Genomic DNA, 72,089 nt, shown 5'->3' with positions numbered 1-72,089 from the left:
AGGAAGCTTCTGTGTCCTGGATGTGAAGAATTGGTTCCTAGACACCCCCCACCAGGATACTAAAATCTATGGATGCTCAAGTGCCTTATATAAAAATATCATAGGGCTAGGGATGTAGCTCAGTGGTAGAGAACTTGCTTAGCATGTGCAAGGTCCTGGGTTCCATTTCTAGTACTGGAAAGAAAAAAGCATAGTATTTGCATATAACCTAATGCACATTCTTCTGTATACTTAAATTATTTGTAGATTATAATAGCTAATACAATGTGAGTGGTATGTAAATAGTTGTTGTGCTGTGTTGTTTACAGAATAATTATAAGAAAAAAGTCTTTACAAATTCAATACAGAGCAATATTTTTTTCAGTACTGGAAATTGAATCCAGGGCCTTGTACATGCTAAGCAAGCACTCTACCACTATCTATATCCTCATCCCCAAATGCAATTTTAAAAATATCTATCTTTGGTCCATAGGTGAGTGGATATGGAACCTGCAGCGGCAGAGGGCCTGCTTGCACCTTGAATTCCAGGATGACCCAATGGGACCTGGACATCAGCCCACAATATTGCAGCTATCAGCAGAAAAATGCTCATCCCTAGACCTGTGCCCCCTCCACCAGGGGCAGTAAACTAGAAGGAGTTCTTGACATTTCTTAATCCCAGGACCTGGTCTAAGGTTTTCATTTCCATGCAGATTGCATAAGCTTAACTTTGCCTGTGAGCTGGGCTCTTTGCTGCATGCCCAAATGCTATGCTCTAAGTAACTCTTAGCTTTACAGGCCCTTGGAAGAAGCTTTGGCCTAAATAGTCCCAAGTAAGAGATAACAGAAAAGCCTTTTATATTTAGCTTTAGGGGATGATAAGTGATTTGTTGGCAACATCTTTCCCTTCCTAAATCAGGATGAATTAGGCTAATACTAAAATTAACTTCGTGGGAGGCAGTGTAGTAAAGTGGGTAAAAAACAGTGGTTATGGGTTCATGCCCACGCAGTCTACTTTCCATTCCAGTCATCTCCACTTACTAGCTGCTTGTCTCTTGGAGGCTCAGTTTCTTCATCTGGCTGAGTATTCTCCCATTGGGCATTTGTAAGGCCTGCATAAAATCTAATGCATAGCCATGTGCAGTGGTGCACGCCTGTAATCCCTGCAACTCAGGAGGCTGAGGCAGGAGGATCACAAGTTTGAGGCCAGCTTCCCCAACTTAGCGAGACCTGTCTCAAAATTAAAAAATTAAAAGGGGGGCTGGGGATGTGGCTCAAGTGGTAGCACACTCGCCTGGCATGCGTGCGGCCCGGGTTCGATCCTCAGCGCCACATACAAACAAAGATGTTGTGTCCGCTGATAACTAAAAAATAAAAAAAATTAAAAAATTAAAAGGGCTGAGGGTGTAGCTCAGTGGTAGCATGACCCTGAGTTCAATCTCCAGTATGCAAAACAAAATTTTAAAAATATAATGCATGTAGCCCTGTTAACCCAATGCCCAGTCCCTGGAAGCATTCAATGAAGGGCGGTGTTCATAGTTATCATTATGTTATTATTTCCAAAGCAGACCATTGAAGAAAGGAAGCTGAAAGGTACTTTGGGGCAAGGGATATGTGATGAAGTCAGGCCAGGATTAAAAACCCCATCAGCATGTAATCTAGAAAATATAATCCACACTAGAACAAGTTATGCACTTGTTATCCTGAAGCCACCAGAATCTGATTTCTTTTTTTTTTTCTTTTTTCTTTTTCTTTTTGGTTCTGGGGATTAACCCAGGGGCACTTATTCACTGAGCCACATCCCCAACACTTTTATATTTTATTTAGAGACAGAGTCTCACTAAATTGAATAGGACCTCACTAAGTTACTGAGGCTGGGTTTGAACTCTCATCCTCCTGCCTCAGCCTCCCAAGCTGCTCCAATACAGGTTTGCGCCAGCAGCCTGGCTCAGAATCCAATTTCTTGACTTTGTTCTCAGGGTTGTGCTAGTTCCTGGGCAGGTTTAGGCTAGAGTGAGCTGTACTGTTGGTTTGAGATGAGCTAATGCAGAGCCTGTCAGGAAACACTTCTCTATGCCAGGGGGCAGGCCCAGCTAGCAACGGGTGTGTTTGCAAGGGGAATGGCTGTCACTTACACAGTCACCTTTGTCCATGGAGAGAGGAGGAAGAGGAGGCCAAAACCTATGAAAGGCCAATATCCTCTACCTTAGGCAGGTCTCACATGCCTCTGCATTTTTATCAGGTTATAAATTCAAAAAAGACTAGAAGACATACCCCCCACCCCACCCCCACCAGCTAGGACATGGTTAAAAACAAAAACCAAAACCTCTTGGTAATAAATGTCACAGCTAAAGCCCAAACTCTGTCTCAAGCCAGAAAGAGGAATTGGTAAATTCAGTCTTTATGTCCTGGTTCCTCTATAGATGTCAACAAACCCCTGCACTTTAATCATGTCATTGTGACCCTTATGCAAGTATTCACTTCTGCATTTATACATTTACCTAATTTGTCTCTCCTTCTTACCTTATCTTTTATGTGTGGGGGGCAGAGCTGATAATCTGTTATCCTTTGAATAGATGACATATGGATAAAATGTGCCTTGGACACCAAATTCCCAAGGCATAACTGGTTTACAGGGCAAGGTAGTTTCCTCTCCCTCCTCTGTGTCCTAATCACCCACAGATAATCTTTCTTTCCACATTCTGGTGTCCCCACCCAAAGATCACCCATGCCATTTTAGCACAAATGCTAGCATTCCTACACATATCTGTATTCCCAGTGCTTTTCAGATTGTCAAACTAAAGTGTGCCTTCAAACACCAGTTTGTTGCCTTCATCCCAGCTACAGTCTCCAGTAGAAATTTCCACAAGTTCATCACATTTTACCTGAGTTTGCAGCTCTGGCTGGATTTTCTCAGGAGTCAGATTTATGGAGGCCACTGGGGCCTTGCTTGATATAAACAAGTCATTATTTTCCACTATAGAGCTCTAAAGAATACCCTGAATATTCCTGCTTTCAGTTCATTGTCAAGCAAAAGCTTAGCTTTGGCTCTTCTTTGTGGGATTGTTCCCTGAGGTGACTTAAAGAGGCTTAGATGCTTTTGTCATCTACAGGGAGTATTTAAGCACACTCATCTCAGAATTCTGGCTCAGGAAATAAAATAGGAAACTTTTGTTTGTTTGTTTTTGGCACTGGGGATTGAACCCAGGGGCCCTTAGCTACTGAACCACATCCCCAAATTTTATTTTTTCATTTAGAGATAGGGTCTCACTGAGTTGCTTAGGGCCATGCAAAATTGCTGAGGCTGACATTGAACTCAAAATCCTCCTGTCTCAGCCTCCTGAGCCACTGGGATTACAGGTGTGCACCTCTGTGCCCAGCAAAACAGGAGTTTTTGGACTACTGAAATATTCCAGTATTCCTCAGCCCCTACCAGAGTTGGCTTTTCTAGAAGCATCCAGACAGTGCCACTGCCTCTGTCTGTCCTTCCTCCCTCCCCTTCCCTAATGTGATTGGGAGATGGGTTGGACTTCTGCACTTGATCCATATAAAGAGCCTAAGGAAGAAAGGAAAAGGAAAGAGTAAGAGAGCCCTCCTTGCACTGCTCCGTTACAACAGCTTGCAAAGTCAGGGAAGCAGCAGGGAACAGAGCCTGCCTGGGCTAGAATCCTGCCACTTATCAACTGGTTGACCTTAGGAGAGTTAATTAACTGTGCCTTCATTTCTTCCGCCATAAAGTGGGGCTGATAGCTGCACATACTTTAGGGAATTATTATGAAACTTCATTGAGTTAACAGGTTGTGAAACATTTAGAACAGTGACCAGCATATATTAAGGGCTATGTGAGTACCTTTTAAATTTTTATTTTTATTTTTAAATTTTATTTATTTATTTATTTTTAATATTTATTTTTTAGTTTTTGGTGGACACAACATCTTTGTTGGTATGTGGTGCTGAGGATCGAACCCGGGCCGCATGCATGCCAGGCGAGCGCGCTACCGCTTGAGCCACATCCCCAGCCCCATATTTTTATTTTTTTTTGATACTGGGATTGAACTCAGGGGTGCTTTATACTGAGCTATATCCCCAGTCCTTTTTATTTTTTTTTTAAATATTTTTATTAGGGCTGGGATTGTGGCAGCGGTAGAACGCTCGCCTAGCACAGGCGGGACCCAGGTTCGATCCTCAGCACCACATAAAAATAAAGGCATTGTGTTTAAAAAGAAAAGAAAAATAAAATAAAATACTAAAAATTTTTATTAGTTATAGATAAACATAATGCCTTTATTTTATTTATTTTTTATGTGGTGCTGAGAATCGAACCCAGTGCCTCACACATGCTAGGCAAGTGCTCTACCACTGAGCCAAAACCACAGTCCCCCTTTTCTATTTTTTTGAGACAAGGTCTCACTAAATTGCTGAGGCTGGCCTCAAACTTATAATCCTCCTACCTTAGCCTCCCCAAGTCACTGGGATTACAGGCCTGTACCACCACATCCTGCTTGGTGCTTTCTAAATAAAAATATAATTTTCCATGTTAGTGGCTCCTGTTTTGTATCCATTTTCATCTATTTCCTGGCTGTAAGTTTCAAGGATTTTTCTTTCTAAGCTTGGGCCCCTTGATGCTGTTTTTTATTCCTAGTGTGGAAAAAGCTGGATTCTGTATTGTATTTGTGTGTGTGTGTGTGTGTGTGTGTGTGTGTAGCACCAGGGGATTGAACCCAGGGTTGCTCTGTCAGTGAGCTACATCTCCAGCCCCTTTTAAACTTTATTTTGAGACAAGGTCTCACTAAGATGCTGAGACTGACTTCAGATCTGCAATCATCCTGCCTCAGCCTCCCCAAGTCACTGGGATTACAGGTACACATCACCATGCCCAACTGTATGGTACATTTCTTATACTGAGAAAAAAGCTAAAGAATAGCTCATAGCTACACTAAAATTCCTGAATAAAAGGAGGATTCTGTCAGTGAAATTTCCTACTATACTGACTTTTTCCTGGGGCTGCTCTTGGGGCCATACTCTGCCTCTAGAGGGCTCAGAAGGATCCACAGAGATTTTCCCTGGCAGTGCCTTCTGGCTGCAGGGCTGGGTAAAATCTCTGTCTCCCCAAAGATATGTGTGCTGCTATGACAATGGGCCTGGGCCCTGTAACACTGCCCAGCAACCTGGACTCCATCATTAGAGCTCCTTTGGCCAGACTGGCATGCTGTGCCCCGGACCACAGAGGTGCTGCTGTGTTCTCCAAAGGGCAGGATTATCAGTTTGACCTTTCCTAGGCTTCCTCTGTAGATCTCTCCTTTTTGCATTATAGCAACACAAATAGCATGCCTTCCAAGTGACAGAGCACCAAAAAGACTTGTAAAATCAGCTCACCTAGCTCAGTTGGCTTAGTTTTGCCAGGAGATGCTGGGGGAGGTTTATGGGCAAGCCAGAGGCTGTCATCCAGGAAGAATTCAGAACAGGATGGGTCCTGGACAGCTCTCAATCATCCTCAGAGATTCACTCAGGTTTTCAAAACCCTCAATTAAGGGAACCCTAATGACCCTGTTCACATATAGTTGCATTCCTTTCTCTTCATGCTCACACTTGGGCCCAGGTGTGCCAGAACAGCAGGGGTTCAGAGGGCACATTTCCCAGGTGCTCAGGTCTTGCCCACACGTGGTTTAGTGCAGTTCTGTAGAAAGGAAATAAAGTGTATCCTTAACAACCAATAAACATATGGACTCACTCAGCAAACATTTGCTGAGTGCCTATAATGAACAAGGCCCTGTGCCAAGTAATGAGGGGAGGGGAAGAAGATACAAAGATGAATTAAGTATACTCCTTGCCCTTAAGGACTCTGTCCTCTACCAGAGAAGTCAGATAGACGTATACATCTATACCAGCCGGGCCCAATGGCACACACCTGCAATCCCTGCGGCTCTGGAGGCTGACGCAGGAACGCAGGAGGATCACGAGTTCAAAGCCAGCCTCAGCAACATGAGGTGCTAAGCAACTCAGTGAGACCCTGTCTCTGAATAAAATACAAAATAGGACTGGGGACGTGGCTCAGTGGCTGAGTGCCCCTGAGTTCAATCCCTGGTACCACGCAATGCCCCCCACCTCGCTCCGCAATAAATATATCTATACCAGCTAAAAGAACAAACTCACTAATTGATTTGACATTTGCTGAACACACACTCTGGGATGGGCACTGTGCTAGGTGCTGGGGATAAAGGGCAGAAAATAAAAATTTTTAAAAAAACTTGATTCTTGTGGATCTTATATCCCAAATGAAGGCAGAGAAGTAGGCGGACAGTTACATTTAGTGCAACAAGAGTGACAATAGGGGTCAGCAGACAAAGCTTTGGGGAAAAGGAGGAGGAATGCCTGACTGATATTGGGGGGACTCTGGGAAAACTTCCCAGGAGAAATTCTTCTAAATCTAATCCATAGCTGGGCATGGTGGTGCACACTTGTAATCCCAGCAACTTTGGGAAGCTGACGAGGAAGATTACAAGTTCAAAGACAGCCTCAGCAACTTTGCAAGGCCCTAAGCAACTTAGTGAGACCCTGTCTCAAAAAATATAAAAGGGCTGAGCATGTGGCTCAGTGGTTAAACGTCCTTGGGTTCAATTTCTGGTACCAAAACCAAACAAACAAATAAATAAATAAGCCTAATCCATGACTGCCACAGGGTATAGCTACAATGGGAATGGTGCTACCTGTAGTTGTGTACCACCATTTATGGCAGCCCAGGATGGAAGATGAACAAGAGTTAGCCAAGAGGACTTAACAGGTGTGGAGAAACAAAAGTAGTCCAACTGGTAAATCTGAATGGAGGCAGCCTGGGAGTTGAAAACATCATTTTGCAAATGTAACTTGTGAAGATTGGATCAGACAAAAACTGTATCAATGAGTGCTAAATATGGGAAAATATAATGAGGAACAGGATGTTTTCAATGATTCTAAAATAGCTCCCACAAACTATGTGCCAACCAAGGGTAAAAAGTAACTAAACAGTAGAGGAGTTGGGCACTACCTTTAACTGGTGATTAAAGCTGACATCACCGACAAGAGACAGATGTACATTGGTAGCCTGCAGATAAGGTACCATATTACCCATGCTGTGTGCCAGCAGAGATACATATCCCCAATCTAATCAGGAGGAAGCATCAGGCAAACATAAGAGGAAGAATTTTCTGCCAAAAAAAAATGTTAGCAGGAGGGGGAACTGTGTTCTTCAAAAATATCAAGGTCATAAAAGACACAAAAATGCATGCTACTAAAATGTTCCAATTAAAGAAAGCTACCTTGAAAGAGCAACTAAATTCAAAATCTGACCCTAGAGTAGCTCTGGTACTGGAGGGGAAAATGTTCTAAAGGACATGATTGTGTCAACTGATGAAACTGCAATAGGGACAGTAGATTATTTTAAGTTTTAGATTATGAAATTGATAACTTACATAACTCTAGCTACAGATGATGATATCGCTAGTCTTAGGAAATACACACTGAAGTGTAGGGGGAAAGGTCCATGATTCATATGACTTACTCTTAATTGGTTCAGAAAAAAGTGTGTGTCTAATATATGTAATAAATATATACATATAGAACGTGTGTATATATATATTGTATATAATGTATACATATGTGTATGTATATATATGTAGTACAAACATATAAATGTATGTACATATATACTTGTATATACAAGTGCGTATATGTGTATATCTTTTTATATTTCTATCCCTATCTCCCTATAAAATGTGCCCAGAGTGTGCACACCTAAATGATAAAGGAAAATGCAATAAAATGTTAATAATACATGAATCTGGGTTCAATTCTCAGCACCACATACAAATAAATAAAATAAAAAATTTCATCAACAATTAATAAAAAACATTTTTAAAAAGTTCAGGAAGAGGGCTGGGGATGTGGCTCAAGCGGTAGCGCGCTCGCCTGGCATACGTGCGGCCCGGGTTCGATCCTCAGCACCACATACAAACAAAGATGTTGTGTCCGCCGAACACTAAGAAATAAAATGTTAAAAATTCTCTCTCTCTCTCTCTCTCTCTCTCTCTCTCTCTCTCTCTCCTCTCTCACTCTCTCTTAAAAAAAAAAAAAGTTCAGGAAGAGGGGGTTGGGGTTGTGGCTCAGTGGTAGAGCACTTGACTAGCATGTGTGAGACACTGGGTTCCATCCTCAGCACCACACATAAATAAATGAATAAAATAAAGGTCCATCAATATCTAAAATAAAAATTTAAAAAAAAATGAATTCAGGGAAAGGGGTTGGCCCCTGAGGAAGCACAAGGATGGAGAAACAATGGGCACATTGTAGGATGGGCATACGGGTTGTTTTCTGAGTGCCTATGTTGGAAGGACACTTCTCACTATAGATACAAAGTTGACTGGGGCACAAGAAGTCCAGAAGTGTCAGCATCCTGACGGCTATTTGGGGTAGTGTCCTGGACGTGCCATGGGCAGCTGTGAAAAGGCTTGGGCTTCAATCTCACCTTGCAGGGTCACGGAGGGGCTGGTGAATAACGAATCTCCAGTGAACTCTCCAGATGGCCTAGAGGATGGAAGTCAGGAAATGAGCTTTAAAAGGCCTTACCAAGTAAGGGGAATGCCTCCTTCAGACTCTGGGAAGAATTAGAACTTATCCAGCCAGAGGAAAAAAGTGGACTCTATTAACTCTTCAGGACACAGGTCTTGGGTGGGAGCTTTTACCATTCCTTCTGAGCTAGTCCTTGACTTCACTCACAGACAACTCCTGAGAAGGAGGCATAGTCACTGTAGGAGCAGCTTTCCTGGTCACAGTGCTTTCTCCTGGATGGTCCATTCAGGAGCCACTCAGCCTACCCCTTTTCTTGAAGCCATTTCCCTGAAATTCCTCTTTGGCCTTAGACATGCATATCACCCTATTCTGGGCCTTTCCCTGACTTCCTCATTGGTGTCAACACTTCTTTTATATTCCTTCCTTTCAACCAAGGAAAATCTGGTGCCAGTTGGGTGAATCAGCTAAGCTAGACTCTTAGTTGATATGGCAGCATATATTTAACCAGAATTGACTGAAATACGGGAACTGTTTGGCAGGCAGGCATTCTTCCTGTGTCTTGGGCATATCATTTAGGACTAGTTTGTCTAAAGGGTTGAAAGTGGATTGGGGGGTGAGCTAGGGAGGATGGGGAAACTGGAGGCAAGAAGCCTCATTAAGTGGGTATTGTTGCACTTTTAAGATGATGGCCTGACCTAAAGTGTATGATCAAGAACGCAGGGCTAGGCTCATGCAGTGACTATGTGAAGGACAGAACAGGCCTAATCTGGTGAGTAGACATCTGCAGATGTGAGATAAGGGTGTGCCCAGGTTTCCTGCTTGGCCAACTAGGTGAGTGACAGTGCCATCTGTTGAGAAAGGGATCATTGGGCAAGACAAAGTATGGGCTCCAGGGGAAAGGAAAGGAGGATATGTTTTGTTGGGTGTATTAAATTTGCATTTCCTGGGGGACATCCAGGTGGGGCTGTCTAGGAGACACTTGGATTGGGATGTGGGTCTGGAGCTCAGGAACAATGTCTAGTATAGAAAGAGAGTATTAAGATTCTAGGTCTGGGGCTGGGGCTCAGTGGTAGAGTGCTTGCCTATCATGTATGAGGCACTGGGTTCAATTCTCAGCACTGCATATAAATATATAAAATAAAGGTCCATTGACAACTAAACAATATCTTAAAAAATATTCTAACATGTGGGGCTGGGGTTATGGCTCAGTGGTAGAGCGCTTGCCTAGCACATGTGAAGCACTGGGTTTGATCCTCAGCACCACATAAAAATAAACAAATAAAATAAAGGTATGCTGTCCATCTACAACTACAAAAAGAAAAAAAATTTAATTAAAAAGAAAGATTCTAATGTGTGTATGTATATGCATGCTTGCACACATTCATGTGAATTCCAGAACTTCCAAGCTAGGTACCCTCACAGGTCCTTCATCCCAGGACCTGTTGACAGAGGACAAGAGAAACCATGGGCCTGGAGACTTTCCACTACTGAAACTCCAGAGTCATGCCTCTCTATAGTCACCATAGCAGGTCTCCACTCTTCCAAATCCCAGTGAAAGTGCCCTCAGAAAGCTTGTGCAAGACATTTGTGAATGCTGGGGTATAGGGCTTGGCAGCAAGGTTCTGTTGAGGTTTGAGCCCTCCCCTTTCAGAGCATATTAAATCCTTAATGTTTATGTCCTCACCCTGGTCACTTCCCATTCTGTGTGTTACAGAGAGGGCAGCACTGCCCTCTCAGTTGCACAGTATGTTCTTAGACTGATGCCAAGAGCAAATTAGTCCCAGTCAGCACTTCTGCCAGCTTCACCAGACATGGGGCATAACAGTGTGCACGGGGGTAGGGAAAAGAGGTTGGAAGGAAAACTACTGGCATCTGAACTTCTTGGTTATAGATCTGGCTTGTAAAAATTGATGCACATGTGTGTGTAGGGGTGAGGTTCCCCTTTCCCAAGTGTTAGCAATAATAAAGGACACTCCTTGCATAAGATGATAAGAGGAGGGCTCCCCCACAGGATTCCTCACTGTGCTTCTGCTTCACCATGAGAAATCTTGACTGTCAGCCAGGCCTATACTTACTGATTCATTCAATCATTGAGGGCTGGTTTTTATAGAGTGCTGGGTGGGGTGGGGCTGAGGACTGTGCCCTTGGAGAGCTGCCAGCCGAGGTGCCAACACGGAACACTCATTCATGTCATAACATCAGAGCAATACATGGCAACACGGCCATGACTGCATCAGAGAAGTCGTGCCTGATAAGTCGCCTAGGTTTACCTGAGGAGAAGAGACAACTGCACGTGGCCTGGAAGGAGACAAGAGTTCCTACGTGGCCTGTACACATAGGATGGCCAGAATGCTGGGCTGGCTTTCCACCAGGAAAGGTTGGTCCTTTCCCAGATCAGTCAGAGGGCCAACCAAAGAATCAAAGTCTCAGTGCCACCCCATTCCTGCTGCAAAAGAAACAGAATCCCAGTGTAGACTCCATGGGCAAACCCTGGATCACTCTCGTGAGTAGCTTCAACCCTACAACCTCTAGTCTCCAGTGTCACCAGCCTTCTAGAAAAGCCCTGAATAATTAATTTTGGCCCAGCCAGGAGCAGGGCCAAGTGGAGAGAGTACTGAGCCAGAGCTCCCTTTGACTTCCTCCTTGATATTTCCCCTCTTTCCTTTAGGCCTGAGTGCTTGCCAGATGTGCCTTCCAGAATCTCTGCAAGCATCCCTGGCTCTCTTCTATCCCTGCTCAGGCCACCTATGCATGGAAAAGTCACTGTTGCCAGTAGATTCCCAGGGTTGTCATTCAAGGTAGCAGTGAGGCTTTGGTGCCAGTTAGGGTTAGCTCTAGAATTCAGGTGCTCCCATCCAAAGCTGTGGGAATGAATGACAAAGGGGAGTGGGAGCTGGACATGGTGGCACACACCTGTAATCCCAGTGGCTAGGGAGGCTGAGGCAGGAGGATCACGAGTTCTAAGCCAGCCTTAGCAAAAGTGAGGCGCTAAGCAACTCAGTAAGACCCTGTCTCTATATAAAATACAAAATAGGGCTGGGGATGCGGCTCAGTGTTGGAGTGCCCCTGAGTTCAATCCCCCATACTCCCTCACCCCACAAAAGGAGAAGAGGTAGAGTAGGGATGAGAGCCATTCAGGACCTGGAAATACAGCTGGGTGTGCTGGAGTTTTCTCCTGGTCCTCAAGTTCAGATGCTACTTTTTTTTTCTTTGTATCAGGGATTGAACCCAAGGGCACATCTGAGCCACATCTCCAGCCCTTTTTACTTTATTTTGAGACCCTAATGCTAAGTTTCTTAGGACTCGATAAGTTGCTAAGGCTGGGTTTGAACTTGTGATCCTCCTGCCTAAGCCTCCTGATCTGCTGGGATTACAGGCATGTACCACCACGCCCAGTCAGATGCTACATTTTCAGAAAGTTTGTGAGCCAATTGTTAAACACAGCTATTATTAATTTATTTATTGTGGTGCTGGGAATTGAACCCAGGAGTGTTCTACCACTGAGCTACATCCTTACCCGCTTTTTAAATTTTGAAGCAGGATCTGGCTAAGTTGCCCAGGCTGGCCTTGAACTTGCCATCCTCCTGCCTCAGCCTCCCAAGTTGATGGGATTATTGACATGTGCCATTGTACCTAGCTGATACAGCAATTATTTTAAAATACACAATTATATTCAGGTCATTGCCTAGATTGGATTTTTGGTGGGTAGTTCAATGCACAAAATAAAATTTATATATATATATACACACACACACACATACATACATACTGGGGATTGAACCCAGGGTGCTTAACCACTAAGCAACATCCCCAGCCATTTTTTATATTTTATTTTGAGACAGGGTCTCACTGAGTTGCTTAGGGCCTCACTAAATTGCTGAGGCTGGCTTTGAACTCGTGATGCTCCTGCCTCAGCCTCCCAAGTTCCTGGGATTACAGGTGTGTGCCAACATGCCTGGCTTAGAATTTAAAATCTTGCTAAGGAAATACACAATTACTGGGGATATTATTCAGTGGTAAGAGCACTTGCCTAGCATACACAAGGTCCTGGGTTCCATCACTAGCACCACAAAAAAATGCCTAAAATTATAATTAAGTAAATTCTATTAAAATCTAAGATAATGGATGCTTCCAAACTCATCACTTTCTAGTCATTTTACTATATCTTATTATTATCTGTGCTCTTGAGATTATTTTCATTTATGATATCTGTATAGTTGAAATGCTATATGAAATAGTGTGCGATTGTATCTCTTTACAACATCATGCTGAAGTTGGCAGTTTGAAATCAGCTAGGGTGGGAGTATTTACAATTCAGAAACCAATAAATGTTACTAATTGGAGCCTAGTCTATTGTTTTGCTGACTATCTAGACCTGAAAAATGGATAGGGGAAAATGTTAATAATACAGATTAAACTCAAAGGTGTGGCATATCTGCAGATGTTACACTGTGAATAATGCCAAAAATATGAGGAAATGGTCTTCCAGTGTTTAAAAATCATTAACCTATTTAGCAAAGAAATAATTTATGTTGTTGACAAACAAATGAGGTTCTTCATTGTTTCACATATAATTGAAAATATCAACCAACATTCATGTCAGAATTACATTTGTTCATCAAATGCAACAACAGATAAAAGAGCTGGGCAAAAATCAATGAAAGAGCTGGGCATGGTGGTGCATGCCTGTTAATGCCAGCAGTTTGGGAGGCTGAGGTAGGAGGATCACAAATTTAAGACCAGCCTAGACAACTTAGCAAGACCCTATCTCAAAATAAAATGAAATATATTATGTGCACGTAAGTACACGTAACAATAAATCCCATCAATATGTATAACTATAATGCACCAATAAAATATGTGAGAAAATAATTTTGAAAAAAATGAAAAGGGCTGGGGTTGTAGCTCAATGATAGAGCACCCCTGGATTTAACCCCCAGTACCACACATGCACACACACAAATAAAAAGTACAAAATGTACATTCAGAATCAATGAAAGCACCAAGCATGGTAGCACACGTCTGTAATCCCAGCAGCTCTAGAGGTTGAGGCAGGAGGATCGTGAGTTCAGAGCCAGCCTCAGCAACTTAGCGAAGTCCTAAGAAACTCAGTGAGCCCCTGTCTCTAAATAAAATATGAAATAGGGCTGGGGATGTGGCTTAGTGGTTGAGTGCCCCTGAGTCCAATCCTCGGTATCCAAAAATAAAAAATAAATCAGTGAAAGCATTCTGTGAGAATCAGTTGGCTATATGAAATTTAAAATAAATAATTTTATATGTTACTATGTGTAATTTGTGTACTATACATCCTTTCTATCAGGAAAATTTATAATTAACTTATGTATACACATACACACATTTCCTTTGAGAAAGCCAGTTGTTAAACATTTACCAACAAACTACTGGTTAAGCCCAAGGTTCAGAACTACTTTGGCACCAGAAACACGAGGTTCAAAGGTCCCAGAGGAACTCCAACCTGACTAAACCTGATAGAGGACAGATGCGTGAGTAGAAAACATTTGTTCTTTTCAAAAAGCAAACCAATAAAACTTTGTTTTGATCTTACTAGGCTGTAAATTCTAGGAAGGTAGAGGCTGCCTCTCTCCTAGTGGCATCCTTGGGCACCTGGTGGGCACCTGACACAGAGGAGGTGCTCATTCCGTTTTTTTAAATGAAATATAGTGGCTTTTCTAGTTAATTAACTTTGGTCTCACTTCTTCTTCACCATATCACCCAGAAATGATCCTGACTGGAGAGCCAGGCCTGCGCATGCACAGGTTTCCTGCTTCCCCTTCAGTCCAACTCTGAAAGGGCTCTGGCTCCAGAAGGTCTCACTAGTCCTGACAGGAAGTCTACTGCTGGATTTCCCTGGTGTTGGTATCAAACAAACCTGGGAGAGTCATCCAAAGGAGAGGCACCAGGCTAGCTTGATGCCTCTACCTCCTACTCCTGTATCTGACAAACCATTTTTGTCTAGCAGCCATCTGTACTTGTTTGGACACAATTAAATGAAATCTGGAGGTGGGGGAAGGGAGAGTAAGGCAATGAGGAAGTCTAGAAAAGTACAACCAAAACAGGAAGCTATTTCCCTTGAGGGGAAAAAAAAAAAGCACAAACTGGTCTCCCTGAGCAGAAACTTATGGGAATGTCTAGTTCTATTTACCACTTAGTAGCTGGAGACTTTGGCCAAGTCACTTTACCTCTCTGACCTTCAGTCTGTTTGTGTCAAAAATGATGTGAGGGGGGCTACACTAGAAGATCTCCTTGGCTTTGCTGGTATTGGAGATTACTGCTAACCTGAAATCTGAGAGGAGTGAGAAAGAAATGTGATATACCAAAGGAAGCTTGGAGGCAGTGTTCTTAATAACAGAATTTCTCTTTAAGAGGAAGCAAAAACGTGTGTAAGATATTCCAAATGGTGAGACAGGCTGAAAAGGAATACTGCAGCTTCTGAAAGCCATGGATCAATACATTGCTTGCTGATAGCTTATTAAAGGATGCAATAATGCTTGGGTCTTTGCACCCCACCCACGGTTCAGCCGCTGTGTGGCATTTTTACATTCTTGTGTCCTCATGTCCTTCAAATGTTCTGGTTTAGGCTCTCCCTGGGACATATGCATGCCCACACCTTCTTCCGGTGTCCTAAAGCACTGCCCAAAGACAGGCAAAGCAATTGACCAAAACACAGCCCCCTCAGCTTCCAGAGAGCCGGCAGAGGCTTCTTCTCAGCTCCCTCACTCCTTGCTACTTCCCAGGAGAGGGGCAGACCCTGAGGCTTGTGATTTTGCCAACTGCAATGTAGGCTGAGCACCTGACAAGTTAACCTTGGCCTCTTGTTCTGCCTCCTTTTCCTTCCTTTCATGCTGGGGATTGAACCCAGGGCCTTGGGCATGCAAAGTATTTTGCTCTGCCACTAGGCTATCTGTATTTTATGACATTCTGAAGAGCTCTATGAAAATGATAAGGCTGGTATTTTTCAATCCGGGTTCAGCAGCAAGGGGCAGAATGTCCCCTAATTTTGTTTTCTTCCTCCTACTCCTCTGTTCGGAATGCTTCCAACTGCCTGCTATCGAATCCAAATTCAAGGCCTGACCTTCAAAGAGAAGTTATTAATTCAGCACGTACTAGGTGACAAGTTTTAAATCTAATCAGTGCGTCCCTTGAACCTAGTAGTGTGTGTATCTAGGATAGGCACACGACTATTTATAAAAGGAATGAATAAATAAATCTTTGGAACAATCTAAAAAGCAGGTATTATTATTCCTTGTTCTAACAATCAGGAGACTGTTTTAGTCAGCTTTTTTATCACTGTGACCAAAACACCTAACAAGAACAATTTAGAAAAGTTTATTTGCGGCTCACAGTTTCAGAGGTCTCAGTCCATAAATGGCTAATTCCATTGCTCTGGGTCCAGAAGGGAGACAGCACATCATGGTGAAAGGTCCTGTGGAAAAAGCTGCTCAACTCATGGCAGGGTCAGGAAATGGGGTAAGGGGCCACAGGGAAGATGTACCCTTCTAGGGCACGTCCCTAGTGACTACCTCCTCCAGCCATACCCTACCTGTATGCAGTTACCACCCAATCCACTCAAATTAGGACAGACTGGTTAGGTTTCTGGCTCTTATAATCTAATCATTTCATCTCTGAATATTCATGGATTAATAGGAGCTTTTGGGGGATACCTCATAACCAAACCACAACAGAGACTAAGGAAGGCATAGGGTAGTTAAGTAATTTGCTTGAGATCACAGTTAATAAGAGAAAGAATTAGGTTGGGAACATTGGCACATGCCTGTAATCCCAGAAGCTCCAGAGGCTGAGGAAGGAGATTACAAATTTGAGGACAGCCTCAGCAATTTAGCGAGGCCCTAAGCAACTGAGTAAGACTGTCTCAAAAGGGCTGGGGATGTGGCTAAGTGTTAAGTGACTCTGGGTCCAATCCTTGTTACCAGAGAGAGAGAAAGAGAGGGTGGGGGGAGGGAATGAATATCAGGATCCAAACCCAAGTCCGTCTGATTCTAAAACCTAGGGATGCTTTATATAAGGCTCTTCAAGTCTCCCTCATCCTCAACCTCCCTCATCCAGGACAGTTCTGGCCTAGCATATACAGCTTTGTGATATTTCTGGTTTCAGTTATTACTGTGGAGATAGCTACAGTCCTCCACAAAGCTCATTATATCCTGAGGATTGCAATACGATAAGGTAGCTGCCCCTAGGCACTTCGTAGCCTTCCTGGGCTGAGCACATCTTTAGCCATCTACAACATGTCACTGTTAGAAGCACTTCTCAGAGGTCCTGGTGGTAGAAGGATGTCCTTTTAGGGAGCTACTGTGCAACCAGGACCTAGACGGCTATGGCGGAGGACCAGCTCTACCTTGTACTCCTCTGTTCCTGTGGAGCTGACTGACCTCTTGTGGGCAATGTGTAAATGCACTGCTGCTGGCCAGCCTTAGAGGGCACAGGCCTCTAGCCCTCCCTGCTCAGCCTGATTTGTCTGACAGTCCTGAGTAGATCAGTCTCTTGACCTCACTGCACCTTGATTACCCTACCTGTAAAACAATGATAAAGACAGACCCCGGGGCTGGTGGTGTAGCTCAGTGGTAGAGAGCTTGTCTAGCATGTGCCCAGCCCTAGGTTGGATCCCCAAAACCAGGAATAAAAAGAAGTGTCTTCTTGTGACTAGAACTGCCCCAGACAGCCCAGCTAGCCCAAAGGCTGAGGACATTAATCCTACAGGATTCCTGCAGCCAGGGTGGTAAATGCTGCTGTTTATTACAGAAGCAGTAGTGAGGCACTGTCAAGATCATCTTTCCCTGCTTTATAAGTCAGTCAGCAGAGGGTTTAGGTGGAGGACCCTGTCTTTTAGAGACCCATAGTGTCCATAGACACAGATGAGAATCATTATGGAGCAGTTGAGCAAGGGTCTTATATGCCTGGCCCTGGAAACAAGACAGAGCTTCCAGACTCTGGTCCATTGGCATTCTTATCCTAATGCAGAGAAGTTAAGAGATCACAGTCATGGGCTGGGGGTGTAGGTCAGTGGTAGGGCGCTTGCATAGCATGTGTGAGGCCTTTAGGTTCTATCCCCAGCACCACATACATTCACAAAAGAGAAGACAGCAAAGACACCCCCAGATCTCCAGGCAAAAGCTGATTGTACTGAGATAATATGAGCCTGTCAGAACCAAGAGACAGGGTGTATAGCCAGAACAAAACTGTGAGACAAGAGAATGTGCCTTCTGTCTCCATTCACGCCTCTCATTCCCTGTTCTCCTGCTGCTACCTACTCACACCTCATTGACTCATTCATCCAACACGCACTTACTGAGTGACAGCCACATGCTGAACCCTGTGCCAAGTACTGGAATGACAGGATGGAATTGTTAGCTTCAAGGAACTCAGCCTGGTAGAAAGACATGGAAAGGGAGGGTGCAATAGATCCAAAGGATGTTTGTAAAGAGGAGGCAAACCATGAAGGCCTATGTCAGCCTCAGAGAGTCAGGAGAGTTGGTAAAGACACTTGAAGCTCCACTGATGGGTGGGGGAGGGAAAAGTACCAGAGAGTAACAGGTAGCTTTCCAAAGAGAGGGACATGTACGAAGGAGGCCTTTAGACATGGAAGAATGAAGCAAGTTCAATGCATTTCACATAGATCAGTTGTGCTGGAATATCAAGTGCTAGATGAAGGGTAGGTGATGAAGCCAGGCAGACTGGAGTCAGGTGAGAGAGGTGCCAACAAAAGAAGGTTTTATTTAAATCTGAAGGCAATAGGAAGTCACTGGGACATTTTGAAGCGGAGCATGATGATCCAAATTATCTCTAAGAAACATTGCTCTCTAACCGTGCACATGCCTGTAATCCTAGCTACTCAGGAGGCTGAGGCAGGAGGATTGCAGGTTCAAAGCCAGCCTTGGCAACTTACCAAGACCCTATCTCAAAATAAGAAATCAAAAGGACTGGGAGTATAGTTCAGTGGTAGAGCACTCCTAGGTTCAATCCCCAGTGCCATAAGGGCAGGAAGAATAGAAACACTGCTTTGGCAGCAGAGGTTCCAGAGTATTGAGGTAGGGAGATTGAGGAAGAGGCTGTTGCAGAAATTTGAGTTATATGGATTCAAAGCCTAACTAGGGCATTGGGGGTGCAGTGGAGGAGAGGGGGAATCTGAGAAGCCTTAAATAAGCAGGATCAACAGGACCTGGAAAGTGTTGGGAAGCAGGAGATAAGTAGCAGGGATCATGCTAGGAACAATCTTCTTTTCTGGATGGAGTGACTGGATACATGGTGGTGGTAAAACTGGAGTTTTGAGATGAGGCCAGATTCTGCGCTTCTATTGGGGATGGGGTTTGTGCTAGTGGCCCATCTCTGCAGCAGCAACCACCCGCTTTAGTGTTAGCAGCTACACAGGACAGGAGACAGCTACCAGGTCAGCCCTGAGGGTTGTACCTGGTAAAGCTGGAGTTTTCCGTCACTGTTGAGTGGTGTGGTGCAGCAAACCCCAGTAACTCGGTGCCAATTCCCTTCTGGGTTCTTCTTCAATTTGTCTTGCAAATTTGAAGAATAAAATCCACAGACAATCACAGAAGAGAAGAACAAATTGAGGAGAAGTTATTTGAGAAAAGACAGAACCCTCACGATGAAGGAGGGGACCTGGAAGCAGGATATCATTTTGCTGTGCTAGCTCAGGGGTTTATATAGGTTTGGGATATGAGCATCCATCAAAATCTACATAAAACAGGCATTGAAAACACACCAAGGTTATATTGCCTTTGAGTTTTAATCGGGTTCACCTCCACTTTCTGAGTTGTTCCCACAGGTGAGCGTCATAGATTTTACATGTGAAGAAGGCCTCTATAGTGTCTACTATTGTCTTTATTGATTAGCTTCCTGGTGTGGTTGAATGAGGCCCATTACCCTGACTGCCTGCTATCTTCATTCAGTGGCATTCACCGAAACTGGGAGCATAGGGAGGACCCAGGTTGGGTCAGGAGATGAAGATGAGAGCCACTGTGGATATGCTGGGTTTGAGATACCTGTGGAACATCTATGTAGAGATGTCTAGTAGTCACTTGGATATATAAGCATTCCATTCAGTAAAAAAGGTCTGACTTGGAGATACAGATGTGAGTGTCTTTAATACATAGGGGGCCACTGAAGCCAAGATCAAGAATGAGATAATGAATGAGAAGAGAACTAAGAATGCAGCCCTTGGGCTGGGGATGTGGCCCAAGTGGTAGCGCACTCGCCTGGCATGTGTGCGGGCCGGGTTCGATCCTTAGCACCACATACAAACAAAGATGTTGTGTCCGCCGAAAACTTAAAGATAAATATTAAAATTCTCTCTCTCGCTCTAAAAAAAAAAAAAAAGAATGGAGCCCTGGAGATCACAAGCATTTAAGAAATTTAAATAAAGTGGCAGAGAGCCAAGCATCCTAGAGATGATGGAGCTGCCCCCTGAGCCAGGTGCAGCAGTGGTAAGATAAGACAGGGTTGACACTGGGGATTGAAATGGAGCAAATTTTGTTATATGCATTTATGAATATGTCAAAATGAATGCCACAATTATGTAAAACTGTAATGTACCAAGAAAATGATATAAGTTTTTTTAAAAAAGACAGGGCTAGGGGTGAAGGTCAGTGGTAGAGCACTTGCCTAGTACATGTGAGGCCCTGGGTTCTATCCCAGCACTGCAAAAACAAACAAGATGGGGCTGAAACAAAAAGAGACATTTCAGCAGTGGTGGAAACAAAAGCCAGACTACAGAGAGCTGGTACAAGAAACTTAATTGGAGAAGGGCAGGAAACAGCAGAAGGCGGGGGTTGGGGTGGAAGCTCTGTGTCAAAGGAAGTGTTTATTTATTTATTTTTTTGTGGTGCTGGGGATTAGAACTGAGGGTCTTGAGCATGCAAGGCAAGTGCTCTACCAACCGAGTCATATCCCCAGTCCAGGAGGTAGTTATTTAAAGTACATGTTCAAGTTCACATGCTGAAGAAAACAGTTGGGGAAGTTGAAGCTTTAGGAAAGACAGGAGATAAGTGATTAATTCCAAGGAGAGGTGAGGGAACCCAGACCTGAGCAGGTGAGGGAGATGGATATCAGCCTGGGGCAGGAGAAGGGAGTTGGGGGAGGGGAGGAGATTCACTGAGAGGCAGACTCAGGGAGGAGATTGGTAAGCAGGAGACTTATTCAGGGGTGCTCTGGGGACCAGAGGGGAAGGGAACATATGGAGCAAGAAGGAAGCAGGGAGATATTGGGCTGCAGTGTAGGCTCCAGCCTATGGCAAGCTCTTAAACTATGATTTGGAACATGGGGGTTGGGCCTATATTACCCTGTATCAGTCACTCACTGGATGCAGGCTGCCCTGGGGAGGGAGCATGCCCCTGGACAAAGAGCTCGCACCAAATGAGGCAGTCAGCAAAGGAGTTCTGTCTGACCACAAAGGCAGAGTGAGTCCTTGTCCAGAAGCCAGCTCTGGAAAGCACTTCGCAGTGTCCATGACTCAGAGGCAGAGGGCGCTGTTGCATTTGAGGTGAATCCACCGCCAGAGGGCCTGAAGCAGAGAGTTCACACTATTGGCCTGAATTCTGCTCTGTGAAAATGAAAGTGGAGCTTTCTGCTGAAAAAAAGGGCTAGCTAACTCAGATTGGCAAGACTGGGATGGCTGCTTTGGGATACTGGAGAGGAGCTTTACCAGGGGCATACAATAGGATTGCCAAGTGGTGTTAAGGTCTCAGTTGAAACTAGAGAACAAATCATTTTAGCAAGCCCAAATTGTTCCCATTTCAAGGTCCCCTTGTCCTTAGTCACTTAGATCTGTCCTCCCTCCCTCAGATTTAATTAGTTCATACCAGGATATGTCTATATTATTCAGAGAGGAACATCTTATGCAACTATATTCCTAAATTCCCCAATTTTTTTAAACCTAAATTATTTCCGGAACAAGACTTAAATTCAAGGACATCGGTCTATAATGACTATTTTGTGTTATGACAATAGTTACCAATGCTAATGACAACAATCTTGCTGATGGCAAACAAAACTGTGTGGATATTAAAATATTATAAACCGATTAGAAAACTATTTCAGGCTTGACAATGAAAGAAATAAACACTTGTCTACAAGTAGATAAATAAAAATTATAGGAGTAAGTCATTCTAATTATACAGAATGTAGAAAATTACAAAGGAAAACTAATTATGAAGCTACAAAGGGAAAAAAAACTGCTGCTATAATGATGAAATATGAGACAGGTGGCTCATCAGGTACTAGAGTGATAATAGCCAAGTACACTGCCCAATTAAATAGGCTTTTAAAATCCATACAAGAATTATATGGATAATCATTCAAAATGCCTCACTGTTCTGAGAAGAAAGGATCCCAAATGAGGGAAAACATATAATGAGAACTCACTGGGCTTGAAGCATGGGCTAAGTATCCAACTGTGCCTTGCTCAGGAAAACAGCTTGTCATCCATGAGTTTTATGGTTTGGGGTGAAGTGTCCCCCTGAAGCTCATGTGTGAGACAATGCAAGAAGGTTCAGAGAGAAATGATTGTGTTGTGACAGTCTTAACCCAATCAGCGAGTTAATCCCCAGGGGATTAACCCAGTGGTAACTGAAGTGGTAAGGTGTGGCTGAGGAGGTGGGAAATGGGGGCATGGCTTTGGGTGTATGTATATATTTGTATCTGGCAAGTGGAATCTCTCTCCATTTCCTGATGGTCACGTGAGCTGTTTCTCTCTGCCACACTCTTCCACCATGGTGTTCTGCCTCACCTCATGCCCCAAGGAATGGAGCTGACCTTCTATGGACTAAGACTTCTAAAACCATGAGCCCCTAAATAAACATTTCCTCCTCTATAATTGTGCTGGTTAGATCCTTTTAGTCACAGCTATGAAAAAGCTGACTAAAACAACGAATAACAAGAAGCAAGTTCCAACAACTTTCCTAGCCAGCAGTAGCAATATGGCTCTTAGAGAGAAGAAAGGAAATATCTAATTCAGGAACAAAGTCAATATTGGTGAAGGGCCTCACCCCACTTCCCTGTCCAGATTTGCCACTGAGCATACATGTCAACAAATGCTGTTGCTTAAGCTATTAGAGACTCTAATTAGAGAAATTTTAGGACACAGAAGATTGTAGACTTGTAGGGGAACTATTCAGAAGTTATTACCTCATTGCATCCTAAAATCACTCTAGATATAGGGGGAGTCAGTCCTGCTTCCAGACCAGTTTTGGAGGAGAGATGGGGATATGCACAGCTTCCATAAGTGTATTACTTGAAGGAAGTATAATTTTACAGCTCTTTCCCACCAACCCTACCAGACCTCTAGGCCTAATTCCAGAAGCTCCAACTATTATTCCCCACCCCAATCTCAGAATCCCAAACACACACACACACACATACCAGTGATCTTCTGAATCTTTGAAGATAATACCTACTTTATCATGTTCCATGCAATATACTCAGGGCTATGTGCTTATTACCTCATTTTTACCTCTCAAGAATCCTATAAAGGTCAGCGTGGTGGTGCACGCCTGTAATCCCAGCAGCTCTGGAGGCTGAGGCAGGATGATCATGAGTTCAAAGCCAGCCTCAGCAAATGTGAGGTGCTAAGCAACTCAGTGAAATCCTGTCTCTAAATAAAACACAAAATAGGGCTGGGGATGTGGCTTAGTGGTTGAGTGCCCCTGAGTATTGTCAATCCCCAGTACAAAAAAAAAATCCTATAAAGGAGGTACTTCTATGATCCCCATTTTATAGATGAGGACACTGATGTACAAAGAGGTAAAAGGATGTGCCTAAAATCACAGTCAGCGGGTGACATAAACTAAGGCAATCCGCTGGTATGGGTGTAAATTCCCATAATACTATGATGCCTCTCACATTCTGAGGACTCAACCAATGATTCTTAAACATTCTTTCTTTATGCCCCAACCAAATCAAGTGATCAATGTATCCTCTCCCCAGAAAAAATGTTCCATCTGTTCATATACACACTAGACATGTTTAATTTCAAGGGGTTTGGGAATTCCCTGATGTTTATCCCTGAACCCTGTGGAACCAAGCTTAAGAGCCTCTGTTGAAATAGGCAGTGGAGAGAATTCTGAATGCTCCCAATACAAAGAAATGGTAAATCTTGGATGTGACGGATATACAAATTACCCTGATCTGATCATTACACATTGCATACATGTGACCAAAGGCCAAATATTCTCACTGATATTTGGATGCTAATCCACAACAAGTGGGGGGGATAGTTCATTAGATTAGACAAAGGGGAATGAAGGGAAGAGAGGAGGATGGGAATAGGAAAGACAGTAGAATGAATAGGACATAACTTTCCTATGTTCATATATGCTCACACGACCAGTGTAACTGCACATCATGTTCAACCACAAGAATGGGATCCTAATTAGAATAAGTTATATTCCATGTATGTATGTCAAAATATATTCTACTGCCTTGTATATATAAAAAGAACAAATAAAAAAGTCACTACACCCTATAAATATATGCTAATACTATTGTCAATTAAAAATAAAAATTTAGGATTGGGGATGTATCACAGGGGTAGAGCACTTACCTAGCAAACATGAGGCCCTGGGTTCAATCCCTATCACTAAAAACAAAACAAAAAATATTTTTTAAAAAAGTCATGGGCCTATCCTTAAAAACCAAAGAAAGCACCCCTGTGTTAGGCTAGTCCTACTTCACTCACCTTCCCCTCTGCTTAGAGGCTACTCTCAACAGCTGAAGCTCAGAATGCCCTGGCTTTGAATTCTATTATTTGTGCTCTTGAGTTTTCCCCAACATATCATGCCCATGCCAATTCCTATTGTACCCAGATGAAGTTTCTACTGGGCTACCCCAACCCTGGCCTGGAGAAGATAAGCTATAAGTTTAAGAGAGCAGGGCAGGGGCTAGGGTGTAGCTCAGTGGTAGAGAGTGTGCTTAGCATGTGCAAGGCCTTGGGTTTGATCCCCAGCACCAGAGAGAGAGAGAGAGAGAGAGAGAGAGAGAGAGAGAGGGATGGATAGATAGAACATGTGCACGAGTACACAGGGCATGATGCATGCTTAAAGGACAAAAATGGAGAAAGGGAAATCAAACTCCCGGAGAGCAACTGGAACCTGGTGAAGCCAAGGGGCTCCTTAAGCACTGCCCCAGGTGAGAACTAGAAGTTCAGTCAGATAGGATATAAGAGGACAGAGATGGAAACACTCAGGGAAATTTAGTGAGAGGCACTGAAGTCTGTACTACCCCACCAGAAATTCAGTAGATTTGAGCTGTTCCAAGAGTGCTCAGCAGCAAAAAGATATGAGTCACACCTGAGATCAGGATAGGTGGGGCAATGCCTTTGTAGTTCTTTCATTCAATCAACAGATAGTATTCATTTTATTTTTGGTACCAGGGATTGAACCCAGGGGTGCTTAATCACTGAGCAACATCCCCAGCCCCATTTTAATTTTTTTGTGGGGGGACAGGGTCTTCTCAAGTTGCTCAGATACTCACTAAGTTGCTGAGGCTGGTTTCTAACTTGTGCTCCTCGTGCCTCAGCCTCCAGAGTCTCTGGGATTAGAGGCATGCACCACTGCACCTGGCAACGAATAGTATTTGGCATGTGTCTTCTTACCAAATACGTATATGCCAGGTGCTGTTCCAAGCATGTTATGAATATCAACTCTTAATTCTCACAATACCACAATCAGATGGGCACTACTATTATTTCTATTTCTCACACAAAGATCCTGAAGCAGAAGAGAGATTTAACAACTTGTCTTGAGTTATACAGATATAAGTGGCAGAGGGCTGGGCTAGGTCTCAGTGGTAGAGCCTTGCCTAGCATGTGTGAGGCCCTGGGTTCGATCCTTAGCATCACATAAAAATAAATTTAAAAAAATAAAGGCATTGTGTCCAACTACAACTAAAATATTTAAAAGAAAAAAAAGATATAAGTGGCAGAGCTGGGATTCAGAGATTCAAACTCAGGCAGTCTGGTCTGCAGCACCCCACACTCTGAACCACGATGCTCTGTAGTTAGTGTGATCCAGGGACTTAGTTATCAGCAACAGAGCAGTGAACAGGACAGATGTGGTCTCTGCCTTCAAGATGCTTATGTTCCAGAGTGGTCAATGGGCAAGTTCATCATGTTATGATGAGTTCCATGATGTAAGTGCAGGAGCCTGGGACTGAGCTCCAGAGTGCGCCAGATTTCTGGGTTCAAGAGCAAAAGTCAAAGGTTTCAGGGACTCCTTTCTTTCTTTCTTTCTTTTTTTTTTGAGAGAGAATTTTTAATATTTATTTTTTAGTTCTCGGCAGACACAACATCTTTGTTGGTATGTGGTGCTGAGGATCGAACCCGGGCCGCACGCATGCCAGGCGAGCGGGCTACCGCTTGAGCCACATCCCCAGCCCCATCAGGGACTCCTTTCTTAGGCCCAGGATCAAAGAAGCCAAACAGGAGCAGAGGAATCATCTCTGTTATGGGTATGCCATTCAACTCCCACTGTGAAGCCTGGAAACCAAAGAGTTGTGAGCGAGTCTCACATCAGAAACTGCAGGAGCACTGGAATCAGGCAAGTGGGGTCTCTCTGTCCAGGGAATCAGAACAGCAGGACCATAAAGACCTGTTTCTTCATCAGTCTCTTCTTGCAGAGACTATATGCTTCCCAAGGGCAAGACCTAGGCCTGCATCTTTCTTTTGCCCAGGGGTGCCTTTCCACTGAGTTACATCCTCAGCCCCCTCCCCACCTCACCCACCCCCCCTTTTTTTGAGACAGGATATCTCTAAGTTGCTGGGGCTGACCTCGAACTTGTTATCCTCCTGACTCAACCTCTAGAGTCACTGGCATTACAGGTGCACACCACCATGCCTGACTCCTCTTTTTCTTTTAAAATGTCTTAATTGACATAAAATAGTTGTACTTATTTACATGATTTGATACATGTATTCAATATGCACTGATCAAACCATGGTAACTAGCATTTCTATCTCAATTATTATCATGTCTGTGTGCTAGGAATGGCCGGGTTTCTGTTCTCACGACTAAAAGGCTCAGGGGTCACTCCAATTAAACTGGGCTAACTGGCTGCACGAAATAACCACACAAGAGACACTTGAGGTCACTGTAACGGTTCCTCTGACCTTAAGGGTCCGCAGAAAGAGAGAGAGCGAGAGCACACACTGACCCCTTTTATTGAGGAGAAGCTATTCAAAAGAGGCAAGGGGTCAGGTTTCAGGGGGCTGAGTATCTACATCATGATGGCCACTGTCAGCAGGTTGACTGACACCTGGGTAGGCCACACCCAAGGGCACAGTAAGAGGAGGGGACACACACAAGGCACTTCCATGGAAGATTCTATCCTAAACAGGGCAAAGGGTTATATTACAAAGGAACAGGTGAGCATAGCTTCACCCATGGGGCTGTAGCAAGACACACCCATTTCTGTGACTGAGCACCTCAGCACCTAGCTGGGAAGTGTAACTCAGTCACCTGTAAGGTTGGCCTCCCACAAAGAACCTTCAAACTCTTCTCCTCCAGGCCTGCATCTTACTCTATCACACATTCTTTCAGTGTCCAGCACTGGTTGCCACCTACTCAGCACTCAGTAAATGTTTACTTAATTAATTCATTCAACTGATATTTATTGAGGACTGGGACTGTACCTTGGTAGTACAGCACTTGCCTAGAATGCACGATGCAGTGGGTTCCATCCCTAACACTACAAAAAAGCATCAACTAATATTTATTGAGCACCTACTACATTGCCAGGAACTCTACTAGGCTCTGGGATGCATGGGTGACCCCCAAATCCCTGTCCTTACTGAACTTTGAGCTTTCATTACACTGGGAATACAAGCTATTAAATAAAATGATGAAAAAAAAATATATAAGGGTTTGTGGGGAATCTAAACTAAGGAAGGGGAGAGGAAGTATGGAGTGGTGATGAAATTTAGATACAATGGTCAGCAAAGTCCCCGAGAAAATGATATTTTCTCTTTTTTTCCCCATAGCTTTATCGAGGTAAAATTGAAGTACAATAAAATGCACATATTTGAAATATAAAATTTGATCAGTTTTGACATGTATGTAACCAATACAATCAATATAAAAAGGGCATTTTCTTAAAGAACATCAAGACCTGAAGGAATTGAGGGAGGAGCTCACGCAAATACCCAAGGGAAGCCAGGTATGGTGATTCATGCCTCTAATCCCAGCTACTGAGGAAGCTGAGGCAGGAGGATCACTAGTTTGAGGCCAGCCTCAGCAATTTAGTGAGGCCTCAAGCACTTAGCAAGATGCTATTTCAAAATTAAAATGGGATGGGGATATAGCTGAGTGGTAAAGTGCCCCAAGGTGGGAATATTCCTGGCATGGAGGAGACCAGTGTGGAGTAAACTCAGGGAAATCACAGTATGCATTAAGGTCACAATGAATGAACAAGTGGAGACCGGGAAGGTTCTCTAGCCTGGAAGCCTCCTTGGAGGAAAGGCAAGGGTATTCCTTGAGTGCATTCCTCCTGCTCAGGTGAGAATTAGGGCTGAGCTGGCAGGAACAAGCTGAGACTGAGAACGGACTTGTAGACTTTACAGAGTGCATCCTTCCTCCAAAGAGATGCTACAATGGAGGGTGTAATGTGCTTTGGCCATCTTCTCCCTCTTGTCCTTCTGAGAGAAAAACCTTCAATTTGAGTCTTTATACCATAAATTTCTTTCAAAGTCCCACTTTTCCAAATCCCCTCCTCACTCTGGCCCTACTACTAGAGACAAAAAGGATAGTCTTCCCTTGAAATCCATAGGGTATAGGTTCCAGGACTCTCCTTGGATACCAAAATACACAAATGCTCCAGTTTCTTATATAAAATGGTGTAGTATTTGGATATAACCTATGTACATCTTCCCATATGCTTTAAATCATCTCTAATTATTTAAAATACCAAATATTGTTTAGGGAATAATGACAAGAAAAGTCTGTACTTGTTTAGGACTGACATGTTTTCTTTTCAATAATGGGGACTGAACCCAGGGGTGTTCTACCACTGAGCTACTTGCCCAGCCCTTTTTATATTTTTGAGACAGGGTCTTGCCAAGATTCCCAGGCTGGCCTTGAACTTACCATCCTTTCGTCTCAGCCTTGTGAGTAGCTGACATTACAAGGTGTGCCATTATATTCCATTTTCCCCCTGAATATATGTTTGATTGAAGCCACAAATGTGGGACCTGTAGATACAGAGGGCCAACTGTAACTGGCACTGCTATCCTTTCAGTATCCCTATGTCCAAGGACCTGGGCCTGAACTGTCCCCAAAGAGTCCAAAGTCAAACTATCCATTTTCTAATAAAAGATGACTTAGGAGGGGCTGGGGTTGTGGCTCAGTGGTAGAGCACTTGCCTAGCATGCCTAAGGCACTGGGTTTGATTCTCAGCAACACATACAAATAAATAAAATAAAAGTATTGTGTCCATCTACCATTAAAAAATATTTTTAAAAAAGGTGACTTGGGGGCTGGGGATGTGGCTCAAGCGGTAGCATGCTCGCCTGGCACGCGTGCGGCCCGGGTTCTATCCTCAGCACCACATACAGACAAAGATGTTGTGTCCGCTGAAAACTAAAAAATAAATATTTAAAAAAAAAAAAAACACTTGGGGAAGCATTTCCAAAGCCACTTCTTAAAAAAAAAAAAAAGGTGACTTGGGGGGCTGGGGTTGTGGCTCAGTGGTAGAGAGCTTGCCTAGCATGTGTGAGGCACTGGGTTTGATTCTCAGCACCACATATAAATAAAAATAAAATAAAGGTCCATCAACAACTAAAACAATATTAAAAAAAGATGACTTAGGAATTTTTTGAATATTTTAGATACAAGTTCTTTGCCATTTCTCGGTATTATATTACATATATTTTTACCTATGCTGTAAAGGGTCCTTTGATGAATGGAAGATCTTAATTTTAATACAGTTAGATGTATCCATCTTTTCTTTTATGGTTACTGCTTTTTTAAAAAAATATTTATTTATTTGTTTTTAGTTATAGGTGGATACAATACCTTTATTTTTTTTTTAATGTGGTGCTGAGGATCGAACCCAGTGCCTCATGAATGCTAGGTGAGAGCTCTACCTCTGAGCCACAATCCCAGCCCTGCTTTTGTGCTTTGATTAAAAGGTCTTCAGTTTCCCAAAGATAATGAAAATATTTTGTTATTTTCTAGAAGCTTTACCATTTTACCTTCCACTTTTAAGTCTATGATATACCTGCAATTTACTTTTGTGGATGATGGGAAGTAGGAGGTCAAGTTTTCCTTTTGCCATATGAACAGACACTTTCTCTAGCAAAATTTATTAGAAAAAACCTTTTCCCTACTGAACAGCACTGGTGCCTCTGTTGTATATTTGGTGACTGTATATGTGTAGGCCTGTTTCTGGATTCTATTCTGTTTCACTGGTCTATTTGTCTATCACTGGGCTAATACCACACTGTTATAATTACTTTCAATATATGATAAGAAAATATCTACTAGAAGAAGTCCTCTCATCTTGTTCTTTTAGTATCTTGGCTATTCTTAGCCTTTTCCGTTTCTGTATAAATTTAAATTAGTTTGGGAAGTCCCTTATGCCTCTGCCACCCAGCAAACCCTCTGCACACACAACTGTTGGAATTTTGACTGAGATCTCATTGGATCTATACAGCAGTTTGTAGAGAACTAACACTTTATTTATTTATTTTTCTTTTTGGCACAAGGGATCGAACTCAGGGGCACTCGACCACTGAACCATATCCCCAGCCCGGTTTTGTATTTTATTTAGAGACAGGGTCTCACTGAGTTGCTTAGCACCTCACCATTGCTGAGGCTGGCCTTGAACTTGTGATCCTCCTGCCTCAGCCACTGGGATTATAGGCAAGTGCCACTGTACTGGGCAAGAACTAACACTTTAAAGCTATTGTGTCTTCTAATCCATGAACACAGTATATAACTTAATTTACTTTGGTTTTAAGTTTTCTCTTGGGGGTGGGGATATAGCTCAGTTGATAGAGTGCTTGTCTTGCATGCACAAGGCCATGGGTTCAATCCCCAGCACCACATGCACACAAAAAAAGTCTGGGGGCTGGGGATGTGGCTCAAGCGGTAGCGCGCTCGCCTGGCATGCTGCGGCCCGGGTTCGATCTTCAGCACCACATACAAACAAAGATGTTGTGTCCACCAAAAACTAAAAGATAAATATTAAAAAATTCTCTAAAAAAAAGTTTTCTCTATAATGCTTTATAATTTACTATGTAAAGGTACCATGCGTTTTCCCCATATTTATCTCTAGGTATGTTTTATGCTATTATAATGATTTATAATATTATTATTATTGGTTTTTATTTATTTTTACAGTTCTGGGGATGAAACCCAGGGCCTCATACATGCTAGGCAAGCCTTCAACCACTGAGCTACACCCCAGCCCAATATATTTCTAAATTTTAAGTTTCCAACTGATGGGTGCTTATTTTCTATACCAACCACATGTCTAGCAACCTTTCCATGTTCATTTGTCAATTTATATATTTATTCTTCAATTATTTTAGATATTCTATATACACAATCATGGGTTTTGTTTGTTTGTTTGTTTTGCTTTGGTACTGGGTTTCAACACAGGGCCTTGCACATGCTAAGCAAGCATTCTATCTCTGAGCTACATTCTAGGTGCCCCCCGACCCCACTTCCAGCCCTTTTTGAGACAGGGTCTCATTAAGTTACTGAAATTGGCCTCAAACTGTGATCCTTCTGCCTTAGCCTCCCAGTAACTGGGATCACAGGCAAGCACTACCACACCCACACACCACACTCATATTTTCTACAAATAATGATAGCATTGTTTCTTCCTTTCCAAGCTTTAAACTTTTTGTTTCTTTTTCTTCTCTTATTGTACTGGCTAGGATTCCCAATATGATGGTAATAAAGGGAATCTTTATCTCATTTCCAATATAAGGAGGCAAGCTTTTTTTTTTTTTTTTTTTTTTTGGTACTAGGGATTGCATCAAGGGGTGCTCTACCACTGAGCTACATCCATGGTCCTTTTTGTTTGAGACTGGATCTTGCTAACTTGCTTAGGGTCTGCCTAAATTGCTGAGGCTGGCCTCAAACTTGCAATTCTCCTGCCTCAGCCTCAGTCTGACGCTTTACAGCTTTTGATTACAGGCAACACCACCTCACCTAGCTATTCTATTTTCATATATAGGAGAAAGTTATCTTTTTCTATTCTCTGAAACAGTTTAATAACTATTTGTTCATTGACATTCTTCTGGAACTCAATGCCACACACTCACTGCCCAGAGACCACTGATTTTATCATCTTAATGCCTGTCTGTTTGGATCTCTACCACTTTCCTCCAACCTCTCTCCCTGCCTTCCCTCTCCCTCTTTCTCTCTGTATGTATATACAAAAATAAGTGTGTATATATACATATATGTTAATATTACTGTAATACTGTCTTACAAGAAGCTTTTTTCAGTCAACAATCCCTACCATTTTAATAAATTTTCTTTTCATCTAATATCCCATATTTACATTTTCCCAATTGACCCTAAAATGACCTTGACAGTTGGTTTGCCCAAACCATACTCCAATCCAGAACAAGGCATCTGGTTGTTTTGAACAGGAAAAAAAATCTAATAATTGTATCTGTCTTAAAATGGAAATGGCTGCTTTGGGAAAGTCTAAGTTTACCATCACTGGAAATTTTCAAGCAAAGACTGGAATGATATGTATCTGGGAAGCTGAACAGGAAATTCCTGCATGCAGGCAAAGGTTAGAGTGCATGACTCTTATAGTCTTTTCCAAATTTGTTACTGAATTTCTTTCTCTCTTTCTCTTTCTTCCTCTTTCCCTCCCTTCCTTTTTTGCAGTGCTGGGGATAGAACGTGGGGCTTCACAAATGCTATGCAAGTGCTCTACACTGGGGACACTCCCAGCCCCTACTGAGTTTCTATAAATCCTATTATTGTACCACTCTGTACCAGATCCCATCCCCTCCTCCATACTCATCACTCTAGTAATCCTCTCTCCTGCATTATTTTTACTTGTCTTGGCTTTTTCCTTATCAGTATTCAAAAATGCTGGTTTTTTTCTCCATCTTGAAATATCTACTGTAAATCTCACTTCTCCCTCCACATATCACCCCATCTCTCTCCTTCCCTCTCACAGTGAAACTCCAAAAAAAGGGGTGGGGGAATTGTCTTTATTCACTGCTTCAAATTCTTCTTTGCCTACTCTTTCTTGAACTCACTCCTGTCAATCTTTTGCTCTTGCCTCTCTATTCAAACTGCTCTTGTTGAGGTCACCAACCATGTCATTGCTAAATGCAAAGAACATTTCTATATTCTCATCTTTCTTATCTGTAGCATTTGGCAGATGATCATTTCCTCTTCCTTTAAACAAGGCTGGTCATTTGCCTATTTGCTCTCAGACCCATTCCCTTCTTCCTCTGCTCTGCTAAGTATAGTAGATGATAACATTTCCCAGGCTCCTTTCTTTCTCAACTCTGGCCTTTTTTTTTTTTTTGAGTGTGTGTGTGTGTATGTGTGTGTGTGTGTGTGTGTGTGTGTGTGTGTGTAGAGTACTGGGATCAAACCCAGGAGAGTTCCTCCCCTGAACTACCTCCCTTGTCCTTCTTTTCTTCTTTTTTTCCCCTTTTGTTTATTTCTTTTTATGTGATGCTGAGGATGAAACCAGTGCCTCACATGTGCTAGGCAAGTGCTTTACCACTGAGCCACAACCCCAGCCCTCCCTAATCCTTCTTTTAAATTTTGAGTAAGGAATAAATTATGGAAGCTGGTCCTCAATTTGTGATCCTCTGCCTCATACTGCTGAATTGTTGGGATTACAGGCATGCAACATTGTGCCTGGCTTGACTTTGATTTGATAGGTTTGGCCAATGGACATCATTGACAGATTAGAGAACAGGAGGGAAATCAAGAGTATTTCCTTTCCTTTCCCTGTTTGAAGCATCATGCTTTGAGTATTGTCTCCAGAAGAGATTGTATCTCCTCTGTGACTCCTATTGGATAGATGCTCCCTCCATGGACCAAGCTCCTGTTGGGCCTGCCTTTCTGATTCTTCTGGGTAGTCCCAGATTCTGAACTTGAGTAATGCTACCTTCTACTTTTGTCCCTCCTGCCCTAGAAGTGAACCTTTTTGCTGTTGCCATATCTCTGGGTTAATTCACCACCTGCCTCCTTAGCTTCTCAACTCTTCCATCACCTGAATACCTAGTTCCTCATGTTAAAATTTGGAATGTAGGGTTGGGGAGGTAACTCAGTGGTAGAGACCCTGTGGTTAATCCCTAGCACTGCAAAAAAAATAAAATTCAGTGTTGTTTCTGATTTATTAATTACACCTTACTGATATAAAACACTTGCTTCTCCCCCCACCTCCTGTTTTGGTACCAGGCCCCTCTTCAATGCCCATCCCTGAATTACCCATCATTCTCCATCACATCACAGTGTGTGTGTATAATTTTTTTTTGTACTTGGTGATTGAACCTGGGGTGCTTTACCACTGAGTTACATACCCAGCCCTTGTTTCTTAAATTTTTGACAGAGTCTTGCTAAGTTGCCCAGGCTGCCCTTGAACTTGAGATACTCCTGCCTCAGGTTTCTGAGTTTTTGAGATTAAGGTGTGCACTACTACCACATCTGGCCAGGACATCACACTATTTTTTTTAATATTTACTTTTTTAGTTGTAGTTGGGCACAATACCTTTATTTTATTTATTTTTATGTGGTGCTGAGGATAGAACCCACAGCCTCGTACATGCTAGGCAAGCACTCTACCACTGAGCCATAACCCCAGCTTGATATCACACTATTTTAACTAATATTTTTTCTAGTTCATTTGTTTGTTGATCACCCCTGCCCTCAAAATGTGAGCTGCTTTGTTCTCTACCATCTCCCCAGTTCCTAGTGTAATATCTGACCCACAACAGATACTTAATATCTTAGCTGAATGACTAAAGTGTAGTGGATTGGCCTTGAGCAAGAAAGAGGGTATCTTTTCCCCTAAGACTGCAAAGACAAAAGGATAGATACAACCAAGTATGCCCCTATGTTCTTGGTGTTTGGGGGAGGGACGACATCTGCTGAGAGAGAAGGTTTGCAGGAAAGGTTTGAGGAAATAGGTAAACAGGAGAGTTGATGACCCAAAATATAATGGGCTGACTAACAGTGATGAGAACCCACCCGGGAACTAGAAACATCAATTCATGGAGTCAAACATCTACTCATTTACAAGACCTGGCCACTTAACTATCTGGGTTAAAACAACAACAAAAAAATCAATGAAAACACACTACAGGACTGATTCTAAATCGAGAGGCTACAGGATGAATGTTATAGCCATAGTATTAAAAAGAGGTAAGATTTATGATAGCACCAGAAAAAAATGAAATACCCAGTATAAATTTGAACAGTAGGTGCAAGATCTGAACATGAAAAACTACAAATCACTTATGAAAGAAATCAAAGACCTAAATAAAATGTAGAGATACATCATGTTCATAGATCAGGAAATTCAATATTATTAAAATGTCAATTCTCCCCAATGTACTCTTTAGACTTCACAAAATCAATCAGAAAGAACACAATATACCAACATGCCGATTCTAAAATTTATATGGAAAGGCAAAAAATTAGAGTAGCCAAAAATAATTCCAAAAAAAGAACAAAGTGGGAAGAATCATGCTACCTGATGTCAAAATTTTAACTACAGGGCTGGGGTCATGGCTCAGTGGTAGAGCACTTGGCTACCATGTGTGAGGCAAAGGGTTTGATTCTCAGTACCACATATAAATAAAATAAAATAAATGTCCATCAACAACTAAAAAATATTTTTTAAAAATTTTAACTATAAATCTACCATAATCAAATCAAGACATTGTGTATAATAACCAAGTGCAGTGGCCCATGCCTGTTACCCCAGCTACTCAGGAAGCTAATGTAGGAGGATCTCTTGAGCCTAGGAGTCCTAGAGCAGCTTGGGCAACATAGCAATTCACTATCTCAAAAAAAATGTAAAGGGGATTCAGGGTATATATCAGCAGGAGGGTGCATGTTTAGGATGTGTGAGGCCCTGTGTTTGATCACAGAACAAAAAAAAAGTGTATCAGTAAAAGGATAAAAAGTCTAAAACAAATTTATTTTTTATAAAAGTCTAAAAGCAAGTGAGTAGAGAAAGTCAAGTCTTTTCAACCAATGGTTTGGGAACAACTGAACATCTATATACAAAAAAGAAATGGACACACAAGTCACTCATTTTATAAAAACTAACTCAAAATACATTATAGACCTAAATGTAAAATGTAAAACTTCCAGAAGAAAATCTGTATTGGGTCATGAAACGCACTACACTATTAAGAGAATGAAAAGTCAAGCTACAGGCTGGGTGATATTGCAAATCACATATCTGATAAAGGACTGATAGCCAGACTACATAAAGAGTTCTTAAAACTCAACAATAGAAATGGATAGAAAATCTGAACAAAGAAGATATACAGATGGCAAGTTAGCATGTAGAATATGCTCATAATAAAAATATTAAATAACCCATTTAAAATGGGTAAAGGACTTGAATAGACATTTCCCTGAAAATGATATATACAAACAGGTAATAAGCATATGAAAACATGTTCAAGCTGAGTGTGGTGGCACACACTTCCAATCCCAGTGAGTTGGCAGGCTGAGGAAGGAGGACTGCAAATTTGAAGTCAGCCTGCGCAACTTGTCGAAATTCTGTCACAACATAAAAAATACAATCAATCAACAAATATATGAAAAAATGTTCATCATCTCTAGCAATTAGAAAAATGCAAATCAAAACTACTCTAAGATATCATCTAACTCAAGTCAGAATGGCAGCTGTTATGAAGATAAACAACAATAAGTGTTGGCGAGGATGTGGGGGAAAAGGTACACTCATACATTGCTAGTGGGACTGCAAATTGGTGCAGCCAATATGGAAAGCAGTATGGAGATTCCTTGGAAATCTGGGAATGGAACCACCATTTGACCCAGCTATCCCTCTACTCAGTCTATACCCTAAGGACTTAAAAACAGCATACATACTACAGGGACACAGCCACAGCAATGTTTATAGCAGCACAATTCACAATAGTTAAACTGTGGAACTAACCTAGATGCCCTTCAGTAGATGAATGGATAAAAAAATAATGTGGCATATATACACAATGGAATATTACTCAGCAGTAAAAGAGAATAAAAGCATGGCATTTGCAGATAAATGGATGGCATTGGAGAAGATAATGCTAAATGAAGTTAGCCAATCCCAAAAAAACAAATGCCAAATGTTTTCTCTGATATAAGGAGGCTGACTCATAGTGGGGTAGGGAGGGGGAGCATGGGAGAAATAGACGAACTCTAGATAGGACAGAGGGGTAGGAGGGGAAGGGAGGGGGCAAGGGTTAGTAAGGATGGTGGAATGTGATGGTCATCATTATCCAAAGTACATGTATGAAGACACGAATTGATGTGAACATACTTTATATACAACCAGAGATATGAAAAATTGTGCTCTATATGTGTAATAAGAATTGTAATGCATTCTGCTTTCATTTATTTTTTAAAAATCAATTTAAAAAATCAAGAAATGGTAAGGGATATAACTCTGTGGTAAAGTGTCTCTGGATTCAATCCCCAGTACCGAAACAACAACAACAACAACAAAAACCCACACAGAACTAGAAAAAAAAGTCTTTAAATTCCTTTGGAAGAATAAGAATCCCAGAATAGCCAAGGCAATCCTGAACAAGAAGAGTGATGCTGGTGGCATCACAATACTGGACCTCAAATTATACTACAGAATTATAGTATCAAAGCAGCATGGTATTAGATCAAAACAAGCATGAAGACAATAGAATAGAATAGAAGACACAGAGACAAACACACACACTTACAGCTATCTAATACTCAACAAATGTAACAAAAACATGTTGGAGGAAAGATAGCATTTTTAACAAATGGTGCTGGGACTCTGGATATCTATATGTAGAAGAATGATCCCATATGGTCCCATCTCTCACCCTGAACAAAAGTCAAATCCAAGCGCATCAAAGTCCTAGAAATTACATCAGAAACTTTGGAACTGCTAGAAGAAAACATAGGGTCAACACTCCAACATATTGGCATAGGCACCAACTTCTTTAACAAGACCCCTAAAGCTCAAGAAATCAAATGAAGAATCGATAAGTGGGATGACATCAAACTAAAAAAGGTCTGTATAACATACATAGGAAACAATTAAGGGCATGCATACAGAGAGTCTACAGAATGGGAGAAAATCTTTGCCACCTGCTCCTCAGAGATGGGGTTGATATCCAGAATATATAAAGAACTCAAAAAACTTATTGCCAGGAAAAAAAATAAATAAATAAATAAATGGGCAAAAGAACTAAACAGACACTTCTCAAAAGAAATATAAATGGCCAATAAATATGTGAAAAACTGTTCAACGTCCCTAGTAATCAAGGAAATGCAAATCAAAACTACACTGAGATTTCAGCTCACTCCACTTAGAATGACAATCAAGAATACAAACAACAATACTTGCTTGGTGAGAATGTAGGGGGAAAAGTACATTCATTTATTATTGGTGGGACTACAAATTACTATAAACACTTTGGAAAGCAGTACTGAGATTCCTCAAAAGACTAAGAACAGAACCATCATATGACCCAGCTATCCTACACTCCTTCATATACACCCAAAAGTACACTATAGTGATAACAGGCACATCAAAGTTTATAGCAACACAATTCACAATAGCCAAGTTATGTAACCAGCTGAGGTGCCTGTCAATAGATAAATTAATTTTAAAAAATGTGGGGATGGGGCTGGGGATGTGGCTCAAGCGGTAGCACACTCGCCTGGCATGCGTGCGGCCGGGGTTTGATCCTCAGCACCACATACAAACAAAGATGTTGTGTCTGCCGATAACTAAAAAATAAATATTAAAAAAAAATTCTCTCTCTCTCTCTCCCTCTCTACCTCTCTCTTTAAAAAAAAAAATGTGGGGATATATACAATGGAGTTTTCCTTGGCCACAAAGAATGAAATAATAGCCAGGTGCAGTGGCACACGCCTGTAATCCCAGCAGCTCAAGAGGCTGAGGTAGGAGGATCTCAAGTTCAAAGCCAACCTCAGCAACTTAGTGAGGCCCTAAGCAACCCAGTGAGACCCTGTCTCTAAATAAAATACAAAATAGGGCTGGAGATTTGGCTCAATGGTTGAGTGTTCCCGAGTTCCATACCCAGTACCCCCAAAAAGAATGTATTAATAATATTTGCCAGTAAATGGATGGAACTAGAGAATATGATGCTAAGTGAAATAAGCCACACCCAGAAAGTCAAGGGTCAAAAGTTTTCTTTCATATGTGGAAGCTAGAACAAAGGGGAAAAAAGATAGGGGCAAATCCCATGAAAATAGAGGGGAGATCAGTGGAGTAGAGAATAAAGGGGAGGGAGGAGGGACAGCAACAGGTAAAAAATGTGGAATGAAACTGACAAAATTATACTATGTATATATATGAATATATCACAGTGTATCCCATCTTTGTGTGTGTGTCTCTCTGTGTGTGTGTGTGTGTGTGTGTGTGTGTATAGTACCAATTCAAAAACATATCAAAACAAAACATGAGTAGTGACACATACCTGTAATACTAGTGACATGGAAGGCTGAGACAAGAGGATCATTAAGTTCTCAGCAACTTAGACCCTAAGAAACTTAACAAGAGCTTGTCTCAAAATAAAAAAAAAAAAAAGGGCTGGGGCTGTAGCTCAGTGGTAAAGGGCTCCTGGGTTCAATCCCTAGTACCCCAAACAAACAAACAAACAAAAGGGAAACAAGGAGAGGGAGGAAAGAAGGGAAAGAGGAAGAACTGAGGACTGAAATGGAGCAAATTACATTCCATGCCTGTATAATTAGTCAAAATGAACTCCACTATTATGTATAACTATATGTACTACAAAACATTTAAGCCTAAATAAATAAAATAGGGAGAAAAAAAAAAGGAAGGCGATCTTGCCACATGATATAATATGGATGAACACTGAAGACATTATGCTAAGTGAAATAAGGCAGAAATAAAAAGACAAATACTGTATTATTTCAATTATAAGAGTTATCTAAAGTAGTCAAATTCACAGAAACAGAAAATATAATGGTAGTTACTAGGGACTGGGGGAAAAGAAAAAGTAGGAGTTGTTTAATGAGTAGATTTTCAGATTTACCAGATGGAAAAGTTCAAAAGATCCAAATCACAAAATGTGAATGTACTCAACACTACTAAACTGTATAATTAAAATGGTAAGGTGATTAAGCTTGCGTTATGTGTTTTTTTACCATAACAAAAAAAAAAACAGTATGTTCATCATCATTTGTCATTAGGAAAATTCAAATTAAAATCATTAGATACAGCTGGGACAGGTGGTGCAGGCCTATAATCCCAGTGACTCAGCAAGCTGAGGCAGGAGGATTGCAAGTTAGAGGCTAGCCTCAGCAACTTAGCAAGACCCTGTCTAAAAATAAAAAATAAAAAAGGGCTGGGGATGTAGCTCAGTGGTAAAGCACCTCTGGGTTCAATCCCCAGTACCAAAAAAAAAAAAAAAAAAAAAAGTTAAGAGCAGAGAAACTGTTCTAAAGACCTTAAAATGGTTGAGACAATCTAGCCTTTTATTTCATTTTATTTTTTTGAAACGGGGTCTCAGCATATTGCCAAAGCTGGCCTTTAACTCCAAGACTCAAGCAATCTTCATGAGTATGGGGACTATAGGTTTGTGCCATTGTCCTTAGCAAGGCAACCCAGGTTTTAAAAAGCTTTTAAATTTCTCTTAAACAATAAAGTTATGTTACAAAAATGTCACCAATTACTACAATGGGAATATTTCACACATATTTTAATATTTTTCTCACAGTGGATATTTTGCAAAAAGAAAAAAAAGGGACTAAGTAAGACCCTCCAAAATTTCAATATGGCTCTTTATCTCTTTGTACTAACATTAAAACACTGTATTTGCTATAATATGAGTTAACAGATTAGAGGAACTATGTTATTTTTTAACAATTATTTCAATATAAAAGAATAAAACATAATGAAGAGCATATGTGGCTTGGTGTTAATGACATAACATTTCACAATCATATAGAAGAAGCAAAATGCATAACTTAAACCAGATGTTGAAATGGTTTAGAACTAGTATCTAAAGACAAATATTTCAGAAAATATGTAGAAATGTAACCACAGATTTATTATAGGGAGTTCTCTATGCAAGAATTTTTATAATGCACATTATTTGGTTTCTCAAAATGAAATTGAATTCTGATCTTAATAATATATATTTTAAAAATTCCATAGGAGAAGCAGTTTTCCTGTTCTAGTTTTAAAAACAAACTTTTGCCTTTACCACATACTGACTAGGGGATCTTAGGAAACTTAAACTCTCTGAATGTCAGAATACTCATTTTTAGAATGGGAATAGTAACATCTAAACTTTAAGAATTATCATGTTGTTTATATAATACCTGTAAAATACTTTCCCTGGCACCTGACACATAGTAAATACTCAATAAAGAGTGGTGAGTATTTTTGCTATTACTACTACTATTTTTCATTATTTACTACTAACAATCACCCTTCAAATCTAAAAACAAAACAGCTTCAGAAGAAGTGAATGATTGTGATCAGAGAACAAAATATTGGATTTCAGAGGTTGTGTAGATGATATCTAGGCTGTAATCATGGGAGCTTATGACTAAAGTGAAGTAAAGGTAGAGGTCATTGTCTGGAGTTGAGGTTAGAAATTGTGAGGAGATCATCCACGTGATTGTTACTTCTTTCTCAGAATAAGGACAGAAAATGAGGTGAAGAGAAAGACTCAGTTGCAAAAAGCCTCATGGAATGTAGGAGAATAACTTGGAAGATGGTAACAACAGCCCCATTTTGGGCCTTCTCAGGACTCCATCCCTCTTTTATATATCTGTTGCTAGATTATATCTACCCTGATTCCAACCTACTTTTCCGTGCAATAAAGAAATCAGATGCCGGGCACAGTGGCACACTCCTGTAATCCCAGCAGCTCAGGAGGCTGAGGCAGGAGGATCATGAGTCCAAAGCCAGCCTCAGCAATTTAGCAAGGCACTAAGCAACTCAGTGAGACCCTGTCTCTAATAAAATACAATATAGGGATATGGCTCAGTGGTTGAATGCCCCCGAGTTCAATCCTCAGTACCCTCCCCCAAAAGAAAGAAAAACAAAGAAATCAGAAAAGACACAAAGAAAACTGTTCTACCATTTCCCAGCAGCAACTCACAAACAAGTCTTGGATGCTTGCTAATAACTGCGATCCATTATAGATAATATGAGGAGGTTAACATGCTTTCTGACCCTACACTGTGTAATACAGGGAATAGATAAAAATATGAATACAAATATACAGATATTGATATCACTGAAGCAGCATGACATAAAATAATATTTATACACACAACATTCCTCTGCAAATAACAAATGTAAAATAAACAATACCTAGCAGATAATTTTATTTATTTCATGTACCCACACAGAGAAGCAGTACACCCAGCTGTCTCACTAGATAGCAGCTCCCTTGGGTTACTTAATAAGATCCTTTTATAATTCAAATCTGAGCTAACCAACTCTCTCACTACACAATCTGGCTTTTCACTTTGGGGTGTGTGTGCATGTACACACATGTGTGGTGCTGGGGATGGAACCCAGACCTCACACATGCCTCACATGCACTCTATGACTGAGCAATATCCCCAGCCCTGTGGCTTCTCCTTCTTTAAGTATAAAGTCTGATATGGTATGGCTCACCTATAACTCTTAATATTTGAAGTAAAGAGAACTTTATGCAGATTTTGACTTTCAATGAAACTCTGCTGATAGGACAAAGATTGCCAATTCTAAGAGCCATTATAAGACCAGAGACAGAGTCACTTAAAAGGATATGACTTGCTGTAATTTTACATATAATTCATGCTACTTTTCTCTATGACACACCATAATATTTTTCCAAAAATCTTTCAATATTCTAGTAACTGAAAAAGGAATAAAAAGTCATTTTAGAAACTAGACACACTCAGCACTAATCTATTCATAAAGTTTTTATGTAACTGAAGAATTTTATATCAAATGGACAAAAAATAGTTCATAAAACCTACGTAAAGACTTAGAAAAATTCATCTCCTAGGAAGCAGGTCAAATGGACTCAAAGACCTCACTGAATGCAAGAGAATCAATGGGAAGCAAAATAAAGACTCCTCCTAGGGAATAAACAGAAACCAGTCCATGTAATCAAGAAGTTATTTTTCTTCTTGATCTAAATGCTTGCCTCCAGTCTGGGCTCAGAGAAAAGTCTTGGTCATTTGAACTGGTTGTCAATCAAGGTCCCCTTCATTTTAGCTTTCTTGGCTTCCAGTTCAGCCTGGAAAGGAAAAAAAAATGTATGCCTTGATATATCATTCAAAAGTCTTATTTTTCCTTCCTTATTTGAAGAAAACACTTGGAAACACTCTCCCTTAGTGATATTGGCCAAACTATACTGTCATTTTGTGTGCATGTATGAATATGTAACAACAAATCCCATCATTATGTGCAACTATAATACACCAATAAAAAAGATGGAAAGAAAAAAAATAAAAAGATAGGAAAAAAAAGAAACACTCTACCTTAGTACACATATAGTGTATAAACCAGAAGTGATTCTAAAATCTTTATGTGTCTGTACAACTTCTTTCCAACCCTTCTGATGTTACAGCACACTCAAAAAATGGTACTTGTAGGCAAAACACAGGCAGAGATACAAGGCTGTGGCTTAAGACAATGAATGCAGGGATTCCAGGAACCCAGCACCTCCCAAGGGCTGAGGGAGGGAATCAATGTCATGGCATATTCTATTATTATTTTTTTTAAGATAGAGTGAGAGAGGAGAGAGAGAGAGGAGAGAGAGAGAGAATTTTTCAATATTCATTTTTTAGTTTTCGGCGGACACAAACATCTTTGTTTGTATGTGGTGCTGAGGATCGAACCTGGGCCGCACGCATGCCAGGCGAGTGCGCTACCGCTTGAGCCACATCCCCAGCCCTCTATTCTTATCCTATTCTTGGCAGAATAGGGAAGAACACCATTCCAAAACAGTGCTACTAAATTTTGGAGTCCATGAACTATTTGTTAATCAGTCATGCAACATACATGCAAAAATCAAGAGTAAACATTAAGAAACTTTTATAGCAATTTGATAGAGTAATAATAAAATGAAATAATTTAATAATACAAATTGAGGTTAATTCAATATTTGCATTTTATAAATTACAAAATTGGCAATTAAAAAAGAAAACACTGGTTTTTTCATCTTATAAAGTTGGAGACTACTCTAGACCACTATTGCAAGGTAAAACAGCAACCAAAAATATACCAGTCAGGAGCTGGTGTTGTGGCTCAGTGATAGAGTGTTTGCCTAGCATGTTCGATTCTCAGCACCACATATAAAAAAATGAACAAAATAAAGGCCCATCAATGTCTAATATAGAAGAAAATGGTATATGTCTTTTGATAAGGCATCAATGAAGCACTGTCAAAGTAATAAAATATTATAAGCAATTATAAAAAAAGAGAAATGTAGGTACCATCAAATATAGATATGCATGCTCAAACCCTGGAATAACACAGGAAACTACCAGTGCTTTAAGAAATAATAACCGGGGCTGGGGATGTGGCTCAAGTGGTAGCGCACTGGCCTGGCATGTGTGCAGCCTGGGGTTCGATCCTCAGCACCACATACAAAGATGTCGTATCCGCTGAAAAACTAAAAAATAAATATTAAAATTCTCTTTCCTTAAAAAAAAAAAGAAGTAATAACCACCCCAATGCAGGTACTGCCAATAACACTATCATGCATCATTACATCCTGGGAGAGTATCCAGAAACTCTCACCTTTAAATGCCTTACCTTGGACCATAAATAGCAGATTAAAATATCATCCTAGTTAGATAACAGGTATTATAATTTAGGGCCTAGACCCTGCAGCCTCTACTACAGAGAAGGTTATACCAACAACCACAAGCTAGGGTTAACAAGTCAGCAGCCAACTATACTGGTCACCCCCAAGAGATTTCCTAAAGTATTTCCCTGACTGCTGGACAGTTGTTCAGAGATGAAATCCAAACAAAGAAGCCAGAGCCTTCCTATCCCATGGCACTCACCAGCTCTTGCAGTCGCCTCTTACTCATGCCTTTGCGCTCCAGCTGTTTTTCAATCACTTTGGCATTCTGTGCATATGAGTCAGCAACTTCCCTCTGAAGGAAAAAAGAAGCATCCTTAAACTAGCTCTCTCACTGAGGAATTATAATAAAGACCATAGCAACAATTTACAGTGTTCAAGTCATGAAATCATTACTAAAATGACAGGCCTCTGTTCCCTTTTCAACTCTTGCTCTTTTCAATAATCCAGGGAAATTCATGCTTCAACCAAAATCATTTTAAAAATAACAGCTCACATCTCTCCATAAACTTCATTCTACGAAGTAACAGAAAGGTAATTGTGGCTGCTACTGCTGCAGCTGCTGAGAACAGACTGCCAAACCATCAGAGCTGGACTGGAAAGGCTCTAAAATAATTTAGTCCAGTAGTCTTCAAATTTAAGAGGAATGAAAGAATTCAAACTCTTGTGCACATCTTACAGCTATCCCTGAGGTCTTGGGAAACAGGCTTTAACCCAGTGTCACATAGTTTCTTACTAGCAGAGCAGGGTCTGAAAGCAATGTCTCTAATTGTTCTGGTACATCATGCTCTAGCTCTGGAGTTCCCTTTCTTAACCCACCCCAAATTCAAATTCCCTTGAGAGGTGAAGCACTTACAGCCTCAATCTCCTCTTCCTCTTCATCAATGGTAGACACGGTGACAGAGCTGAACTTGCCCATGTCTTTAGTCCGTTTGGTCATCATCACCTGAAACAGCAGGAAGAAGAGTTAGTCTAGTTCACCCCAAGAGGATCCATAAGTCACATGTGAGTGTGAGTGTACACACACCTGTGTTCAGGGTGGGGGGCACTGCCTCTTTGGGACAGGCTGCCTATCTAAAGGTGTCAATGTTTTTATTTATATTTATATTTTTATAACATTTGGCACCAAGGGTTTTTAAAATGTTTTCTGAAAATTAGCCTAATTCATTTACTATTTAATTATTCACACTGGAAAAATAATTTTTTAAGGAAATAAATGAGAATAAAAACTACATTTTCTAAGATTACTCATGGGGCAACTGTAGGAAAAAAAGAATAGGTGTTACAATTCTGTAATATCTGCTTAAACACAAAATGGCATTCTCTTAAAAATGAATACATCTAGGGGCTGGAGTTGTAGCTTAGTGGTACAGTGCTTGCCTAGCACTGGGTTCAAACCCCAGCACCACATAAAAATAAATGAACAAAGATATTGTGTCCATCTACAACTAAAAATTTTAAAAATGAAGACATCCATAAAGGGCACTTTCTTGTGTACTAAACCCTTATTTTAAAGTATGGGGGCTGGGGGTGTAACTCAGTAGTATAGCATTTGCCTAGCATGTATTAATCCCTGAGTTCAATCCCTAGCACCACAATAAAAGACATTTGGGACGAAATCTGTAGCTGTATTAAGCAGTCTGTCTCCTTCAATGATAATTACCTTCTTTGGAGGCTCTTGTTTCTGAGTATATATATTTGTTTTCCCAAAACCCTGACCAAATTTCACTACTGCTCCATCCACAATGAAGGTCACAGGGGCATTCTTCGGCTGGGACTGGTAGAACAGTGGTAGTCCACACCTGCAAAAGGCAGAATGAACCTCTAGAAGAACTCTGATTCCAAATCCCCTCAGAGATATGCAAAACATATGTAGACTCTGGGAATATTTCTGTGTCATAAAATAAGGATTAGCTTTTCTCAATGACTGATTCCCAAATGGTGCTTGTTAAAATTGCTGTTAAGGGGCTGGGGTTGTGGCTCAGTGGTAGAATGCTCGCCTCGCACATACAAGGCCCTGGGTTTGATCCTCAGCACCATATACAAATAAATAAATTAAATAAAGGTATTGTGTCCAGCTACAACAAAAAATAAATAAATATTTAAAAAATTGCTGGGCTGGGGCTGTAGCTCAGAGGCAGAGTGCTTGCCTGGCATGCGTGAGTCACTGGGTTCAATCCTCAGCACCACATAAAATAAAATAAAGTTATTGTGTCTACCTATAATTAAAAAATAAATATTCCAAAAAAAATTGCTGTTAAGATTCCTAGGTCTCTCCCAAAAGATCCTGATCCAGCAAATGTAGGAGTGAGGACTGTGAATCTGCAAGTTTATTGAACATTTCAAGTGATCTATAATATTCAATAAGTCTGATAAACCCTAGCTCATGTTATTGATTGCTTTGCAGTCAAAACTGCCACTATTCTACCCAGTCACCTGGGTAACTGGTTTGAGCATTTTGTCTAGATTTTTTTCTGTTCTGTTTTGTTTTTGTACTGTTGGGAGGAGTGTAAAGGTTCCACTGTAGTGGTTGGCAAATCAATCCTGGTAGTAATCACCACTTTCTTTGGCTGACCATTATTACACTTATTGAGCTAAACAAAGTAGACCTACAAGAAATGATAAAAACCAATTTCATCAATCCAATATGGCTGGGAGTGAAAATGCATTCTTATCCATTTTCCTCAGCTTTAATCTCCTAGTTTGAGTCTTCTGAAAGACAAACTATAATCATAGTTTCATCAAGATTGAATTTTTTAGTTTAATAGTGACTATTAATAGCCTAAAACTGGAAATACACATAATATTCTTTAAGATTCTTGAGTCTATGATCCTATAATAGACTTTACAAATAGGGTCTGGATTAAGTTACACTAGTTTCATTTACCATATGGCCCAGTCAATTCCATTCCAAGAGAAAATACATGTGCACACTATAATTTATACTAGAATATTCATAGCAACTTTACTTATAATAGCCCAAACTGGAAACAACTAAAACACCGTTCACCTCAAATGGGTGAATGGGCAAACAAACTTGGATACATTGAATACTACTTTTTAATAAACAGGAATAAATGATTAATGACATAACAACTTTTTAAAATATTTATTTTTTAGTGTAGTTGGACACAATACCTTTATTTTATTTATTTAGTTTTATGTGGTGCTGAAGATTGAACCCAGGGTCTCACACGTGCTAGGTGAGTGCTCTACGGCTGAGCCACAATCCCAGCCCCATGACATAATAACTTGAAGCACTAAAATAAAAGGTGCAAAAGATAAATACTATACATATACAACACATATTGTAGAATTTAAATTTTAGAAAAGGCAAAACCATTGTAACAGAAAGCAGTGCCTAATGGGAGGGTGGGGGGTTAGACTGCAAAGGCATATGAAATGCTGGAAATGTTTGATATCATGATGCTGGTGGTATTACATGACTGTATTCTTTTGTCAAAGCCCATCAAACTGAACACTTAAAATGGGCAAGTTTCATTACATATGGATTACATCTCAACTTTTATAAAATTGCACTATGTTAAAAACTCATTTTTGTGGTCAGCTAGTCAGGGATGTAACTTTGACTAGTCTCTTTAGGAAATATATTAGTATTTGGTTTGAAGGCAGTTGATATTATAAAAACAGAGACACAACAGAGTATTGTATCCAAATAGTTATTTTCGTAATCTATTATCCCTCTACTTGCCTATTCCTGGAGAAACCCACATGGTTAACACTTACTTTGCGCACTTCTTCCTGTATTGTCGTTCAATGCCTTCAGGCCTGTACAGAAAATGGAAGTTAAAAAGTAAGAAGGCAGGAGCAAATCTCATAACCTATTAACCATACCATCTAATTTCTTCACATACTAAAAAGGCCTTTCAAAAATTTTCATTTCAGGGCTGGGGTTGTGGCTCAGTGGTAGAGCACTCGCCTAGCATGCATGAGGCACTGGGTTCGATCTTCAGCACCCCATAAATGTAAAATAAAGATACTGTGTACACCTAAAAAAACAAAAAATAAATAGATATTTTTAAAAATTTTTCATTTCACAAATTGGTAAATGTGTTAATTTTAAAGTTCTAACATTCCTTCCTTCCGTCCTTCCTTCCACAAGCATTTATTGAGCCCCTAAAATGGTTACCCTAACAGAAGAGGAAGAGGTGCAATATAACTGTCATGGTAATGATTATAGTCATACTAACAATGATAGCAGCAACCACTTAAATAGTTAGCCCTCCACATGCAAGGGTTCCTCATGTGTGGATTCCATCAACTGTGGATCAAAAATATTCAGAAAAAAAATTGTGTCAGTACTGAACATGTACATTTTTTGTTATTATGCCCTAAACAATACAGTATAACAATTATTTACATAGCATTTAGGTTGTATAGGTATTATAAATAACATAAAGATGGTTTAAAGTATGTGAGAGAATAAGTTATATGCAAATACTATGCAATTTGATATTAGGGACTTGAGTATTTGCAGATTTTGGTATCTACAGGAGGTCCTGGAACAAATTCCATGTGGATACAGAAGGAAAATGGTATAGCTTTTACCATATGCTATGAGCCATTCTAAAATATTAAATTTATTAACTCATGTAATCCTTACAATAACCCTGTGAGGTAGGATATATTATTATTCCCATTTTACAGATGAGGGAACTTAAGCATGAATTACAAGATTTGCACAAAATTGTAGTGCTAGGAAGTAGAGGAGGTTGAATTCAAGCCCAGGCAGTCAAACTCAAGAGCCCACATGATACTGCCTTAGAAAACCAACACATTGATTAAAAGACTCAATTCCACCCACCCAGTTGCTTAACAGAAACTTGGAACTCATCCTTGATTCTTCTCCTTCCCTCATTTCTCACACTTACTTCATGAACAAATCTGATGGATTTAATCTCAAAAAAAAAAATTTCTTGAACATGTCTACTTTTTTCCACCTTCCTGCCACCATTATCAATTCCCTCTACTACTGAAACAACTTCCTGACTGATCTCCTCACTCAACCCCTTTTGCTTGTTTCAAAATTTTAATAGTCAACATAGGCATAAGGTATACATACAAGAATAAAATGAAAAATAAATATCCATCCTACCTGTCCCCTACACACCAAGTTCCCTTCTCCATAGGCAAAATCCTTCTGATTTTTTTGTGTTCATCCCAGAGATAGTCAATGCATGTACAAGCAAAGAACACTAACAGGTACACAGTAGGCAAGCACTCTAGGCTTTTTTTCTGTGCTGGGGACTGAACCCTGCACATGCTGGGTAGGCACTTTATCACTGAACTATATCCCCATCCCTGGTACATAAGGAAACACCATTTTTCCTTTTTTATATGAATGTACCATATTTTACACTATTCTTCACCTTTTTATTTTTATTTTTTTATTTTTCTTCTTTTTTTTTTAAAGAGAGAGTGAGAGAGAGAGAGAATATTTTTTTAATATTAATTTTTTAGTTTTCGGCAGACTCAACATCTTTGTATGTGGTGCTGTGGATCGAACCCGGGCCGCACGCATGCCTGGCGAGCGCGCTACCGCTTGAGCCACATCCCCAGCCCTATTCTTCACCTTTTTAAAAAAAATCATTCAAAATGTTTCTTAAATGGGTAAAAAATGGGATCTTCAAATTTGCATTTATTTTTTAAGACAGAAATTATACATGTTTTCATAAATTTAACACACACACATATATATACACACATATATATGTGTGTGTGTATATATATATGTTTATATATATATATATATATATATAAACATATACACATATATGATTCTTCCATATAAATAGATAAAGAGTTGCTTCATTCTTTTTAAAATTTTTTTGATACTGAGGATTCAACCCAAGGTCACTCAACCAAAGAGCCACATCCCCAGCCCTTTTTTAAATTTTTATTTAGAGACAGGGTCTCACTGAGTTGCTTAGGGCTTAAGTTGCTGGGGCTGGCTTTGAACTTGTGATCCTCCTGACTCAGCCTCCTGAGCCACTGGGATTACAGGCCTGTACTACTGCCTCCAGCTTGCTTTATTCTTTACAATGGCTACATTGTATTTCTTTATATGGTTAAAGAAATGTCTTTTCTCTGTTGCATAAATTCCTAGAAGGGTATACATTTTTAAATACTGCCAAATTACTCTATAGAATTTGAACTAATTTATAGTCCTAATATTAATATATTGAGATCTGTTTCCCTACAGTCTCACCAACATTATGTATTAAACTGCATCCCTGTCAATCTCATGGGTGAAAAATGGGATCTTCAAATTTGCATTTATTTTTTAAGACAGAGTTATACATGTTTTCATAAATTTACCAGCCATTTGTATTTTTGTGAACTGTCAGTGCATATCTTTTGTCTAGTGAGTTATGTCTTCATTTTATATTAAGGAAACATGGTATTGTTAAAGGGTCTTACAAATATTTCTTCCTTCTTTTTTTTTTCTCTTTTTATGGGTACCAGGGATTGACCTAGGAGCACTTAACTACTGAGTCACATCCCCAACCCTTTTTTGAGACAGGATCTTGCTAAATTGCTTAGGGCCCTCTAAATTGCTGAGGCTGACTTTGAACTTGAGGATCCTCCTGCCTCAGCTTCCTAAACTGCTGGGATTACAGGTATGTGCCACCATGCTTAGCTCCTTGCAAATATTTCTTCTCAAGTTTGTTATTTGTCTTTGATTTTGTTTTCATCATATGGAAATTTTAGATTTTTCTGTGGTCAAAGCAATCTTTTTCTTTTTTCACATGTGTATGTCATACTTAGGTCTTCCTCACTTTGAATTCAAATCTAACAAAAACATAAACAAAATCTAACCACTTATTTTAGGATCTGTTTCCTCTACTGTCTCAGTCTAAATTATTCTCTAAATAGAGGCAAGAATGGCTTCCACAGACACCTAGCATAAAATCCAAACTCTCTACCATGGTCTACCAGGAGCTGAGTACACAACTGGGCCCCTGCCTAATCTCATACACTGTTTCCCTCCCTCCCTACACACTGGCCACACCAGAATTTCTTCTGTTCTTTGAACCAACATGTACTTTCCAACCTTTGACTTTCACATACATATGCTCTTCTCACTGCTTGGAATGCTCTTCTTACAATAATGCCAAGGCTGTCCCATTTGTACCTTTTTTGGCCTCACCTCATTCATAACCTAGTTAGAGAGGCCTTTCTTGACCATCTTTTCTATGAAGACCTCATGTAATATCAGTCCTCTATTTCATTCATATAGCTTTCTAAAATCATTATTACTTGATTTTTCTGTTTACTAATTTTGTCATCCCATCCATGAGATCAGAGATCGGAAAGTCTCATCACTCTAGGGCTCAATAAAGAACCAGACACAAACTAGAGATGCAATAAATAGTGGCTGAATTAATTTTTTTAAGAATTCAATTTGAGGGCCGGGCACTATGGTGCACGCCTGTAATCCCAGCAGCTTGGGAGGCTGAGGCAGGAGGATCACAAGTTCAAAGCCAGCCTCATCAACTTAGTGAGGTCCTAAGCAACTCAGTGAAACCCTGTATCTAAACAAAATACAAAATTGGGCTGGGGATGTGGCTCAGTGGTTAAGCACCCCTGGGTTCAATCCCCAGTACTTAAAAAAAAAAAAGAATTCAGTTTAGTGAGAAAATTATAATCAAGGAGGTAAGTTCTTAAATGGAGGAATGTATAAAGTGAATTGACCACACAGAGGTAGGAATGCCAAAGTACGTCTGAGGTGGTCATGGAAGGCTTTACAAAGAGGTGATGTTCAACCTGATATTCCTGATAGAAAATGACATTTTAGTCAGAGGGAATACTGTATGTAAAGATGAAGCAGTATAGCAATTACAAATAGTCTAATATCATTAGAACTTTAAAAATCAAGGCTGTATTACCAATCATACACATTTCAGATTGTAAGATTATAATATGAACAATTATATGCCAGTAAAGTTAGATACCCTAGAAGAAACAGATTCTTACAATGAAAGACTGACACAAACTGTCAAAGCTCACTCAAGAAAAAATAGAAAACCTGAACAAACTATAACAAGAGGCTGAATTAGTAATAAAAAATCTTTTCTCAAAGAAAAGGCCAGAACCAGAGGCATAAGGTGAATTTTACTCAAAGTTCAAAAAATAATTCTATAAGGCTTCACATTTTTTTTGGGGGGGGGAGAAAAGGGAAGATGAGGGAACACTTCCCAATTCATTCTGTGATGTTAATTTTATACCAATATCAAACCCACACAAACATATGACAATAAAAAACTAGAGATATATCACTTAAGAATAGTCATACAGGCTGGGGCATAGCTCAGTGGTAGAGTGCTTGTCTAGCACCTGCAAGGCCCTGTGTTCAAACCCCAGCACCACCAAACAAGAAAAAAAAAAAAAAAGCAAAGAATATACATACAAATAAAAGTCCTCAAAAAATACTGGCAAAGTGAATCCAGGAGCATGTAGAAAAAATTGTGCAACGGGGCTGAGGATGTAACTCAGTGGTAGTGCACTTGCCTAGCATGTGCAAGGTCCTGGGTTCAATTGAAAAAAAAAGAAAAAAGACAAGAAAAAACTGCAACACGGCCAACTGGAATTTCTCCCAGGAATATGAGAATGGATCAACATGCCAAAAAATAAATCAGTACAAGAATAGGGAGTTCACAAATAAACCCAGGTATTTATAGTCCTGATCTTCAACAAGGTTGACAAGACCACACAATGAAAAAAGGATTCTTTTTTCAACAATGGTGCTGGGAAAAGTGGATATCCACAGGCAAAAAAAAATGAAATCGGACCTTTATCTAACACCATTTATACATAAATTAACTCAACATGAATTAAAGGCTTAAATATAAGACTGAAAATGTAAAACTACCAGAATAAAATTTGGGGAAAAAGCTTCTTGACATTAGTATGGTCCAGTGACTTAGTGATTTTTTTTTTTTTGATCTGACACCAAACGTACATGTGGCAACAACAACAACAAAAAGCAGGATTACACCAAACTAGAAACTTCTGCACACAATTCAATAACATAGCAAAAAATCAATTAAAATGAGCAACACACCTGAATAGACAATTCTTTTTTGGGGAAGGGGGTTTACTGGGGATTGAGCCCAGTGGTACTCTGCCACTGAGCTACATCCCTAGTTCATTTTTAATTTTTTAAAATTTTTATTTTTTTATTTTTTTATTTTTTTAAGTTTTCGGCGGACACAACATCTTTGTTTGTATGTGGTGCTGAGGATCGAACCCGGGCCGCATGCATGCCAGGCAATCACGCTACAGCTTGAGCCACATCCCCAGCCCTTTAATTTTTAATTCAACTTAGTCTTACTAAGTTGCCCACACTGGCCTCAAATTTGTGATAATTCTGCCTCAGCCTCTTGAGTAAATGGAATGTGAATAGATATTTTGATTTTTGTTGTTTTTGTTATTGTTTTTGGTATTGTAGACTGAAACCAAAGATGTTTAACCACTGAATAATATCCCCAGCCCCTTTTTATATTTTATTTAGAGATAGGATCTCACTGAGTTGCTTAGGGCCTTGCTAAATTGCTGAGGCTGGCTTTGAACTTGTGATCCTCTTGCTCAGCCTCCCAAACCACTGGGATTACAGGCACCGTGCCTGGCTGAATAGACATTTCTTAAGAAGACATACAGGACTGGGAATGTAACTCAGTAGTAGTGTGCTTGACTAGCATGCACAAGTCCCTGGGTTCAATCCCAGCACCCCCCCGACACACACACACACACACAAAGGACAAATGGTCAACAGATATATGAAAAAATATCCAACATCACTAATCATCAGGGAAATGTAAATCCAAACCACAATGACCTATGACTTCATTCCAGTAAAAATGGCTATTTTCAAAAAAAATGACAAAAGATATTGAGTGCTGGTGAGGATATGGAGAAAAGGAAACCCTTGCATACTGTTGGTAGGAATGTAAAGGAGTAGAACCACTATAGAAAGCAATATGGAGGTTCCTTAAAAAATTAAAAATAGAACTATTTATGATCAGCAATTCCACAACTAGATACATATCTAAAGGAAATTAAATCCGTATGTTGAAGAGACACATGCACTCCCATTTTTATTGCAGCACTATTCACAATAGACAAGAAATGGAAACAGTCTAACCATCCATTGACAAATGAATAGGAAAAGAAAAGGAGGCATGTCCACAAACAAAAATAATATTATTTAGCCTTAAAGAAGTAAATCCTCCATTAGTGATAATGGGGATGAACTTAGAGGACATTATGCTAAATCAAATAAGCCAGGCACAGAAAGACAAATCCTGCATGATCTCATTCATTTGTAGAATCTAAAATTGTCATATTCATAGAAGGAGTAGAATAGAGGTTCCCAGGCACTGGGGGTGAGGGAAATAGGGAGGAGTTGTTCAATGGGTATAAAGTTTCTGTTACACAAGATGAATGAATAAGTTCTGGAGATCTAATGTATAGCATGGCAACTATTGATAACAATTTTGTATTGGTATACTTTAAAACTGTTAATATCGTGGTAAGAAACTGAGGCTTCTTGATATCAGTTAGCATAAAGCTGTCAACCATGTGAGTAAGCCATGATGGAAGTAGAACCTTCAATCCTGATCAAAACATCAAATGACTGCTCCTCTTAATGACCTCTTAATGACCACAGCGTCATGAGACTAGAACCATCAAGCTAAGCTTGTTCTTAAATTTCTGACCAACAGAAATTATAAGAAAAGATAAATGTATGCTGTTGCTTAAAAAAAATCAAGGGAATGCCAGGAGATGTGAATGGGCAGAATGGTATAGGCCAGGGGCTGGGGTTGTGGCTTAGCGGTAGAGCGCTCTTCTAGCACGTGTGAGGCCCTGGGTTCGATCCTCAGCACCACATAAAAATAAATAAATAAATAGATAAATAAAGGTATTGTGTCCAACTACTTCTAAGAAATAAATGTTTAAAAAAAAAAAAAGAATGGTACAGGCCAGATCATAAGGAACCTTCAGGCTTGGATTTTATCCTGCTAATCAGGATTTTATAACCTGTGCTCCAGAAGTAGGTGGTATAGTTCAGTAGTACAGTGCTTGCCCAGCATGCACAAAACCCTGGCTTCAATCCCTAGTACCATAAATAATAAAAATAAGCTCAGTGGTAGAGCACTTGCCTTGCATGTGTGAGGCACTGGGTTCGATCCTCAGCACCACATAAAAAACAAATAAGTAAATAAAATAAAGGTATTATGTCCATCTACAACTAAAAAATATGGAAAATAAAAATTATGCTCTGCAAGCAGGGAATAGTTGTGCACAACTATAATTCCAGCAGCTTGGGAGGCTGAGGCAGGAGGATCTCAAGTTCAAAGTCAGCCTCAGCAACTTAGCAAGGTCATAAACAACTCAGTGAGACCCTGTCTCTAAATAAAACATAAAAAGGGACTGGAGATGTGGCTTAGTGGTTAAGTGCCGCTGAGTTCAACCCTGGTAGCATTAAAAAAGAAAGTTGTGCTCTGCAATGATTCTTAAATGCAACCACATGAGGAGGCATCAGTCCTTATGGATTAGGCTTAACTCTTCCCCAATCAGAGGAGCTTCATGCTTAACATTTTTATTTATACTCTGGATACGAATTTCACTGAAAAAGTTACTTGTCTGAAAATGTTTGAAAGGCATTGCTATAAGTAATGAAGAGTCAGAGAAATATGAGTTTGGCCTTAGTCATGTTGGTTCTAGGTAGGACATCAGGTAAAGAGGCACAGTAAACAGTTAGATACATAGTTCTGGGAAACAGGAGAGAAATGTCAACAGATCTAGATTTTACGTGTCATGAGCATGCAAGTATAATTGATGCCATAGAAGGGGTGAGAATACTCAAGGAGGATATAACAGAAAGGGGACAAAAATCAAGGTTCAAACCCTGGGAAATAGTAATACTTAAGGAGCAGGGAGAAGAAACAGAATCCAGAAAACTGAGAAGACCAAAGGAGGAGGAGAATCATGAGTAGCTTCACAGATATCAAAGAAGTTAATAGCATCAAGGAAGGCATGATAACAATGATAGGGTCAGAAAAGCATCCACTGAATTTGCAACTTGGGAAGTAAAAACAGAAAGGGGGTACTAAGTAATGGTAGTGTTTTGAGGGTTACTTTGGAATGGAGAGCCTTGGAGGTAGAAAGGAATAGGTTTCAGGGCATATGCTGAGCAGACTCCTCTATTTTCAGTAACTGGCACTTTTCTCCTGGATGAAAAGGAGGGAAGATCAGACTTCCACCATGGACAGTAGGGGAGAGGAGTGAGTGGGTTCTTGGAAAGACTGCTTGTGATTACAGCAGGAACTAAATTAATCAAGGATTACCCTGGCTTTTTGACAAATTCTAAGAACTCTATAGCCTAACAGTCACTTGGTCAGAGTAGAGCAGCCTGAGCACTTCCTGGCACTAAGGCTTTCTCACCTCTAGGATCAGACTGATTGGATTACATAGTTTCTACTTCACTCTAGGGTCACCCAGTAGTTCTCTGACTAGTGGTGAGGACATCTACCTTATGATATCATAGGAGCCTGTGGCCTAGTTGTATTAGGTTAGTTTATGTACTAACTAAATAATACATATTAACTTAAGATAGATACAAAATGCTATTATATAATTATTCATATTATTGCTAGATATAAGTATATACAATCAATATTTTAGTGATCCTAAAGATAGTCAGTATTTTCAAAATCATAATGTAAATAATGGTGGAAGACAGACATAAGAAAATAGGCCGGGCGTGGTGGTGCACACCTGTAATCTCAGCAGTTAGGGAGGCTGAGGCAGGAGGATCACAAGTTCAAAGCCAGCCTCAGCAACTTAGTGAGGCACTTAGCAACTCAGCAAGACCCTGTCTCTAAATGAAATACAAAAATGGGCTGGGGATGAGACTCAGTGGTTAAGCACCCTGGGTTCAATCCTCAGTACCAAAACAAACAAACAAACAGAAAACATAAGAAAATGGATTATCCTTAAATAGAAAGTGTTATTTATAAACCTTCCCACATACCATAATGGACTATTTACCCAATGTTTCCTGGAGGCCTTCCTTTGCAAATTTCATCAATTTTATGATCTGTATTCCCATTTGCACCTTGTATATAACCTATTTTTCTCTTCAGCTGCTCAATTCTAGAAGCCCTGTTGTTATAATGGTGCTGAGGTCTGACTGGTTACTGAAATCACCTACTGGTGGGCTAACAATAATTTGGTTTCTTAAACATAACTAGATGCCAGCCTATAGCTTTTTCCTATATAACACTAGAATATAAGCTCCATATGTTCTTTACTTGTTTACTGGTTGTACTGGGTTGAACAGTATTCCTTTAAAATTTGTGTCCTTCTAGGAACCTCAAAATATGATCTTATTTAGAAACAGAGTTATTGCAGATACAAGCAGTGAAGATGAGGTCAGAGGGTTGGGGGTATAAAGAGGTGGCAGAGTGCTTGCCTAGCAGGCACAAGGCACTGTGTACATTGTACAGCACCACAAAACAAAACCAAAAAAGACAAGGTTAGCTGGGTGCAGTAGAACATGCCTGTAATCTCAGCAACTCAGGAGGCTGAGGCAGAAGGATCACAAGTTCAAGGCCAACCTTAGCAATTTAGTGTGGATCTAAGCAACTTAGAGAAACCCTGTCTCAAAACATAAAAACGCTAGCCAGGCGCGGTGGCACGCGCATGTAATCCCAGTGGCTCGGGAGGCTGAGACAGGAGGATCGCGAGTGCAAAGCCAGCCTCAGCAACAGTAAGGTGCTAAGCAACTCAGTGAGACCCTGTCTCTAAATAAAATACAAAATAGGGCTGGGGATGTGGCTTAGTGGTTGAGTGCCCCTGAGGTCCGTCCCCAGTACTAAAAAATTAATAAATAAGTAAAATAAAAAAGCTGCTGGGCACACTGGCACATGCCTGTAATCCCAGCAGCTCAGGAGGCTGAGGCAGGAGGATTGTGAGTTCAAAGCCAGCCTCAGCAACTTAGTGAGGCCCTAAGCCACTCAGTGAGACCCTGTCTCTAAATAAAATACAAAAAAAGGCTAGGGATGTGGCTTTGTAGCAAAGTGCCCTTGGGTTCAATCCTCAGTACCAAAAAAATAAAAATAAAAAGGCTGAGGATTGTAGCTCATTCGTAGACCACCCTAAAGAAAATGAGGTTAGAGTAGAATAGGATGGGCCCTTAATTCAATATGACCGGTACCCTTATAAAGAAGATGACACTAGAAAAATACCACATGATGATGCAAGGCAGATACTGGAGTGACACAGTTAGAAGCCAAGGAAGGGCTAGGCTGTGGCTCAGTGGTAGAGCACTTGCCTAGCACATGTGAGGCCCTGGGTTCAATCCTCAGCACCACATAAAAAATAAGCAAATAAAATAAAGATATTTAAAAAAAAGAACACTACAAAAAAAAAAAAAAGAAGAAGAAGTCAAGGAACATTAAGGAGTGCTAGCAAAAACCAGAAGCTAAGAAGGGGCAAGAAGCTAGAATCTTCAGAGAGAACATGACCCTACAGACACCTGTGGACTTCTTTTTTTAAAGAGAGAGAGAGAGAGAATTTTTAATATTTATTTTTCAGTTTTCGGCGGACACAACATCTTTGTTTGTATGTGGTGCTGAGGATCGAACCCAGGCCGCATGCATGCCAGGCGAGTGCGCTACCGCTTGAGCCCACCTTGTGGACTTCTAGCCTCTAAAACTATGAGACAATTAATTCCTGTTGTTTAAAGCCACCCAGTTTGTGATATTTTATTATGGTAGCTCTAGCATTCTAATATAGTGGGATATTCCAGGCTTCTAGGACAGTACCTGGCACACAAAAGGAGCTCAAAAGGAATATTTAATGAACAAATGCATGGACTTAATTCCCTAGGATTGACCTCTCAGTGCCATTTGGCACCTCTTTATAATGGGCACCCCCACACCTGATGAACACACATACATACTTGTTAAAACTCTCCTCTCTTGTTTTACACATCACTACTTTCTTCTTGTTCAGTAGTTCCAATTCTTTTATTTTTTTTTTTCCAGTACCGGGGATTGAACCCAGGGTCACTAACCACTGAGCCACATCTCCAGCCTTTTTTATTTAGAGACAGGGTCTCACTAAGTTGCTTAGAGCCTCACTCAGCTGCTAAACTCACAATCCTCCTGCCTCAGCCTCCTGAGCCGCTAGGATTACAAGCATGCACCACTACACCTGGATAGTTCCAATTCTTTAATGTGCTTTGTAAACCTTCATTCCTCTCTTCTTGCTCCACATTCTTTTCATGTAACTTTATCCCTAATGCAGGCTTCAATTTCCCATATATATCAAGAATTCCCCAATCTAAAACAGATATAACCATGTCACTACTCTGCTTAAAAAATGGAGACTGGCTCTTCATTGCCTGCCTATAAATCAAAGTATAATCTTGTCCCCTTTAGCACAGTACTCTGTTCTCACCCCAGTATGCATGAACCCCTTTCTGTAAAATAACCTCTGCTCTGGCCACAAAGGACTATTCAGACTTCTCAGGTACACCATGTTTAATGCTTTCAGTGCCTCTAGATTCCCTCCACCTGGAATGTTCCTAATCCCCCTCATCTACCTGATGAAATCCTAGTTCAGGCCAACCACAAATGCCACTATCTTTTGAAGCCTTTCCCATAACCTTCTGTTTATAACACCAGAGCTATTACCTCTTTAATGTTATAGATGGTAGTTTATTCATTCACAGATCCAGTACCTAGCTCAATGCCTGGCATGTGGCGCACTCCAAAAAATTACAGGTTGAATGAATTCAAACCTGTCAAATTTCAGCTATCAAATGGCAGTAGAATCAAATCTCAGCACTACTTCACCAAAGCACAATGAAGATTTTGCTGCACTAACAGAATTTAGAAAACTACCACAAATGTCAAAGAATTGGGCCCAAATAGATGAGCAGCTCAACATTAGATGAATATGTACTCTTCAGAAACAGACCCTGACACAAGAGCAAAATACTAGACAGAGCATCAACCCCTTACCTCCGAAGATACATAGTCTCCTCATCTTCTGTATTACAAAATTTGTGAGCATGTTTGGCAGCATCAATCACACGGGATCTGTCCCGGGGCCTCATGGGCAATTTCTCTAACTGACAATCTGAAAGAATGAAGAAAGATTTGGTCAGTAGAGTCACTGAAAAAGTTTTCAGTGGCAGCTGTAGCACTATAACTTTTACTATAATTACTCCGCTGATGGAAGCTTCCAACTAAAAACGACTTGGTGCCAGGAAAACCTTGGTTTTGGCCCCAGCTCTGTTGTTACCCTGATCATCTTTGGCAAATCACTTCCCACTTCAGGGACTTTTTCTTCATTGAAAGATCAGTGCACTGGGAAGAGGCTGATGTCTGATGTCAACCATATGTTCCTGCCTTGCACCCCAAGAGGTTTTACTATTTTTAATTAGTGAAAATATGTAACATTAACAATTATCTACTGGTTCAGATGGTTGACACTTTTCCCTATTTTCCTCACTTTATGGAAGACTCAAATAAAAGAACATTTATAAAACCAAAGGACAAAAGGGGGTTGTTACTTTAAAATTATATCAATTTTTTCCCTCTAGGTGTAAAAATACTCATTCTTTTAAAAGTGTTCTTTTAAAAATCCCCCTTCCTGGGGCTGAGGTTGTGGCTCAGCGGTAGAGCACTTACCTAGCACATGTGAGGCCCTGGGTTTGATCCTCAGCACCACATAAAAATAAATAAATAAAATAAAGGTAGTCTGGCAACTACAACTAAAAAATATTTTGAAAAATCCCCCTTCCAGGGGCTAGGGCTGTAGCTCAGTGGTAATGCACCTGCCTCTCACATGTGAGGCACTGGGTTTAATCCTCAGTACCACATAAAAATAAATATTTTAAAAATTCCCCTTTCCTCCCCTCAAGTCAGCTTTTGTGCTCCCGAAAATTTTCTATTTCATAAGTCTGATCATAAAACCCTAAGTATTAAAATAATTTGTACTTGTAGAGAGAAAAATTACTTTTTCAAAATATACAGGGGCAGCTGCTAAATTGATGTATTATATATTGTGGTTTCTGTTTCTTGAAAAAAAAATCATTAATTTTACATCTAAAAAAGGAAAAACAATTTAAAAAGAGGGTAAGAAACAATTCCAGTGGGATGATTTTAACTTGTGAAATGTCCCTGGGATTTTTTCTTTGCTTGCTTTCTTTCACCTTACCATGCCCCGCCTCCCAATACACATATACACTTTCTGTAAAACTTGAAAATAGAAAGCAAAAACCCTCTACTGTTGTAAATCATGCAATTAAAGCTGATTACTTATAAATATGAACTTTGGGTCACTGTATACACTGTTAAAATTAGATTTATTATTACATATTGTTAAATAAACTGTGAGAAAGACACACACACAAAAATAAAAATTAAAAAAAACTGCCAGATGTGATGGCACATGCCTGTAATCCCAGAGACTCACAAGGCTGAGACAAGAGTATCACAAGTTCAAGGCCAGCCTCAGCAACTTAGTGAAGCCCTAAGCAACTTAGGGCTTGTTTCAAATTTAAAAAATTAAAAATGCTGGGGGCTGTGGCTCAGTGGTTAAGTGCCCCTGGATTCAATCCCCAGTACCCTTCCAAAAAAAAAAAAAAAAAAAAACCTTCCCAACACTGCAACTCAAGTTCCTATGTGTATTTCTGTGATTACAGTACACTTGGTTTGTGCTACAATTTATTAGAGTTAGAAGAGTCAACCAAGTATCCAAGCCTATGAGGAAGGCAATGGGAAAAGTGGGTAAGTGTTAAGGAGAAAGTTATATATATGCAAATGACCCATCCTAGTTGGAGGAGGTTAATCTGAAAACAAATATGAAATAAAACAGGTACAGTTATAAAGCAGATAGAAATGAATATAATGCAAGTCTAAAGGTCCACAGAGGAAGTCAAGCATCAAAGTGATTTGAGATTAATGGAGAAAGTGAAGAGAATTAGAGAACAGTAGGCAGTTTACACATTAGCTTGTTCACTCCTCTCAGTGAATGAATTACAGTATCACCATTGCAACAGGGAACACTATAATCAGGGCAATTGTAGAGCAGCGGGCAGGAGATCATGAATTCAATTCTAAACATGATAAATATATCATTATGTCCATTAGACATCCGAGTGGAGATATTGAATAGGTAAGTGGAGCTTAAGGAGAGGTTCAGGTTAAAGATGAACATCTGGGAAGTATCAGCAAATAAGTGGTTTTGAAAGCTGGGGTCTGGTTGAGATCACTGAGGGAGTGAGTACAGACTGTCGGCTAGATACCGAGCTCTAACGCCTTGAAATCTCTAAAAGTCTGAGAGGGAAAAAGGAGCTAGACTCTGAGAAGGGACAACATTTGAGGTAGGAGAAAAATCAGGAGTGTGTAGAGTCTTGGAAGTAAATAAAGAATATGTCACGAGAAAAATGGCATGATCATATGTTTCAGATGCCACTGACAGGGTGATTAATTAACATGAAGATAATTAGCCACCAGAATGGTATCACAGTGTTTAGCAGTAAGCTTAACAAACACGGTTTTGAAGGTGAGGGGTGGGAAGGAAAGTCTAACGGAAGTGGGTGGAGACAACCAATATAGACAACTCTTTTTTTTTCCCCCGCAGTTGTCAATAGACCTTTATTTTATTTATTGATTGATATGTGGTGCAGAGAATCGAACCCAGTGCCTCACACATGCTGGGCAAGCACTCTACCACTGAGCCACAACCCCAGTCTTTAGGCAAGTCTTTTGATAGGTTTTGCTACAAAAGCAGCATAGGGGTGGGGTTATAGGTGGAGGGAAATGTAGAATCAAGGAGGGCTTTATTTTTATTTATTCTAAGACGACAGCATCTTTGTATCCAGCAGAAAATCACAAAGTATTTGGAGTGAATTGAGGGGGGAGATTGTGTGTGTGTGTGTATGTGTGTATGTGTTTTAACAAGGAGTTTAGAGGGAGGTCTGTAGACATTGTCACAAGGTTAAGCAGAAAACGAAACAAAAAAAAAACGTCAAGAGTGGAGAAAGAATGTGTAGGGAGGATTCTGACGGTAAGGGAAAAGCCACTAAACTTCAGTGAGAGGTGGCGCCCAGATGACAGCCGGAGGAAATTCACCTTCAAGGACCCACAGACTAAGCCGGGTGCGAGCGCCCGCCTGTAATCCAGCGACTGGGGAGGTAGAGGCAGGAGGGTTACAAATTCCAGGCCAGACTGGGCAACTTGACGAGATCCTATCTCAAAATAAACTGGACTGAAAAATATATACATAAAAAAAACTGGACTGGAGATACAGCTCAGTGATAAATCGCCCGTGGGTTCAATCCCCAGTACCCACCGGCTTCCCTCAAAAAGAACCTGCAGTGAAGCATTGGGTTCGATCCTCAGCAACACATAAATATAAAGATTTTTTTTTTTAAATTTTTAAAAAAGAACCCACAGACTCGCTCCTTGCAGACGCCTTCCAGTTCGCGACTACTCACCTAGAACCAGGACCATCTGGCCGCACAAACAATAGTAGACGTGGAGAGGCTTCTCGCCGTCGTCATATTCCTCGCGGTCCCGGGTGTCGGAGCAGACAACCGACCGGGACACGACTTTAGGCATAGTTCCCAGAGGCGGCTAGATACCTCAAAGACAACGAAGAAAGTAGCGCAGAAATGACGTCACAAGCGCGCCGCACCTTTTCTCTCCAAGCAACGTTGAGTCACGTGTCAGTAGTAGTCTCAAGAACTTCCGGGCTGTCCCATCAGGCTAAGATTCCCGGGGGCTCACTCCCAGACTCCCAGAACTTCCTTCACCTCGGCTAAGTTAGCTGGGACTGCTTTAGTTGTGACATCTTCAGTATTATTTAAATCATTTATTTAAATTTCTATATGCTCATGGATATTTAAATTATACATGTGTGTGTGTGTATATATATATATATATATATCCTGATATAAAAAGGACTGTACATTACACATTATATATGCATAATACAGATTTTTAGGTGTGTCTTTATGATTTTTTTCTTTAATGGTACTGTTCAGGATGAGTACCTAATGAAGCATATTTTCATTATTAGATATGATTCTTCATTCTTGGGGGCTGGGGTTGTGGCTCAGTGGTAGCAGGCTCGCCTAACACATTCGAGGCCCTGGGTTCGATCCTCAGCACCACATAAAAATAAAATGAAGATAAAAAAAATTCATTCTTTATATTCATAAAGTTGTTCAACCATCATTATCTAATTAATTCCAGAACATTTTCATCATCTCAAACTATATTATTAATACCTATTAATAGTCACTGCCTGCCTCCTTCCCAGTCCCTGGCAAACACTAGTCTACTATCCTATGGATTTTCCTATTCTAGTATTTTATATAAATTGAATTATATAACATGTGATCATTTGTCTGGCTTCTTTTGCTTAGCATGTTTTCAAGTTTAATCCATATTGTATGACTTCATGTCTTTTCATGGTTCAATAATATTTCATGACATGGATATACCATATTTTGTTTATACATTCATCAGTTAATGAATATTTACCTTGTTTACATTTTTGGCTGTTATAGATAATGCTGCTATGAATATTCATATATAAATTTTTGCAAGGACTACTGTTTTCCATTCTTTTAGGTGTGTACATAAGAGTCAAATTACTGGCTCAGAGAGTAAGTGTGCATGTAAATTTTGGGGCGGGAGAGGAGGTAACGGACTAAACCCAGTGGCACTTAAACACTGAGCCATTCCGTCTCCCTAAGTTGCTTAGGGCCTCGCTAATTTTCTGAGGCTGGCTTTGAACCTGCAATCCTCCTGTCTCAGCCTCCCAAGCCACAGGGATTACATGCATGTGCCACAGTGCCTGGCTACATGTAAATTTTTGAGAAACTACTAGAGGGCTTTTAAAAGCAATTGCACAGTTTTACTTCCCTACCAGCAAAGTATGAAAGTTCTAATTTCTCCATATCTTTGCCAATAATTTTTACCATCTTTGTTATTATAGCTATCTTAATATTTCTTTTTTAAATATTTTTTAGTTATTGAGAGACCTTTTCATTTATTTATATGTGGTACTGAGAATTGAACCCACTGCCTCACACATGCCAGGCAAGTGTGCTGCTGCTGAGCCACAGCCACAGCCCACTATCTTGGTATTAATTTGCAGCTTTGATTTTCACTTACCTGATGGCTAATGATGTTGAGCATCTTTTCATGGCCTTATTGAGCATCTATATGTCATCTTTGGGAGAATATCCATTCAAATCCTTGACACATTTTAATTGGGTTGTCAGTTTATTGTTGAGATGTAGGAGTTATTTATATATTGTGTATACTAGACCCTAAGCATGTAAATTATTTGAAAGTAGAGGAATCTTAACAGTCCTATTTGCCCCCAGGTAAAAGGGAACATCATCCACCCTTTCTTCTCCAACCCAGAAACTCTTCCCTGAATTCCTTTTGTGGATAACAGGAACCTGGGGGATATTCCAGTATAAGTAAATTCAGACAATCTATGTTGGATAACTTCAATAATCCAAGTGATGGCACCAGAATAGTGGATTTTTAAGACAAATATTACTAAAGACAGCAGGAATTTGTGGCTAGAAAGACAGAAGATGTAAACCAATGGAAATTTAAAACTCTTGAATAAACATAAGAGAAACCCATTTAAGCCTTAGAGAATCACAGTGTTTTCTACTTGGGTTTTAGTCCAGGTTCATCCCTATGATTATATTATTGAATATTATTGATCTTCTACTATGTATCAGGTACTGTGCTTTATACTGGTTGTAAGTGATAAATAACACATAGTCTTACCTGTGGCTTAGTCTAGTGCAGGGTGGGCAAACTTTTCCTGAAAAGGTACTACCCCTTGGTATGAGAGCCAAGAAACAAAATAATTTCCACAAGTGTTTTATTGACAGAATTAAAAATACAATGTTAGCGCTTGTTAACAATTTAATTAACAATGTTAATTTTTTTTTTGTAATAAAGATCTACTAGTGAGAAGAGGGGAATAATCTTTCACCTACTGTTCAAAGTGAGTGTTCTCAATCATTAAATCCTTCTGATGACAGAAGCCCAGTCTGGAGTGATGTAGTCACCAGCCAAGGACATAATAGATTATGATAGTAGAAGTTGGCAGAGGCAAAAAATAGATTTTCCTCTGGAGTCAGTTGCAAATATTAATCTGTTAAAGTTTATTTGTAACAACATTTCTGTATTTCATCTTTGAATTTTTTTCACACAAATAAATACTGCCCTATACTGATATCAGTTCCCAAGTCTATGATTTCGAGCATATTCATAGAAGGCATTTATAGAATTCCATTAGAGTATTCTCTTGACCAAAATTGCCTTTTACTATGTCCTTGCATTGAAGATTAATCACTTCCAATTGAAGTTTAGGTAAAAGATCTTCAGTTGAAGTTAAATTGATTTTGAAATACAGAATTTCCTTTGCACTTGCACCAAGTCTGAAAAACACTGTTGGAACTTTAATTCGAGCTCAAGAAATATACTTACTGTAAATTTCTGTAGGAATAAAAAATCTTGATTGTTGTTTTTTAACTTTTGACAGCACAAGAATCAATAAAAGCAAATGATGTTTCTTGTGATTCAATGTTAGTTGTCATTGAATAACTTCTGCAATATAAGTGTCACATATAAGCACTGTTTTGTTAGGTTAAATCCATTAAGAAACATCGTTAAGTCTATAGCAAAAGCTAATTTCAAAAAACTGTTCAATAATAGTGTCAGGGGTGGTTTTTCTCATCCTGAAATTTTTTTTACATATTTTTTAGTTGTAGATGGACACAATATCTTTATTTTATTTATTTACTTTTTATGTGGTGCTCAGGATCAAATCCTGTGCCTCATACTTGCTAGGCAAGCATTCTACCACTGAGCAACACAGCCCCAGCTCCTCATCCTGAAAATGTTTAATCTGAGGTCTTAGTTCCTATAAATCTCAATAGAACTTTACCACTATTAAGCTATTGAAATGCTATGGGGAGGGCAAATCAGAAATATTCAACGTCTAGACAGGCACGGGCATGCATTCCAGCAATTTGGGAGACTGAGGCAGGAGGACTGCAAGTTCAAAGCAAGGCTCAGCAATTTAGCAAGGCTCTAAGCAACTTAACAAGACCCTGTCTCAAAATAAAAAATAAAAAGGGCTGGAGGTGTCGCTCAGTGTTTAAGTGGTTAGGTTCAATCCCCAGTACCAAGAAAAAGAGGGTAGGGGGAGAGAAATATTCAAGCTTTCAAGTTCTAGTTGTGGGTAAATTAAGAATCAGGAGATAGGGAAAATATCCCAGATTAAGTGGGTGGGCCTGATGCAGCAACACTGATCCTTGCAAGAGGGATGAAGTTAGTCAGGGTTCACAGAAAAAGCCATGTGATGACAGAAGCCCAGTCTGGAGTGATGCAGTCACCAGCCAAGGACATAATAGATTATGATAGTAGAAGCTGGCAGAGGCAAAAAATAGATTTTCCTCTGGAGTCTCTAGAAGCAACCAGGCCAGTCAATGAGTTTGGTTTTAGACTTCTGAGGTCCAAAACTCCAAGAGAATAAATTTGTATTCTCTCAAGCCACTAAATTTGTGATAATTTGTTATAACACTGTAACAAATATAAAACTATATCTACAAAAGCTACAGTGTTGTGCATTGGAATTCTATCAAAGCAGCCACAGACCAGGGAACTACAACTATTATAGTCTGTTATAAGATACTGTTTTTAATTTTCTGATTCTTTTAGTCTTTTTTTCTTTTTTCCTTTTCCTTAATTTGTAGTTTTTCTAACCATTGCTCTGTTATGAATTTGGAATATTGTGACAAGTGTGTAGTCCCGTAATATCAATGCACATTGTGATATGTTTAGCAATGCTACAGTATCATTGTGTATCTAATTAACATCTAATTCCATAACCAATTAATCCACATTCCAGCGTACCTCAAAAATGTGACATTCAAGGGCTGGGGTTGTGGCTCAGTGGTAAAGTGCTTTCCTAGCATGTGTGAGGCACTGGGTTCAATTCTCAGCACCACATAAAAATAAAAAATAAAATTTCATCCACAACTAATATATGGCATTCAAAGTCCACTTTTATCTCCTTGTGTTTTATTGATTGATTGATTGATTGCAGCACTGGTGATTGAACATGATGCACTTTACCACTGAGCTACATCTCCATCCCTTTTTAGTTTGAGACAGGGTCTTGCTACATTGCTGAGGATGGTCTCAAACTTGAGGTCCTTCTGCCTTAGCCTTCCAAATTGCTGGTATTAGAGGTGTGCGCCACTGCATCCAGCTTAATCTTCTTGTGTTAATGGGATATGTATGCACTTGTAACTTAAAAAAAATGCAGTGATGTGACAATAAATGTGACACTCAAAATGTCCTCGAGTTTTACTATATCACTGCAGTTTGTAGTGCATTGGGCAATACATGGTCACAACTACTCAGCTCTGCTATTATAGCACAAACGCAGCCACAGACAGAATATCAATGAACAAGCATGGCTGCATCCCAGTGAAACTTTCTTAATGTACATTGATATTTGAATTTTATGTAATTTTCATGTATCATGAAATATTATTAAATACTATTCTTCATTTGATTTGTTTCAACCATTTCTTAGCTTGCAGACCATAGTAAAAAGGTGGATTTGGTTGGTTGGTTTGAATTGATTTCCAATGCACAACACTGTAGCTTTTGTAGATATAGTTTTATATTTGTTACAGTGTTATAACAAATTATCACAAATTTAGTGGCTTGAGAGAATACAAATTTATTCTCTTGGGGTTTTGGACCTCAGAAGTCTAAAACCAAACTCATTGACTGGCCTGGTTGCTTCTAGAGACTCCAGAGGAAAATCTATTTTTTGCCTCTGCCAGCTTCTACTATCATAATCTATTATGTCCTTGGCTGGTGACTGCATCACTCCAGACTGGGCTTCTGTCATCACATGGCTTTTTCTGTGAACTCTGACTAACTTCATCCCTCTTGCAAGGATCAGTGTTGCTGCATCAGGCCCACCCACTTAATCTGGGATATTTTCCCTATCTCCTGATTCTTTTTTTTTTTTTTTCATTTTTTTAAGAGAGAGTGAGAGAGGAGAGAGAGAGAGAGAGAGAGAGAGAGAGAGAGAGAGAGAGAGAGAGAGAGAATTTTTAATATTTATTTTTTGGTTCTCGGCAGACACAACATCTTTGTTGGTATGTGGTGCTGAGGATCGAACCCGGGTCGCACGCATGCCAGGCGAGCGTGCTACCGCTTGAGCTACATCCCCAGCCCTCTCCTGATTCTTAATTTACCCACATCTTAAAAGTCCCTTTTGCCACATAAGGTAACATATTCACAGGTTCCAGAGATTGATTAGGACATGGAGATGGGGGATCATCTCATTCAGCCTGCCACACCATATTTTTGTACTCTTGATTCAGCAATTCAGCAGCTACATTCAAGGCCCTAATTTGCCCATTTCTCTAAATTCTGATAATCCTAGAGGCAGTAGATGGAAAACAAACTACTACTTGCCAAGAGGCACACTGTAATAAGTGTTGCTTCTTATAAGTGGTTCTCTGGACTTATCTTGTAATATTGGAGTCAAGAAAGAGTTTTTTATTTTATTTTCTTTTGTTTCATTGCTTCATTCTTTCTTTTTCTTGATACTGGGAGTTGAAACTAGGGGTGCTTTCTACTGAGCTACATCCTCAGTCCTTTTTAAATTTTTTATTTTGAAACAGTGCCTTGCTGAATTGCTGAGGCTGGCCTTGAACTTTTGATCATCCTGCCTCAGCCTCCTGAGTTGCTGGGATTACAGGGAATGTGCCACCATATCAGGCTCTATTGTTTCTTAGTTGCTATTTAGACTAAATATTATCATTAGAAGTGGAAGTCAGCTAGGCACAGTGGTGCACACCAATAATCTCAGTGACTCAGGAGGCTAAGGCAGGAAGATAGCAAATTTGAAGCCAGCCTCAGTAATTTAGCAATGCTCTAAGCAACTTAGTGAGACCCTGTCTCAAAATTTAAAAATAAAAAGGGCTGGGGATGTGGCTCCATGGTTAAGTTCAAAGCCAGCCTCAGGAATTTAACAAGGCCCTAAGCAACTCAGGGAGATCCTATCTCAAAAGAAAAAAAAAATAAAGCCAGGTATGGTGGTGCATGCCTGTAATATCAGCTACTCCGGAGGCTGAGGCAGGAGGATTGCAAGTTCAGACCAGCCTCAGCAAAAAGCAAGGCACTAAGCAACTCAGTGAGACCCTGTTTCTAAATAAAAATACAAAAAAAAACAGGGCTGGGGATGTGGCTCAGTGGTAGAGTGCCCCTGAGTTCAATCCCCAGTACCAAAAAAAAAAAAAAAAAAAGAAAGAAAGAAAGAAAGAAAGAAAGAAAGAAAAGAAAAGAAAAAAAAAGAAAGAAAAAGAAAGGGCTGGGGATGTGGCTTAGTGATTCAGTGCCCCTGGGTTCAATCCCTGGTACAAAAAAAAAAAAAAAAAAAAGAAAGAAAGAAAAAAAAAGAAGTGGCAGTCATAGGAAAATAAAAGTCTATTGCCTTCATTAAATACTAGAAATATAAACCTTAAAATATAGCCTTATAATTCAATAAGTGATTGTTATTCCATATCTTCCCTAATCCAAAATTCTGACTTCAGGAAAGTCAGAATCCATTCTGCATGATGAAATCTTCATGAATGAAACTTCACAATTTTCCTAGTCATACAATATATTCCCACAATTCACAGTTGTCCCTTTTAGGAAAAATTTCAAATCCTTGCCTGTGGACAATCTGGAATCTCTTATCTTCCCGAGGGTTGAAAGACCTGTGAAAACCCACAGATTAATTACCAATACACTTTTTCTTTAAATTAAAAGGGCTTCTCATTTCTTGTCCCAGTCTCTTGAGTGGAGGTGGGGGTGAGGCTTGGCTGTAAAGAGGGTATTTCTTCAAGATGTCAAGGTGAGAGGGGGTGGAAGGAATGCTTGGCCAACAGTGCTATAGTTAGTATGTTCTAGCCTGATAATCGTCTGTGCTGGAAAACAATCTTCTGTGTTACTGCTTGCTATGACAACCCTGCTTCTGATGAGGAATGTGGGGGCACAGTGTTCCTGTGATGTAATTCCATTCTACAGTCAGAAAAAGCTATTGCCAGGGAGATGCCATGGGGCTTCCAAACTGCTTTGGTTCATGCTCTTGAGTTGTCATGATTATACAGTCCAAGGAAGGAAGAGAAAGGGGGTTTCCAAAAAAAGGAGAAGCCCACAACAAATTCAAATACTATTTTTTCCCCACAGTGCTTGGAATCTCACCCAGGGCCTCACGCATGCTAGGCAAGCACTTTACCACTGAGCTACATCCTCAGCCCCCAAATACATTCATGTCTTGCAATGAATCTCAAACATTTATATTTAGTATCGGAGCTTCCAAGTCCCTTTCATACTCTTCA

General features: G+C 40.2%; 1 protein-coding gene across 1 annotated transcript; it reads right to left on the bottom strand.

The window, feature by feature from the left end:
* Positions 1–40,439: 40,439 nt before the first annotated feature.
* On the bottom strand, positions 40,440–64,284 carry Steep1 (STING1 ER exit protein 1). The gene is made up of 7 exons (XM_077793820.1): positions 64,128–64,284; positions 60,643–60,760; positions 48,335–48,376; positions 46,251–46,389; positions 45,444–45,533; positions 44,790–44,882; positions 40,440–43,012 (listed from the first exon to the last, which is right to left on the bottom strand). The coding sequence occupies exons 1-7, from the start codon at positions 64,249–64,251 to the stop codon at positions 42,950–42,952; spliced, it is 669 nt and encodes a 222-aa protein (XP_077649946.1). The 5' UTR covers positions 64,252–64,284; the 3' UTR covers positions 40,440–42,949.
* Positions 64,285–72,089: the final 7,805 nt, after the last annotated feature.

Source organism: Urocitellus parryii, chromosome X, assembly GCF_045843805.1.
Source record: "Urocitellus parryii isolate mUroPar1 chromosome X, mUroPar1.hap1, whole genome shotgun sequence".
Classification (NCBI taxonomy): Eukaryota; Metazoa; Chordata; class Mammalia; order Rodentia; family Sciuridae; genus Urocitellus; species Urocitellus parryii.
This window is presented reverse-complemented; position numbering and strand designations above follow the sequence as displayed.

Coding starts and splice junctions, on each gene's coding strand:
- Steep1 (XM_077793820.1), bottom strand. CDS start 64,251: ATGCCTAAAGTCGTGTCCCGGTCGGTTGTCTGCTCCGACACCCGGGAC. Junction 44,883..45,443: donor AGGAAGAGGAGATTGAGGCT/GTAAGTGCTTCA, acceptor TTTTTCCTTCAG/AGGGAAGTTGCTGACTCATA. Junction 43,013..44,789: donor AGAGGCGACTGCAAGAGCTG/GTGAGTGCCATG, acceptor TTTCCTTTCCAG/GCTGAACTGGAAGCCAAGAA.